This window comes from Dendropsophus ebraccatus, chromosome 13 (assembly GCF_027789765.1).
Source record: "Dendropsophus ebraccatus isolate aDenEbr1 chromosome 13, aDenEbr1.pat, whole genome shotgun sequence".
Lineage (NCBI taxonomy): Eukaryota > Metazoa > Chordata > Amphibia > Anura > Hylidae > Dendropsophus > Dendropsophus ebraccatus.
In genome coordinates this window covers 34,454,765-34,526,853 of record NC_091466.1, presented here as the reverse complement: position 1 = coordinate 34,526,853, position 72,089 = coordinate 34,454,765, and the positions used below count along the sequence as shown (strand labels likewise).

General features: G+C 46.0%; 1 protein-coding gene and 2 long non-coding RNA genes across 4 annotated transcripts; 1 reads left to right on the top strand and 2 right to left on the bottom strand.

The window, feature by feature from the left end:
* Positions 1–12,552: 12,552 nt before the first annotated feature.
* LOC138771194 (uncharacterized) lies at positions 12,553–14,169 on the top strand. Its single transcript, XR_011359560.1, has 3 exons — positions 12,553–12,641; positions 12,772–12,910; positions 14,032–14,169. It is a non-coding gene; the product is annotated as an uncharacterized lncRNA (long non-coding RNA).
* A 7,778-nt stretch (positions 14,170–21,947) lies between these two features.
* LOC138771075 (uncharacterized) lies at positions 21,948–23,587 on the bottom strand. Its single transcript, XM_069950520.1, has 3 exons — positions 23,514–23,587; positions 23,137–23,283; positions 21,948–22,995 (listed from the first exon to the last, which is right to left on the bottom strand). Exons 2-3 carry the CDS (start codon positions 23,244–23,246, stop codon positions 22,107–22,109), a joined length of 999 nt encoding a protein of 332 aa, XP_069806621.1. The 5' UTR covers positions 23,247–23,283; positions 23,514–23,587; the 3' UTR covers positions 21,948–22,106.
* A 12,836-nt stretch (positions 23,588–36,423) lies between these two features.
* On the bottom strand, positions 36,424–39,517 carry LOC138770717 (uncharacterized). 2 transcript variants are annotated; one of them, XR_011359491.1, is made up of 4 exons: positions 39,453–39,517; positions 37,973–38,011; positions 36,960–37,010; positions 36,424–36,464 (listed from the first exon to the last, which is right to left on the bottom strand). It is a non-coding gene; the product is annotated as an uncharacterized lncRNA (long non-coding RNA). The 2 variants fall into 2 exon arrangements; XR_011359492.1 differs by lacking the exon at positions 36,424–36,464 and adding an exon at positions 36,760–36,791.
* Positions 39,518–72,089: the final 32,572 nt, after the last annotated feature.

Below are 72,089 nucleotides of genomic sequence, written 5' to 3'. Positions count from 1 at the left end.
GCTCCAAACGTCTCTCTCTCGTCGCTAAAAACAACGTTGGCCTCCCACCAACCCAGGAGCAAATTTGCGTATGTGGGGGCACAAGGGCTCCCCATCTCGGTGCCCCTGAGTTGGTGGTAATAGCAGCCATCAAATAAAAAGAAGTTTCTAGTTAAGATGAATTTAACTAGACAAAGAACAAACTCATTATGCCGTTGCATATGTGTGCCCCTTGTAGAAAGGAAGTGACCCACCGCTTTCAGTGTCCAATCATGTGGAATAGAAGAGTAAAGGGCCTCCACATCAATGCTACCAAGTAAAGTGTTCGGTTCAACTATGAGGTGTTCAATATTTTTTAGTAAATCCATTGTGTCCCGTGTGTATGATGGGAGGGCTACAACAAATTCTCTAAGGACTTTATCCACATATATTCCTAGATTATGCGTGATACTCCCAATACTGGAGACTATTGGTCTACCCTTTAGTGGTGTTGTCCCCTTATGGATCTTTGGCAGTGCGTAAAATGTAGGAGTAATGGGTGCCCTGGGGAGGAGAAAGAGAAATTCATTCTCATCAATTAGATCTAGCTCTCTGGCTTGTCGTAGGATCCCTTTTAACTCATCAGTATAGGTTTTTGTGGGGTTAGCAGTCAAGATTTCATAGGTGTTCTGGTCCTTCAAAAGTCTGAGACACATATCTACATAGTCCTTCCTGTTCAGCAACACGATATTACCCCCTTTATCCGCAGACTTGATTACAAGTTGGGGATTCTTTTGCAGGTATCTAAGTGCCGAACGTTGGCTGTAGCTGAGGTTGTGGAAGTGCTGTGTTGGTGTCAGCTGTTGAAGGTCCCTAGTTACCAAGTCCTGGAATACCTCAATACAAGAGACGTCTCCCACCGGTGGGAACTTGGTGCTTTTAGGCTTACAGTCTGTGAAGGGGCCGCTTCCCCTAGATCTCGTGTTAGTCTCAAGTAGTCCCGTAAGCTCCCTAACTGCAGGTAGGTCTTCTATACAGATGCCAAGCTCCTGGCAGTCCCTTCTGTCCTTCTGTCTGTATGTTTTGTGCCATTTCAGTTTTCTTGTAAACAGATTGATGTCCTTCGTCCAGGTGAATGGGTCATAGTCAGTGGTGGGTACAAAAGAAAGGCCATATGAGAGTACTTTTATGTGTTCATCGGTTACGGGGACGGTGGACAAGTTTAAGACCTGGGTCTGTTCTACCGTCCCATGTGTTTTGTGCCTCGTGGTGGTTGTTGACGGGATGGAGGTCCATACTTTCCCCTCCCCCGTTTCTTCCCTAAAAAAGGTTGGGCTGAGGAAGGTGCATACGATGTAGAAGAGCTGTCGCCACATGTGTTGTTGTTATATTGTCCAGATGCGGGCGGTCTACTACGTGACCTATTAGGGTCGTCTCTAGTCCTCCCTGTTCTCCTGTTTCCCTCCCTTGGTTGGGTGTCAGTGTCAGAGGCCTCTGTATCTGATGATGACAGGTCCGTTTCCTGCTCCCTACTCTTCTTTTGTTTTTCCAAAACTGTATAGGCTCTGTTCTCTCTGAAATCCTGGAGATCCCTGGAGAATTGAGCGTGCTTCCTTTCCTTCAGATGGTATTGGTAGTGTTCAACTGATGATTTCAGTTGGTCCTCCTTGTTAGCAAATTCCGGGTCACTACTAAATTTTAGCACAATCTCCTTTTGTTCCGCTAATTTTTTACTAGCTACCTCTAAGTTAGTTTTTTCTTCTTCTAGGAGAAAAGCCAGTGTTCATGTTCATTGCCTATACAAGAAAAACTGGCCCCTACATCGCCATACCTGCCTTTGGTAATTCTCTTAATGCCAACCCCTTACACTTGAGGTTCACATTGGAGTGGAATACCTAAAGCATTTCCTTTATAGACTTAACTTTAGTTGGCAATATACACGAACAGACAGTGAGTACCAACACGTATCACAAGCCCATAGCTGGCAATACTATTGTTCGCCCAATCATGCCATCCACCGCACACAATTAAAGCTGAACCACTAGGGGAACTCACAAGAGCAAATCGTAATTGCTCTGGTGAGGGGATGTGGCTACAAGAAAAACGCCAAGTGTTGGACGGATTGTCCGAACGTGGCTATAAAAATGGATGATAGATCGTGCTGAGAAGAGGGTAGCTGGATGCACACGTGACACTAAATAGGGGAACTTCTTGGTCATTCTTCTGCTAAATTCCCCTCTTTGTTGACTGGTTGTCAGGCCAGGCTGTGAAGGCCTCATCCCCTGGAGCAGCAGGAGAAGGATACAGGTAGAATATGAAGGAGACTGACAAAAAGCTCAACAACTGGAGAACGTCCGGCAGATGAGGAGCGGGCGTGACGCCCCTGAGGATCAGGTGGGGACAGAGATGGCTGAGCCGCAGGTATCACCTCATACATAGACCCACATTAGATTTCCACTGTGGTTATTGGTGTGGAAATGGCACAGATTTTCCCTTTGACAAATAATCCCACAAGAGTTCTGCTGCACTTAATCCCTCCTTGACTGTAGTGCTGCAAAAAAATTTTTGAAAAAAAAAAGATGCGAAGATGGTAAATAAAGATATTGGGGGAGATTTATTAAACCTTATGAGGAACTATATGTTCCTATAGTGCACGGAGCGCTGAGGATGAGAAGGATTATTGCTTTCATCCTCAGCACCGTTTCCGGGATATGAGGAGATTAATCCGTATGCTAATAAGTTGTTTTGGTGCACTCTCCAGCCCACTCTGCTGATATTCATTAGGGGGGGGGGAGCGGCCAGGGGGCAGATCAGTACATGTTGGAGCTGTAGCCCCACCCCCAGTGCACCAAAACAACTTATAACATAGGGATTTAACTCCTAATATGACAGAAATTGTGCTGAGGATGAATGGAAGAAACGTAACTTCATACTCAGCGCCCTGTGTGAGAGACAGTGGCGTAGCTATAGGGGTCGCAGCGGTCGCCATGGCGACAGGGCCCCTACGCTAGGGGGGGCCCGCGCGGCCCCCCTTGCCACTTGTCTCTGAGCATTCCGAGAAGCTGCGGCCGCGCAGCTTCTCGGGATGCACAGATCGCTTTGATGTTCCGCCCGCACAGTGAGCGGGCGGAACATTAAAACGATCAGAATACATGAGCAGGACCTGTCAGCGTCCTACTCCTGTATTCCCTCCCATAGGCTGCCGGCACTTCATACCAGCAGCCTATGGGACGCCGGGACGTGACCTCTCCGGCAGGCGTGATGATGTGACGTCATCACGCCTGCCGGAAGTCCCGTCCCTGTGGCTCGCAAGATGGAGCCAGAAGAGGAGGAAGAGCTGCTGCCTGCAGCCACACAGGTGAGTATGATGTTTGTTTTTTTAGGGGCACCTCTGGGGGCATTATTAGTTCATGGGGGCACCTCTGGGGGCATTATTAGTTCATGGGGGGCACCTCTGGGGGCATTATTAGTTCATGGGGCCCCTCTGGGGGCATTATTAGTTCATAGGGGGCACCTCTGGGGGCATTATTAGTTCATGGTGGCATCTCTGGAGGCATTATTAGTATATGGGCACACCTCTGGGGGCATTATTAGTTCATAGGGGGCACCTCTGGGGGCATTATTAGTTCATGGGGGCACCTCTGGGGGCATTATTAGTTCATGGGGGGCACCTCTGGGGGCATTATTAGTATATGGGGGCACCTCTGGGGGCAATATTAACTCATGGGGGCACCTCTGGGGGCATTATTAGTATATAGGGGCACCTCTGGGGGCATTATTAGTTCATGGGGGCTTCTCTGGGGGCATTATTAGTATATGGGGGCACCTCTGGGGGCATTATTAGTTCATAGGGGGCACCTCTGGGGGCATTATTTGTTCATGGGGGCACCTCTGGGGGCATTATTAGTATATGGGGGCACCTCTGGGGGCATTATTAGTTCATGAGGGCACCTCTGGGGGCATTATTAGTATATGGGGCATCTCTGGGGGCATAAGCTCATGGGGGCACCTTTGGGGGCATTATTAGTTCATGGAGGCACCTCTGGAGGCATTATTAGTATATGGGGGCACCTCTGGGGGCATTATTAGTTCATAGGGGCACCTCTGGGGGCATTATTAGTTCATGGGGGCACCTCTGGGGCATTATTAGTTCATGGGGGCATCTTTGGGGGCATTATTAGTATTTGGGGGCACCTCTGGGGGCATTATTAGTTCATAGGGGGCACCTCTGGGGGCATTATTAGTTCATAGGGGGCACCTCTGGGGGCATTATTAGTTCATAGGGGGCACCTCTGGGGGCATTATTAGTATATGGGGGCACCTCTGGGGGCATTATTAGTATATGGGGGCACCTCTGGGGGCATTATTAGTATATTTGGGCACCTCTGGGGGCATTATTAGTATATGGGGGCACCTCTGGTGGCATTAGTTCATGGGGGCACCTCTGGGGGCATTATTAGTTCATGGAGGCACCTCTGGGGGCATTATTAGTATATGGGGGCACCTCTGGGGGCATTATTAGTATATGGGGGCACCTCTGGGGGCAATGTTAGTATATGAAGGGACCTCTGGGGGCATTATTAGCTCATAAGGGCACCTCTGGGGGAATTATTAGTTCATGGGGGCACCTCTGGGGGCATTATTAGTATATCGGGGCACCTATGGGGGCATTAATAGCTCATGGGGACACCTCTGGGGGCATTATTAGTATATAGGGGCACCTCTGGGGGCATTATTAGTATATAGGGGCACCTCTGGGGGCATTATTAGTTCATGGGGGGGACTTCTGGGGGCATTATTAGCTCATGGGGGCATCTCTGGGGGCATTATTAGCTCATGGGGGCACCTCTGGGGGCATTATTAGCTAATGCGGGCACAGCAGGGAATCCTACATACAGGGGGCATAGCAGGGGATCCTACATACAGGGGGCATCCCAAACAGCGCAGTTACTTTGGGAGCCTACAGGACGGAGAAAGGGAAGGAAGTTGCTATAAATGTGCGGAGCCTAAATTGCTTGTCTCGCAGGTTCTGAAAAGATGAAATGTATCTGGAAGGAATCATCATGGAGGTCTGGGCCGGATGGAGAGGAAAAGGGAAAGTGACGCCTCAGATCAAAGAAGACGTCACCTGTGAGTCCCTGTATGACACTTTTCTTATTTTGTAGAACATCATTTAGTAGGGGTGCACCGAGGTGACAGCTACTACTTTATCTGTACTCAGAGATATCACTGTTATCTGTGGTGTTACATAGGACTGCAGGTGATATCAGGTGACTTCTCCAGGTTGCAGAAGTTCAAACTTCATTGTGCCCTGCTGACAGTTTATTATAGGAGTTGTAGTTTTTCAGCTGGAGAGTCAAAGATCGGAATACAATGATTAGACAATGAAACAGTACAGTCCATTAATTATAGGGGGAAGTAGTGCAGTACATGAGGTGGAGGCAGTGACAGTGCATTAGAACATGGTGGCACATTAGAGTAATTGGATATAACGTTAGATATGACTTTGCCTGATCGGGTGAGATGGGGGGCCCCAAGCTAACATTTTGCACCAGGACCCATCAGCCTTTAGCTACGCCCCTGGTGAGAGATATCACCAGTAGTAATAGTTTCCCTTTAACATTGCAGTACAAAGTGTATAACACTGTCATTAGTTCTGTAGGTGTTCAATGGATGACAGATTCGCTTTAAAGGAATTATCTAGGATTAGAAAAACATTCTTCCACAAATAGCGACATACGTGTCCTTAGGTTGTGTGTGGTATTACAACTCAGTTCCATTGACTTCAGTGGATCTGAGCTGCAATTCCATAAACAAACTGAGGACAGGAGTGGTGCTGTTTTTATAGGAATACGGTCATGTTTTACTAATCCTGGATAACCTCTTTAAGGTTTTTAGTCTGGTTTTGCCAAACAAATAAAGGTTGTTCTGGAGACGCAAAAATACCCCCCTTAATTTACTAATACATTTCTTTAATAAAGTTACATTACTTTGTAAGATAACTTTATGAAAATAAATGTATGTATTTTGTAGCAAATAGTCGACCATTTATTCATACATTTCCAGCAGGAATAAAAGGAGTGACACAATGCAGAGCGCTCAGAAGAGACGCTCCACAATTGCTTTCGAGAATATGAGTTTTTCCTAAACCAGACATGTCAGGAGAGCTGACCGATCCTCCAGATCCTCTGATCAGTGCTTTACTCTCTCATATAGTCGGCAGTGTGATAACTTGTGTACAAATGATTCTGACCACTGTATGGCGGTATTATTGGCTGTATTGTTCTTTGTGTAGCGGTAATGGATACTTGTCACCTGTGCCTGATCACGTGACTTGGTGTTTCCATGGTCCACTGTTATTTTCCTTCTTATGACCATAGTGTAGTTCACATGTTTAAGCAGGTATCGAAGACTGTCATCAAGTAAAGCAAGAGTGCCGTGACATGCGTTGTGTACTGCAATAGGAGGTAACCCCCCCCCACACACACACACCTACACCTAATGGGGAAATTGCCTAACTACCGGGGGCATCTACTTATGAGGGGGGATTAACCTACTGCACTTCTGCCCCTTCATTCCAGCAATCAGTAAGGGTCTCAGCACCTTTTCCCCACCCACACAATCTTCTAGCGTGTCACTATGACATATCAGAAGTTTGTCCAAATAATAGGAAACCTTTAAAAAATGTTAAATAAAAAATATAAGAAAACTGCCCACTTGATGAAAATTTAACTCACCCCCTTTTTCCCATTTTTCAAATAAAAATGTAACTAAAAACAGCCAGACTTGGTATCACCATGTGCGGAATGATCCGGACACTACCTGGAAGTAAAGACACAGACACAAAGATGTAACGGGGCAAAAAAAGATATTTTATTTCAAGTTATAGGGAGAGTAATTTTACATGTATGACTGTGGGGGCTGTGAGGCTGAGATGATCCTGAGGAAGGCAAAAACCCCTAAGAGGGAAGAGTCAATTGTCCTCAAGGGGAAAAATTCCTTCCCGACCCCAAATGTGGCGATCAGAGCAAGTCCCAGGATCACAGCCGCTATCTATGTGTAGTGCATGTTTATGTGTATATATATATATATATATGTGTGTGTGTGTAGTCATCATGTGTCTGTGAGGTGCGATACTTACTAGGCCTGTAGCGGAGAGTTCAGGGATAATAGCGCTGTGGTAAGATCACTGGTGTCAATGGCCCCAGGGCTACAACAAGCAGCTATTATTCCTTAACTCTCCAGGTGCCAGATGGGAAATACTCACCGGCTGCTCCTGGGGTGTAGAGGGTCATCAGGAGGTGGTGGTTTCTGATGCCAGACGGATATTGGAGGATGCCCAGTCAAGTTCTGATGGATGTTAATTTGCCTACGGATGCTACAGACACCTCCTCCAGACTCCTACAGATGTTTAAAGGAGTCTTCTCCCCCTTTTGCTAATGTTATAGGGGGCCTCCTCCTTTTCCCCATTTGAGGCAAATGAACCCCAATGATGTTAATGGCGCCTCATTTGCCTCTAGGTGTTACAGTGGTTATCTGGGGAGCTGAACAGGCATTTCCTTTCCTCTCTCACCGGCATCTCACTTCCAGTTTGGTGACATCTCATCCCGACAACTTCTGACCTGGTATAGGTGGCGGCTGAGGTGGGAGATCAGGTACTATGGTGTGATAACCACATGTGGGTGAAACCAGTCCCACCGGTAGTGGCCAATATATGCATAATGATGGAATATCATGTGTACATTGGCTACCACTGGTTTCACCCACATGTGACAATCGCAACCCAGTACCTGCCCCACTATCTCAGCCCGCCGCCTTTAAGCCAAGTCAGATAGTGTAGAATGAGAAGACACCAAACTGGAGGAGAGACAAAAGGAAAGATAATGCCTTCTAGCTCCCTAGCTAACTTATCTAAGGGCGCCTCCTCCAGACCCCTCTAGGTGTTCTTAGAGTCTAGTCCTCCTATTTTTGATGGTAAAGGGGGGTCCTCCTTCCCCCATGTGAGGCAAATAAACCCACCTGATGTTACGGGCCCCTAATTTGCCTCTAGATGTTAAAAGGGGTTATCTGGGGAGCTGAAAAGATATTTCCACCATTACCAGCATCTCACTTCCAGTTCGGACTCACCTCATTCCAACATCTTCTGACCTGGCAAAGGTCTGAGACAGTAGATCAGGTACTATGGTGTGATCGCCAAATGTGGGTGAAACTGACCGCCAGCAGTGGTCAATGTACGCGCAATGTTGTGATGACATCGGCAACATTGTTTGTACATTGGCCGCCACTGGTTTCACCCACATGCAACAATCACTACAAAGTACCTGCCCCACTGTCTCAGGCCGCCTCCGTTTTGCTAGGTAAGAAGATGATGGTGTGAGAGGAGACCAAACCAGAAGTGAGAAGCCGGCGAGGAAGGAAATGCCTTTTTAGTTACTTAGATAACCCCTTTAAGGGCACCTCCTCCAGACCCCTCTAGGTGTTGTGAGTGTCTACTCCTCCTATCTCTGATGGTGAAAGGGGGCTCCTCCTCCCCCATGTGTGGTAAATGTATCCTCCGGATGTTATGGGCGCCCCATTTACCACTTGATGTTAAAAGGGGTTATCTGGGGAGCTGAAAAGATATTTCCACCATTACCAGCATCTCACTTCCAGTTGGGACTCATCTCATCCCAACATCTTCTGACCTGGCAAAGGTCTGAGACAGTAGATCAGGTACTATAGTGTGATCAACACATGTGGGTGAAACTCGCCGCCAGCAGTGGTCAATGTACGCGCAATGTTGTGATGACAGCGGCAACATTGTTTGTACATTGACCGCCACTGGTTTCACCTGCATGCACCAATCACAACAAAGTACCTGCCCCACTGTCTCAGGCCGCCTCCGTTTTGCCAGATAAGAAGATGATGGTGCGAGAGTAGACCAAACCAGAAGTGAGACACCGGCGAGGAAGGAAATGCCTTTTTAGTTGCCTAGATAACTCCTGTAAGGGCACCTCCTCCAGACCCTCTAGGTGTTCTTAGAGTCTAGTCCTCCTATTTTTGGTGGTAAAAGGGGCTCCTCCTTCCCCATTGTGAGGCAAATAAATCCTCCGGATGTAACTGGCCCCTAATTTGCCTCTAGATGTTAAAAGGGGTTATCTGGGGAGCTAAAAAGATATTTCTACCATTACCAGCATCTCCCTTCCAGTTCGGACTCACCTCATTCCAACATCTTCTGACCTGGCAAAGGTCTGAGACAGTAGATCAGGTATTATGGTGTGATCACCACATGTGGGTGAAACTTGCTGCCAGCAGTGGTCAATGTACGGGCAATGTTGTGATGACAGTGGCAACATTGTTTGTACATTGGCCGCCACTGGTTTCACCCTCATGCGACAATCACAACAAAGTACCTGCCCCACTGTCTCAGGCCGCCTCCGTTTTGCCAGGTGAGAAGATGATGGTGTGAGAGGAGACCAAACCAGAAGTGAGACATCGGCGAGGAAGGAAATGCCTTTTTAGTTACCTAGATAACCCCTTTAAGGGCACCTCCTCCAGACCCCTCTAGGTGTTGTGAGTGTCTACTCCTCCTATCTCTGATGGTAAAAGGGGGCTCCTCCTCCCCCATGTGTGGTAAATGTATCCTCCGGATGTTATGGGCGTCCCATTTACCACTTGATGTTGCGGACGCCTCCTCCTCCAGACAGCTCCAGATGGTCGGGTGTCTTCTCCTCACTCTGGCGGCGCTGTGTTACCTAGATAGGATATATAACAAGCAATGTGTTAATAATGACAGGTTACATATATAGGCTCCATATGAATATACAGTCAGAATAAAAGTGATCTGAGGTGTTAGGGGATTTTGGGTACTCACCTTTACTCCTCCTTGGTGGCGCAGCAGCAGCAGAACAGCGCCCGCAGTCTATAAGGGAAGGAGAAAAACCAGCATGACTTTCCTGAGATCAGACCCGTCAGCAGTGATGGGGAATAGACATTACACTGGAGAGAGGGGACTCAGTGCTATCCTAGTGGGTGAGACACAGGCGGCACCATGTCACTTGTATGTCTGTATTATGTACATGAGGCCTTTCATGGTTATTATATGTGACTGGTAATATAATATATAGTGATGACATGAGGATATACAGTGCAGCAATAGAGGTGTGTTATCATGTAAATGTATCATCCCATATATTTACCTGGATAAGATGGATCTCCTCCTGCTGCTGCTTCTGCCGAGGAGAAACGACCAAGAAATGGAGGGAAATCAATGGTTAGTGTAAGGAAACCAGAATTTTTGAGCACATTATATAGAAACAATGCTCTTTTACCAGCTCTATTCACACCTGCAGTAATATACTATTCACCATTACCCACAATAGAAATTAGATCCCACCTCCAAATAGAGCGCCCCCCGTCCTCTCTCTATATACAGCATGGTAAATAACAATTCCTTGCTTCACAATGTTATAGGTTTTGTTTCATTACCTGGGGATCTCCACGGCCGTCCCTTTGTCCTCCTCGTCCTCCTCTTCTTCTCTGTGTATAGAACGTAAACCATCTCATATATAAATATATTGTTATATTACACATTAAGGCTCGATTCACACGTAGTAATAGTGCGTCCGTATGTACGGATGTAATAGTGCGGCCGTATATTTGATGTTTGGTGTGTATGCTGGGAAGTATAGGATATGCGGCTGCACAGTGCACACTCCGTATGAGTTTCTGGCCTGATTGTATCCGGGTCCGTAAAAAATGAGCAAGACCATTATTTCCGGGCCGAAATGGTCCAAGTCGACCGTAGGAAGTAACATTCGGGCCTGGCGGAACCTCTGATTACTGCCGGATCAATCTGGATTCTCATTAGAATAATTCATCAATGCGTAACGCCCCTTCAGTTTAAAAGGCCCAAGTGAATGGGCTTCAATAGGTGACCATCCTTTTAGGTGTCCCGATCTGGAGCGATGGCACGGCGAGCGGAGCATGGTGGTGCTGGTCGTGGGCGACGTGGTTCCTGGCAGCGGGACATTGATGTTCCACGCCTGATCGCAGAGGTAAGTTTGATCGAAGAATTACACTCATCTTTCTAGAATGGTTTTACTTGGAAAATAGGATGTGTAGTCTCTTTCTGTGTATCTATTTATCCCTCTCTCTATCTATATATCTATGTAAATATATGTCTAATAATATGTAATGTATGCGAACCCAAATACATATCTCTGTTAATATATTTATGTGATGTGTTAAAATGTTTTACTTGGACTTAGAAATGCACATGGTCGTCTCGGCCAACAAACACGCACCTAAGCCACATGTAACACACATATGAATGTCAACACTGTTAGTGGTCTTAAATATAATCGTTTTAGTCATGCGACACGGGCGTGGGAATGTGGCCTGCAAAAAACCACAAAGTATCGTCATGTGTTTCCTTATCTGCTATAGTATTAATTTCGAGTGCAGTTCCCATATAAAACCACTACTTACATATGTCGAATTTAGTATCCCTATTGAGTGTAGGGTTGTTTGATTTCTTACATGTATCAATTGTATTTAATAACAGTGACATGTGTACAAATGTAGACAATTTTTCTGCACAAATCAGTATAGTGCGTTTTGGATGCGTTTTTTGTGTGATATAGTGCATGTGAATCTGAGTAAGCGTGCGCACTACACCGTACACAGTATAGTCAAGTAATGTTTGTGGAATCTTTTGGAAATCGAGTCGAGCAAGGTTGCGTTTTTGATGCGTTTTTTGTGTGATATAGTGCATGTGAATCTGAGTAAGCGTGCGCACTACACCGTACACAGTATAGTCAAGTAATGTTTGTGGAATCTTTTGGAAATCGAGTCGAGCAAGGTTGCGTTTTTGATGCGTTTTTCATGTAGCTCGTTTTTGCACGTAGTTTCATGTTATTGTGTGCTCCTCCTCGAATGTTCGACCTAATGCTATACCTAACCTTACATGTATTTAATTATTAAAATATATTTGTCACTCTATATCAGCGACTGTTTAATACATAAATGTTGACCATAGTTATTACAAAATGTCGAGATCTCTAACCATAGTCGTTGTGACATGTTTTATCCACACACTAAGATAACAAAACACCACACACACACCAGAACAAACACCGCAGCAGTGAAATAGTTAGCTTCACTCGTTTGCACATGTGTTCATGTATTTTCGAAACAATGTTGATTTTCTCTTTCATCAGGTGTGAATGCAAAGCTGGCATTGATCTGGTCTTGTGGCCTACTAATTAGTGCTAGTTAAGATACAAAGCCTTTCCTAAATTCAATCATTAGACACCAATCTTGGTATGTTTTCAGAAGTGTGTTCAAAGAGTTCTGGCATTCCTTGGTTTAGTGAGTCTTGGCTCAGTGGTTATTAGGCTGTGTTCCTTAGATTACACAGGTGGTCTGTTGGAATCCCAACACCACTCTATGTAATGTCATAATGGAAAACATGTTCTTATTCTAATCGATGTAGACACACAGAGAGGTGAAGTCAGATGGAGATGTCTAGTGATTTCTGTCTTTCTATATAATTTTTCAGGTGCGGTCCCGTCCCCATTTGTGGGACTTGACTGTGCGTGGCTACCACGACCGCGTCCTGCGTCGCGAGACGTGGGAGACGATAGCGGCTGTGGTAGTCCCACAGTGGGGCGATGTGACGGACAGCGAGCAGCTGCGGATGGGTATGTCGTGTTGTCAAATAATGTATGACATAAAATTGTGAGAACAATGTCCGATATTTCTACCAAGACCTCGAAATATCTATCAATGATTAAAATCTATCTATTTCTAATAAATCTTTGCTTTTGTCAGTCCGAGCAGTGGAGACACGCTGGTCTAGTGTCAGGGACCAGTACCAACGGGCGATACGCACGGAGGAGAGGGGTGGGGAGCCGATCTCCATGCGCTATGCGCCTTTGTTGGATTTTATCCCGAGCCGCAGTCAACGGCAGTAAGTATATTTTTCTTATTCCATAATGTATATAGTATCATATAGTGTACAATATGTAATACATGAGATAAAATGTTATATGGGAGTAAGGAATTTTAATTCTGCCTTTGGTTGTTCAGCAGAACCTGGTCCATACTCACTAGCAGATAATCTCATCCGATTTCACCAATCTGCCTCTTTATGTATATGTTTTATAGGAATGTGCAGACAATTATCTTTAATGTATCCCGATAATTTGACTACATACACTATTGCCATTCTTTATAAGGCCCTAGTTGTGTCATGTTTGTTAGCCTTCATGCTGGTGTATGTGACTGTCCAGAGAGGGTTAATGTATCCTGACCAATCACAATAGTCCCCTTTGCTCACACTCAAACAAATGCTTACACACCACTCTGACTCGTGCTTCAACATCCTGTCATTTCTCTAAAATATGTTAGTTTCTGTCATGGCGCTAGAACAACATCTCGTGATTTTTGCAGATCACGGTCACTCCCTCAGTTGTTTAGCGTGTGCTGTAGGTGGCAGAGCCAGTAAGCATGGTGAATGAAATGGCTGTTTCTATGCAGCGGATAATGTTTTATATTTAGTGTCCTACAGTACTAAGCAGTCCGAGAGCTGTTCTCCGGCCCACACTATTCACTTCCTTTATACTCAATGCTGGGCGGCCTGCTGCTCTGTCACTGTCTCAGTGTGGCCTGCGGGGATCTATGACAGGTACACAGGCCTCTTACTGGCCGCTTGTGTATCTGGTCACATGACTAACTCAGGCTCCTCTCCCTGCTGGGCCACATTAAAAAACACTTGTTGTTGTGTTGTCACCAGAATGGTTCCATGCCCACAACATGCCCTGAAGATGAGAGCATTGTTTCCACACTCAGAACGGGGAACATTTTTGGCTAATGTTTTTTTGTTTAAGTTTATTAGAAAACACTAATGTGAATGAGTTAATATAAATAGTTGTATGTCCTAACATAGGATGCGCATAGTACTACATAATGTCTTCGTGTTACCAAAACACACATTTCGACATACTGTATGTTATCAAAACTTAAACATTCGATATATGAAGTACCTTTATGAATGTGTCCATATTAGCTAACCTTTCTGTCTCTCCACAGAACCAGTGGCAATTTCGCAGACCCACCGGGAGGACAGGATGCTGCTGGTTCTGATGTTGCAGCATCACAGCAGGAGGGGGATAGTGCCACGCCACCGCCATCACAGGAGCCTGGCAGTCCTACTCTTTCTGAGGGCACGGAGCCGATGCCAGGACCTTCTGGCTCGACTTCCATGCACGAAGAGGAGGAGGCTGCAGCACCATCAACATCTGGTGCAGGTCCTAGTGGTGTGCCCCTGGCAGCTCGGCCACGTCAGCCACTCACGAGGCCCACTACTACCACCACCAGGAGGCGTCGGGAGCAAGAAGAAGCTCATTCAGCACTGAGTGAGTTGGATCAATCTGTCGTCAACTTTGTCAGGCGGTTTGATGGAGGAGATGATCAGAATGATTTCTTCTGCTACTATCTGGGAGTCCGTTTACGGAATCTCCCTACTAATCTGGCACGTAGTGCGCGGATGGTTACAGAAGTGCTGCTGTCGTGTCACGAGCAGATTGACCCCGATACTTTCCCCGACCCTTGCTATGTGGGCGTCCTCCTACAATCTGTGTATGGGTTACACTCACGGAGGCCACATATCCCGCCGGAGGGCTTTCTTTTCCCCGAGACCACTGCGCCCCCACCTGTGCCCCCACCTCTCTCCCCCCTTGTCCCCCCAGCATTGTCCCCAGAGCCACCTGGTGCCATGCCCCCTCCATCTGAGGGTACTAGGGCCGTTCCTAGGCGCCAGCCACGGCGTGGACGGCGCTCTCGGACATCTCGTTACCCACGACGTTTATGATTTCTACTATGTGATGTATGAGGCAATACATCATAATATTATTATATTTTTTTGGTTTAATTTTTCTTTTTTTATTTTTTTTTTTTTTTTTTTTTTTTTTTTTTTTTTTGGTTTATGGCAAGTGGTCTCCTTTTTCAGGCCCAGAGAGGTCATTTTGTGTTAGGGTAGAGTAGGGTCCATGTCCCTGAGGACACCTTACCGGGGTGACATGGTACACTCTGTTTGAAAAAACAGTTTGCTAAGATCCTCATTTAAAAGAATCTATAGAAAAAAGTAAAATCATAATGTCTTTCCTTTAGCTATCTCCAGGGCGAATGGTTCTTGTGTGTAGGGGCCCTTGTTAGCAGAACCAATATGTCACTACATTTAAACGTCAATAAGGAAAAAAAAGGACTGTCATACAAATAGATGAGTTCCTAAATGCAAGTGTCTGATGTGTCCGGTTTTTACATCCATTACTGACTTTTGTTGCCTATGTTTGACTCAGCATCTTGCACAGAAGGTTGATTTGTGAAATGTATCCTTTTTGTTAACCTTTATACACAATAATGGGTTTAATGTGATATTTCATACAGAACATGCAGAGTTTGGTGTAAAATTATTTTAGATATAATATTTAATTCAACATTATAAGTATTTTAATGATCAACAATAAAATCCAAACTACATTTGGCCTGGAGAAAACAATGCTACATTGTGTGTGTGTGTAAGTCGAATAGTTGACATTCTTCCACACACATCTGCGTTGTTCTCTCTCGATTGGGAGGTGTAATGTACTGATTTGGCTCAAGGTTACTAAAGTACCGCGCGCTTACACAATGTACTGTATCCTAGAATAAAATCCACATTTTCACACATGGAGAGGCCTAAAGCCTTGCCAAGGATACATCAAGGATCTATTCACATGTTTTCAGTTGAAAAAGCTAAAAATTAACCATTATTATGTTTGTATTGGTTTGGCCTTTGCACATAGTGCAGTTAATGGATGTGTTGACGATATATATGTAACATTTCCCACAAGTCTCAGGCTTTTATTAACATGTTGTGTCACTACGCTAATCATTGACTCAGTGTGTGCTGGATGAATATCTGATAGTCTGCTCCTAGACTGGCCCACGAGATCGGCCTTTGGGAGCCTGCAGCAGAATGCAATGATCTGTCTGCAGTAAGCTGCAGCTTCATGCGCCCTTCCCCCTCTGTCCTAATCTAACTTTGACTTTACTATTGTGACATCATATTGCTTGGCAAGTCTGAGAATGTTTTTGAATAAAATTCCTTGTGTATTTATATAATCTCTCATTTTTTCACCTCTCCCAGAAAAAGCTTAGCTGGTTGTGCACTTTGTTTCGCGTAATGATTTGCATTAATGCGACATGCCTATTTTAGCCATGTATACAGATGGCAACACTTTATCAGTCTGAATACAAAGCCTCTATTTCATATGGTAATTCAAAATTTCGTAACCCTGTCAGTAACCAAAGTGAAAACTAACGTTGATTTCTAGTCAACAGTGGCCTTTTCCGCCAAGGGCTGGTTATTTGCATATGTAAATGAGTGTGTTCGCTCACATATGGAGATAGTGGCTGGGCTGATCCACCGGTTCGGTAGCTCCAATATAGAATGGATCACAGAAATCGTGGGGCCCAAGCGGCAAGCAGGTACGACATGGTGCAAACAAAGGGGTGTAAGGAATGAATCTAGGAATAACAAACGTGTTGTTCTGTGGTCATTTCATGGCTGAGCACCAGTTTTCTCCTTCTGGAGATTACACCTTAGTTTGCAGTTAACTGACGACCAGTGAGTGCCTGGCCTGAGGGCTGGGTATGAGGTATCGTTGGTACAGGTGTGCTCTCGGCCTTGTCAGAGAGTGGACATGTGTCCTGGACCTTTGCAGGTGCCTTTTGGGCCGGAAGGGAAAGGAATGTTGTGTTTGTGGTCCATTTCTTGGAGAAGTGGCCAAATGTTATATAGCATTGTTAGTGCATGTATCTGAGTGCCACCCTGCACTGTGGCTAGTTGCACCTGTGTGATGAGAGCAGGATTGCCATTTGGCCTTGACATAGGATGATAGAAGAAAGGAATTATTTATTTGAAGCTTAGCCATGAGAGAAATATTGTTTGCCACACATTTCTCACGGTCTTATTTTGTAATTGTCCTTGTATATTTTTAAATATAACTCAAAATACAGGGATGAATGTAACAACTGTTTGTGTCCAGGCTTCACCTAGGCCGTGTCCGTGACTGGATGGAGATAACAAATGTATCATTTTGAGTTCCTATGGGTAGAAGCCAAGGTTATTTAGGATGTGTCTGCATTGTAAGAATCTGCACTTTGAAAAACCGTCGCTGGAAGAAGAAGTGATTTGGACAACAAAGCCGGAGTGATTCATGGAGCCCGAGATGTATCCTGATCGGTCTGTTATAGCCGTCGGCCAGCTGATCAGTGAAGTAAGTATTTTCTGGAGCTGTTGGGAGTGCTTTATACATAGATAAGATCATCGATAGAAAGATTTCGATCGTCCTTTGGACTCGGAGAAGATAGTTGTGTGGCCGTGACTTAATGTATGACTGTCATTTGTTGTGTGAGTCACATTTACATACATGTAATTTACAAGTCTTGTCTTTTATATCGCTTTTTGTGATGTCCAAAAGTCACATCTGTAATTGCATCCTGTTTAAGTGGTAAATAATTTAGTGAAAACAAATCGATTATGTAATGATCAATAGATGCTAGATAATATTTATTTTATGTGTACGATTGTCTATAGTCATTTAGTGGCACGATACATCGCTCCGAGTAGTTTATGTAAGTACGATTGTGTGTAATTCCTATGTGTTTGCCATCAGGGGGCGCTTGAAATCCAGCAATGACTGCATGAGTCTTTTCAGATGTGTGTGTCTCCTCCAAATCTGTGAATGTGTTAGCTCTTTCGGACCATGTAACGCACATCGTATTTTAGGCGAGATTTGTAAGTAATGGCTGGTCGAGGAATTGTCCTTGTAATAGCACATGTTGTTGGGCAAACAGGGCGTGACTTAGGATTGCTCTTAGCGAGATGGCCGTGCAGCGAACTCTCTCCCTCCTCCCTCCTCCCTCCTCCCTCCTCCCTCCTCCCTCCTCCCTCCTCCCTCCTCCCTCCATGATGGTTGTTGGCGGCACATACATAGTAGAAATCCTACCATATAATGTGCTGATAGTGTCATCATAAGGAGGTCGCTTAAATAGTACGCAAATCACGCACAAGATCCGGCGCAGGCTGATGATGCTATAGGCTAGCGACACAGCGTGGACACGCCCCCTCTCTGTAGTACATGCACGTCATCAGTGTGCGTAGCGGGGTTGTTGTTTAGCCGGAGTGTTTGGTGTGCTGTGCTAATTCTGTTCACTGCTCGGCTAATGAGTATTTTGGCTTTTAGCGCTGCTCTGCTTTGTACTTTGTCAGGCGTTGTAACGTCGGAAGCACACACAATCCGCAGCAGCCACGTTCAAAGAGGCGTGGCCGACCATTATGGCACTTGTAGTGCAGCGGCTTACGACGTGACAATGCCGGACAGAAATGGGTAAGCTGAGCATCGTTACATGGTGTCACATAGCAATTCGCCGAGCACACGACACGCAATAGTTAACCCCCCCCCCACCCCCGCTACGCCCAGTGCTGAGGTGGCGAGACTACAGAGAGGAGGCGTGTCCCCCCGTGTCGCTATCCGATCCCAGACCCCCGCGCCGGATTGTGGCCTTCCATTCCCTAGTAGTAAGCACATATATTTAGGGCAAATACTATGAGGACATGATGTGAGTAGTAGTGTACTGTGTATATGATATGTGGCGCCAGCAAACATCATGGAGGGAGGGAGTTGGCTGCAGGTGAAGCTGGAGACCCCACCCACATAAGTGACGTACTATTTACAATCAAACATGGCGTGTAGCATGTGACATGGGTGTAGTAGCTATGACCTTATTGACTAATAATTTCTAAGACGTTACTGTAATTATTTTGGATTTTCAGGTCCATGCTCGGCCAGTGCTATGGGACGGCCCTGCGCCTGGGTACAGAAGCCGGCTAACACGGAGTGCCGCATGGAGGGAGGTTGCCCGGATTGTATACCCAGATTGGGACCAGCATACTAGATTACAGCAATGGATAATTGGTAAGTTGTTTAGCCACTGTGGCAAACCATTAACTCGAGTGTTATGGTCACCTGACGCTGATATATTCCTAATGTGTGGATGCTTTTGCTTGAAGCTAACTATGTGGAGACCAGGTGGTCCAGTGTGAGGGACCGATTCATCAGGCAGCGACGGCAGCTGATCAGGCGTGGGGCCGCCCAAGAAGAACTGGCCGCTTTGCGTTTTGCCCCAATGCTGGGTTTCATTTTGAATTCCCCCAGACGCCGCAGGTAAGTGTGTGTGTTAATTGCATGTGTCCATGGTAGTAGCAGATGATGATGGAAGTAGCTCAGTGTCTTATGTGTGCAGACATAGACATGTGTTAGATTTATATAGATTGTATACATCGAGGCTCAAGCAGGGGGAGCAGTATATTTAGTGAACACTTTAGAGTAATCTCGATTTCGGGAAGATGAGGCGCCCCCTGCTGGACACCAGATAACTAACAAATGCAGCCTGGCCTAACCGCTTTGGGAACAGCTTTTGATCCCTCCAGGATCTAATCCAGAACATGAAATGGCAGTTATGCCAATAGCGTGGACTGTCTTCATAATGTTTAAACAATGTACGCAATGTGTCCATAGAGTAAACTAATGTTCCACTCGGGTGGCCTTGTGAAGACCCACATTTTGGGTCAACAGTGTGTGAATATATTGTAAAAAGTTCTAGTGTGGCACCTCGTACATAGAAAATAGTGTGAAAGCAGGCAGAGTGTAATCCTGCATTGGATGCCTCCATTTTAGTTATCTGGCTAAATATGTCCTTAAACAAAAGTGCCATCTTAGATAGTGACCAGTGTTGTTTTCTCCTCAGACCACAAGTAGTTCAGCAACCAGCAGAGGCCTCATCGGATGAAGAGAATGAAGAACCTAATCTGGCAGAGGGGTTGGCCAGGACTCCACCACCAAGATGTCAAGAGGGTCCTGTGGAGCCTGGCGAGAGAGAGTGACATGTGCCTTGACCGTCCAACAACATTTGTGTTTGTTCCGCACTCCCTCTCCTCAGCTACACCAACACCACCCCTTGTCTGCTACACTGTAGGGCCTTAGTGCCAACCGCGCCTTACTAGCATTAATAATTTCCTAACATTTGTGTGCACCAGGACCACATCAATAACACACTGTTTAGAAGGTCTGGCATCACATTAGCTAGGGATGACAATAACAGCTTGGGGGGATTGGGATGTCCCTTTTATTTTTGTGGTGCCAGAATACAGTCAGGCTGGCTGTGTCCTTCACATATTGCCCACACTATTGCCTCTGCACACTATTCTAACTTCTGTCAACATGGTCCAAAGTAGTCTCCACACACCCTCGCCCACATCCACCCACACACACTATCATGTGAATGTTTTATTTTTTGACATGTAATAAATCCATTGCGACATATCTTGTTGTTTCCCGAAATCTTATTTTTTACTTGTTTATGTTTTAGTGTTTAAGGGTTAAAAAAACAAATGATTATTGACTGCCACTAAGGAACTACGAAATACGCTTCAAAATACTTAGTGGACTTTGTTTGCATAGAAAGCTGTATTGAATGTTGCTATTGTGTCTTATAAAATTTTGTTGTATGCTTTACGTTAGTAGAAAATGAACACATGCTGGATGTCCTTCAGGAGAATATTTCTAATCATATGTGAGACATTGCTGTATGTGTTAAAATGAATGTGTCATGATAGGAAATATTATAATGTAGTTAAGTATTTCATTTATCAGGCCAACACTCTCCTGCTGTGGCCACTTCCTGCCTTGGCCACAGATGGCAGCAGAGAGCACTGTCATACATGACAAACAAGGAATCGCAACATTCACTACATGTTCGTAGTAGGTTCACAATACGTGTATTTGAGTCAGTATATTTTGGTCAGTATTGTTAACAAAACCAGTAGTGGCTTAAAAACACAAAGGCTGTGTTCACACAATGTAGAAATAGAGTGGCTGTGCGCCATTTAAAGTGAAATATTGCTAAGTTTTTTTCTAAGAATGGATGTTATTTGGAAATGTCCTTATTTAGTGTTTTAATGGCGCACATCCACAACATTACAACATTGTGTCGAGATCCTTTGGGTGTTTAGAATCCACTGCTGTTTTTGTTAGCTATACTGAGTGAAATACACGTATTGTGAAGCCACTAGCGAAGATGTAGTGAATGCTGCGATTCCTTCTTTTTGAGGTCTGAGCCTGCTCTATGCTGACATCTGTAGCCAAGGCAGGAAGTGGCCAGAGCAGGAGAGGCTTGTGATGAGCACTAACATATTTTGGGACATTAATGTTATTATCATGACACTATCATTTCCACATAGAGCTCTATGTCCGATGGTAGTAGAAATCTCCTCCTGCAGGACATCCAGCATGTGGTCATTATGTACAAAGTGGAGGATATATAAACGTACACACAATAAACTACATAATGTAGCGTTTACACTGGCAGATTGATGTGATGGATTTTGGATAAGAAATCCAGGAGATGACTGTAGACAAGGAACAGGTGATCAAGTAAAGAGCGAGATTTCTAATCTTTGAATACACTCTTCTGTGTTTTACAGAAAAAAATGGATGATAAAATAATATTTTTGAACCGCAACCTAAGTAGACCACATCCAGCTGGCGCACCTGGGTGATGTGTGGAGGGATATATGTGGTGTGTTAATAGTGATTGTTAAGAAGTGAGATGGACTGTGGCACTAGAAGATATCAGATCCTGTTACATATCCCACACTAGAAAGTTAGACATATAGTGCGCACCCTGCTGGTCACTCCATAGGAAATGCACATGTTTTGATCACATCAATCTTTCAGCACACTAGGTTCAAAGGACTATACAATTAACATTAGCATGATGTGACCATGCTCGATAATTACTGGCCAGTAGTATATCGAGTGAGGTAATGTGTATTTTCGAACACTACTATGTGGGAACACACAACATGTTTTACATACATTGAAAAGGCAGACACATTGTTTAGTCGAATAAGAAAATATATTTTTTGTTTTAGTAAAAAGAGAATGAAAATTAAATATCAACCAATACATCGGGTTCAAACAACAAAAGAAAATAAAAAAACACACATCCCAGAGACAGGTGACATACATGCGGGAAAACATCAGTCCTGTGGCCGTGGCTCATAAGGGAGGCTGTGAAAGGGGCACGGGCACGGCGCCTTCAGGAGTCATGAAGTAGTCAGCAAAGAGGTTCCTGACCACTATCCCGCGGTTGAGTTGTCTCCCTTGGCCATAGTTGATAGGGGCACTAAAAGCTGGCAGTGTCTCCACGTTCACCTCCGGGGTGGGAGCATAGTCCCGAAGGTAGTTGTGGAGAACACAGGCAGCTTTAATGACCATGTCAACTGTGGCCAATTTCAACTGCAGGGCAGTGGTAAACACTCTCCACTGACTAGTCATGATCCCGAAGGCGCACTCCACGAAGTTACGTGCCCGGCTCAGCCTCCGGTTAAATAGTCTCCCCCGTTCATCCAGCCCTCTCCGTGGGTAAGGGCGCAGCAGGTTGTTGAGTAAAGGGAAGGCTTGATCCCCTACCATGACGAATGGAGCGGGATGCGTGGTACCCGGAAGAGGAGTGGGAGGAGGTAGAGTCACGTGATCTAAGAGTATGCGCCGCCCAAACTCTGATCTCAGTAGCGCCCGGGAGTCCCCAGTACTGCCATAGGAGCCGACGTCGATGGCAAGGAAACGATACGTGGAATCAACAACCGCGATCAGGACCACAGAAAAAAATTTCTTATAATTGAAATACTGTGATCCTGATCGCGGTGGTTGCTTCACACGTATGTGCTTACCATCAACCGCCCCTATACAGTTGGGGAAATTGGCCACAGACTGAAAGCCTGCTGCTGACTGCAACCAAATCTCCCGGGTCGGACTGGGCATCACGATGGGCTGCAAATGCTCCCAGATCACGGCGCACGTGCAACTCACAATTCCAGAGATGGTGGACGTACCAACCCTGAATTGGAGGTGCAACGATACATAACTCTCCCCTGTCGCCAAGAATCTGTGAAAAAATGAAAAATAGTATTTTATGATTCTATTTCACATTCAGCTACATATTAAATTATTACATATTTTAACACTATATTAGATTTCACTACAATTACATGAACAAATAGTTCGCATTAAAATAAAGCATCTTCACCTTAACGTTATGAGCAGACGTCCCACAGGAGGGATGGATTTCCGCATGTAGGTGTCCTGTCTCTGGAGATGTGGGGTCAAAATGGAAAGTAAATTATCAAAGGCCTCCATAGGCAGGCGCACGAAGTCCTGGAACTTGTCAGGATGTCTGCAACAAATTAAGAAAAATATTGATCACTAATATTACACACAAACACACATCATAGGAAGATGTCATACGGTTTACAAATGTGGAAATTAACATCAAACGTTGTAAGGATAAACAAAAAACATAATAAAATTATGGACTTTGGGGTAAACATTTGTGGACAGTAACCTTTACATTTGCAATATTACATTCAAAGATTTGACGACTTTGATGTATTCAAATCGACATACCGTCGCAAATCATCATACAGGCAACCAATGTGGCCCCGGGTCTCCCTCCGAACATTGATGGGGTGGACCCAATATCGCCGTCCCACCTCCTGCAGACGGCGCTGCTCTGCGTCTTTTTGCCTCTGAGAAGAATTTGTAAAAAATTACATTTATTATTTTTAAGACATCTCAATTAGTCACAAAATTATTACACAGTTGCATTTAAGGACCTTTGGTCAACAGTACTTAAGGGAGCTTGCATAAACAATACATTTAAATCAATGTTTTACGGATTATAAGCCTAAACAGTTTGTAAGGCTAGTTTGAAATAAGTTACATAAAGCTTTAAAAAAAAAAAAAAAAAAAAAAAAAAAAAAAAAATATATAGAGACTTACACACAAACGCTGGTAATAATTACGCATCTTCCACAGGATCGAAAGCACCACGAGCTGGTGCTTGCGGCGCAGCCTCATACGCCGGGCTGGCCCATAGGGCGCATTATTAGCGCCATCAGACATCTTTTTTTTTATTTTTTTGCCATTCAAAACACTACAAGCATATGGGCGTACTTCGCGAGTGGGCGGAGATTTTATAGGGATGTGGGTGTGCTTATTTGGCCCGGGGGCAGATTCATGAATCAAATACATGCTTTTGAGCGGGGCCAAACAAGCCAAGACACATCATGACACTACGGCCGGACTCTTACGATAAGACCGTAAGTGGTTTTCAAATACAGCCGCCAGACCACCCGGAGATGTACGGGACAGAAATTTTAACGCCCGCACTGTTACTACGTGTGAAACCGGCCTAAATATTTTATTGTAAAGAAGGTGATTGCAATAGTAATGTAGTGAGCTGTACACTGCTCTATACAATGACCATATAGTACTGTATATTGCAGGTACAGCCAGCTAAAGTATAAAGTGTACGGGGGACCTTAACAACTAAGTCCCAGTGTCAGCAGTTTGTAATGTGAATAAATGCTGTTAAAATAAATAGAAAAATATGATTCTATGTCTAACTAGAGCGCCCCCTATCTGGCCCTCCCACTGCTCTTCTCTCTATACAGGATGGGAAAAAAATAAACGTGTATTCACAATACTATAAGCTTTGAGCCCTCACCTGGGGATGTCGTCAGCCACGTCCTCTTCCTCGTCGACGTCGATTTCACTGTATAGAGAACATACACCAGCTTGTATATATATATATATATATATATATATATATATATATATCAGGGGCTGGCTGGCAAATTTTAGCCCGGGGGGCAAGCACACAGCACTGGCCCATAAGTAGCAGGCTGGCGGCCCATCCTTTAAGGACCACTCTGGCCCTTACCTATAACATCTTCGTCATTTGTGAGCAAATATCCTACTGTGCCCTGTGAAGGGATCAGAAGTCACTTTCCTGTATAAGTCTATGGGGCGGCTCAGCGATGACACGGAACGTACCCATAGACAGATGCTAGGAATGCTGGGTGACCTCTATCATACTGAGTATAAGATGCTGGAAAGCTGGGTGACCTCCATCATACTGAGTATAAGATGGTGGAAAAGCTGGGTGACCTCCATTATACTGACTACAAATACAAGATGCTGGGAAAGCTGGGGTTTCTGTATTTTTTTTTACAATAGTTTATATCACTTCTGTGGTCCTGTGGGTATAGGCATTCCTCTTTTTAGAACACCCCCCTCGTGTGTGCACCCCCCATTAGTAAAAATAATAATAAACAAAACAACAAACACACATACTTATATGTATCCTCTATGTACTCCTGTATATATGTATCCTCTATGTACTCCTGTATATGTCTCCTCCTGTATATATGTCCCCTCTATGCACTGCTGTGTATGTCTACTCCTGTATATATGTATCCTCTATGTACTGCTGTGTATGTCTACTCCTGTATATATGTATCCTCTATGTACTGCTGTGTATGTCTCCTCCTGTATATATGTATCCTCTATGTACTGCTGTATATATGTATCCTCTATGTACTGCTGTGTAGGTCTCCTCCTATGTGTGCGTGTATATATATATATATATATATATATATATTCACGAGGGAATATGCAATGCAGGAAAATTTGGATCAGTGTAAATATATATATATATATATATATATATATATATATATATATATATACACACAGGAGGAGACCTACACAGCAGTACATAGAGGATGCATATATACAAGAGTACATAGAGGAGACATATATACAGCAGTACATAGAGGAGACATATATACAGCAGTACAGAGGAGACATATATACAGCAGTACATAGAGGATGCATATATACAGGAGTACATAGAGGATGCATATATACAGGAGTACATAGAGGAGACATATATACAGCAGTACATAGAGGATGCATATATATAGGAGTACATAGAGGATATATGATGTATCCTCTATGTACTCCTGTATATATGTATCATCTATATACTTCAGTATATATGTCTCCTCTATGTACTACTGTATATACTGTATGTATCATCTATATACTTCTGTATATATATCTTCTCTATGTACTCCTGTATATATGCATACCCCCCAACTTTTGCTGGGGGGAAAGAGGGACATAGCCACGCCCATAACTGCGCTCTATGACCCCATAGCCACATCATCTATTACCATTATATAAGTAACAAATATTATCACCACTCCTTCACCACATACGGTAGTTACTTATACCACCATACCACTGGTGCCTTCATCTAGGTAGGGTGTAGTAGTGAAGGTATAGTGAATAAGGGGTGTAGTAGTACAGGTAAAGATGAGGGGTGAGGTAGTACAGGTATAGATATGGGGGGTATTAGTAATACAGATGAGGGGATTAGTAGTAGTAGTACAGGTAAAGATGAGGGGTGTAGTAGTAGTACAGGTAAAGATGAGGGGTGTGGTAGTACAGGTATAAATGAGGGGTGTATTAGTAGTACAGATGAGGGGGATTAGTAGTAGTAGTACAGGTATAGATGAGGGGTGTAGTAGTACAGGTATAGATATGGGGTGTATTAGTAATACAGATGAGGGGATTAGTAGTAGTAGTACAGGTATAGATGAGGGGTGTAGTAGTACAGGTATAGATGGGGGTGTAGTAGTAGTACAGGTATAGATGAGGGGTGTAGTAGTAGTAGTACAGGTATAGATGGGGGTGTAGTAGTAGTACAGGTACAGATGAGGAGTGTAGTAGTAGTACAGGTATAGATGGGGGTGTAGTAGTAGTACAGGTATAGATGAGGGGTGTAGTAGTACAGGTATAGATGGGGGTGTAGTAGTAGTACAGGTATAGATATGGGGTGTATTAGTAATACAGATGAGGGGATTAGTAGTAGTAGTACAGGTATAGATGAGGGGTGTAGTAGTACAGGTATAGATGGGGGTGTAGTAGTAGTACAGGTATAGATGAGGGGTGTAGTAGTAGTAGTACAGGTATAGATGGGGGTGTAGTAGTAGTACAGGTACAGATGAGGAGTGTAGTAGTAGTACAGGTATAGATGGGGGTGTAGTAGTAGTACAGGTATAGATGAGGGGTGTAGTAGTAGTACAGGTATAGATAAGTGGTTTAGTATTAGTACAGGTATAGATGAGGGGTGTAGTAGTAGTACAGGTATAGATAAGTGGTGTAGTAGTAGTACAGGTATAGATGGGGGTGTAGTAGTAGTAGTAGTACAGGTATAGATAAGTGGTGTAGTAGTAGTACAGGTATAGATGGGGGTGTAGTAGTAGTAGTAGTAGTACAGGTATAGACGAGGAGTGTAGTAGTAGTACAGGTATAGATAAGTGGTGTAGTAGTAGTACAGGTATAGATGGGGGTGTAGTAGTAGTAGTAGTAGTACAGGTATAGACGAGGAGTGTAGTAGTAGTACAGGTATAGATAAGTGGTGTAGTAGTAGTACAGGTATAGATGGGGGTGTAGTAGTAGTACAGGTATAGATGGGGGTGTAGTAGTAGTACAGGTATAGATGAGGGGTGTAGTAGTAGTAGTACAGGTATAGATGAGGGGTGTAGTAGTAGTAGTACAGGTATAGATGAGGGGTGTAGTAGTACAGGTATAAATGAGGGGTGTATTAGTAGTACAGATGTGGGCTGTAGTAGTACAGGTAAAGATGAGGGGTGTAGTAGTAATACGGGTATAGCTGAGGGGTCACTGGGGGAAACTGGGGGAGCTGGGGGTGACTGGGAGAGCTGGGGGTGTATGGGGCAAACTGGGGGAGCTGGGGGTGACTGGGAGAGCGGGGGGTGTATGGGGCAAACTGGGGGAGCTGGGGGTGACTGGGAGAGCTGGGGGTGTATGGGGCAAACTGGGGGAGCTGGGGGAGACTGGGAGAGCTGGGGGTGTATGGGGCAAACTGGGGGAGCTGGGGGTGACTGGGAGAGCTGGGGTTGTATGGGGCAAACTGGGGGTGACTGAAGGGGGACTGGGGACAGTTGGAGTTGACTGAAGGGGGACTGGGGCAGACTGGGGATGACGGAGGGGAAATGGGAAAGACTGGGGGTGACTGAGGGGGACTGGGGCAGACTGGGGGTGATTGAGGGGCACTGAGGCAGACTGGGGGTGACTCTAGGGGGACTGGGGCAGCTGGGGGTGATTGGGGCAGGAGTGCACATAGCCCTCCTCCTCTTCCTCTCACCCTGGCACACAAGTTCCTCTCCCCGCCACACGTGCAGGTCCCCGGTCTTTGAAGGAGGCCGCAGGGACTGTAGTGGTGATATCACCACTACAGTCCCTGCGGCCTGCTCCAGAGACCGGGGACCTGCACGTGTGGCCAGGAGGGGAGCAGGACGTGATATTTATAGCTCAGGCAGGTCAGTCGCAGCTCTGTTAGGCGGACTGCCCGACCGCCCTGCACCTCACCTCCGGCCCGACACTCCACGCACCGCCATAAGCCCGCCATGCACCTCACCTCCACGCCGCCCGCTTGACCTGCACCTCTTGCCCGGCCGCCAACCCGACAATCCATGCTGCTCCGCCTGCAATGATTTTTTGTGAAAATTTAATTTAAGATTTTCACAAAAAATCTAATCGATTCTAACCTTCTGGGCGAATTAATTTGATTACTCACCCAGCCCTAATTCCTCTGTATGTCTCCTCTTGTATATATGTATCCTCCATGTACCCCTGTATATATGTCTCCTCCTGTATATATGTATCCTCTATATACTCCTCTGTATGTATCCTCCTGTATATATGTATCCTCTATATACTCCTCTGTATGTCTCCTCCTGTATATATGTATCCTCTATATACTCCTCTGTATGTCTCCTCCTGTATATATATATCCTCCTGTGTATATGTATCCTCCATGTACCCCTGTATATATGTCTCCTCCTGTATATATGTATCCTCCTGTATATATGTATCCTCTATATACACCTCTGTATGTCTCCTCCTGTATATATGTATCCTCCTGTATATATGTATCCTCCATGTACCCCCGTATATATGTCTCCTCCTGTATATATGTATCCTCCTGTATATATGTATCCTCTATATACTCCTCTGTATGTCTCCTCCTGTATATATGTATCCTCCTGTGTAGGTCTCCTGTATATATGTATCCTCTATATACTCCTGTATATATGTCTCCTCCTGTATATATGTATCCTCCTGTATATATGTATCCTCTATATACTCCTCTGTATGTCTCCTCCTGTATATATGTATCCTCCTGGGTAGGTCTCCTGTATATATGTATCCTCCTGTGTAGGTCTCCTGTGTATATGTATCCTATATGTCAGGGATAGGGAACCTTGGCTCTTCAGCTGTTGCAAAACTACAACTCCCATCATGCATGGACAGCCTATGGCTGCCCAGGTATGATGGGAGTTGTAGTTTTGCAACATCTGGAGGGCCTTGGTCCCCTCCCCCTGCCCTATGTCCTGCTGTGTAGGTACCTGGCTTTCTGCAGACACCATCTTCTCTGTCTTCAGGCTCTTCTAGCCCAGACACAGGAGAACGAGCTGGGAGGAGAGAGCGCACTCTGGGGGCCGGAGGAAGATACTGCGTACAGCAGTTTGCTTTTTACCATAAGCCTCATAGGCTTATAGAAAGCATAATGGCCATAAAGGGGGCGGGGCTTAACGTAATGGGGGGCGGGGCTTCAGCGGCCGCTTCCATCACAGTCCGGATCCACAGCAAGCCACAGGTAAATAAAACTGAAGAGGGCGGGGCTGTAAGCAGGGGAGGCGCTGAGGACTCCAGCCAGCTGTCAGCAGCCATGCGGCCCTGACAGCTGGGGGAAGCCCGGCCCGGGGGGCATATGCCCCCCTGCCCCCCGGCCCAGCCCGCCCCTGATATATATATATATACACACACACATTCTGTCTTCCTGTCGCTCCTCTCTCTATACAATATAGTAAAAAAAACTAAAAACTTGTATTCACAATACTATAAGCTTTGAGCCCTTACCTGGGGATGTCCGCAGCCGCGCCATCTTCCTCGTCGTCGTCGATTTCACTGTGAACATACACCAGCTTGTATGTATATATATATATATATATATATATATATATACACACACACATATACACATCCTGTCTTCCTGACGCTCCTCTCTCTATACAGGATGGTAAAAAAAATAAACATGTATTCACAATGCAATAAGCTTTGAGCCCTCACCTGGAAAAGTCCGCAGCCTCGTCCGCCTCCTCCTCTTCGTCAGTCTCACTGTATATAGAACATAAACCAGCTTGTGTGTATAAATATATATAGACATTTATTAAGACCAGAGTAAATCCAGCAGGACCTGTACCTACCACAAGGCAGCTGCAGAAATCTACAAGTGCTCCGCAGCAGGTGTAGAAATCTACAAGTGCTCCGCAGCAGGTGCAGAAATCTACAAGTGCTCCGCAGCAGGTATAGAAATCTACAAGTGCTCCGCAGCAGGTGTAGGTTTCTGCCCTGATTTTTCCCTGTTTTTCGGCATAAACCAGGATAAATTAGTAGCAGATGGAGGCCACAGCTTTTTGTGCCCCTTTCTCAATGTGCTCAGGGCTGCACATATATAAATCTGCCCCATAGTGTTTGGGGATATCGGAATATAAATATGAGTTTTTGGCGCGGAACATAGATATAAATGGACTCATATTGTCATATCAGGGAGATGGATGATTATATCTCCGCTGCTTCTTCATACTTACACGATGGTCTCCAGGCTCGGGATCCAACTGTAGAGCGGGTACTTGTCGTCTCTGTAACAGAGAACATAGGGTTGGTTAGGAGGATTGCTACTTTGTCCCATTTGAAACTTTCAGAAAATGTTATTTATTGTGATATCTCAATAAGAACATGAAATCCATCAGGATATTTATTAACCCCTTATCATCACTGCCAGTTTTCCCCTTAAGGGGATGTGCACATTGAGGAATAGGCCAGGAATTTAAAGCGGGATCCGCTCTTAGGGTGTGTTCACTCTTCAGAATCTGCACGGATAATCTCCAGTGGATTCCGCCGCTCGCCCCTGCTCGCACACGTGTGCCTCTCCACCTGTCCCATTCTATGGTCGGGCGGATTCCGACATCTGCCCAAAGAATTGACATGCTAATTCTTTGGGCGGATGGCGGAATCCCCCCGACCATAGAATGGAGTCAATGGAAATGGAGGAGGAGATGCGGGCAGTGGAATCCGTGGCAGGTTATCCGTGCGGATTCCATAATGTGAGCACACCCTAAATTTCCGCTTGAAATTCTTCCCATAAAATTTAAATAGAGCAATTCCATTGTGTTCAATGGTATTTCTGCTCTGTTGTTCACACAGCAGAATTTTCTGCCGCGCATCCGCCTTCCGACAAAGAATTGACTTGTCAATTTTTTGGGCCGATTCCAGCAGGGGAATCCTATAGAAGTCATGGGGTTTGAATTCTGCTTGAATTCCGCTTGAATTCTGCTCCTATTCTGCCAGAGCTGAATAGATGAATTTCAAGCAGAAAACTTTCCTCTTCAATTCCTCGCTGGTAACCCGCCTCGGATTAGGCCACTTGCGCTGGAACGCGTCTCCACCCATGCCATAGACTCTGTTCTATGGTCGGTTATATTCCGCCATCCACCCGAAGAATTGACAAGTCAATTCTTTGGGTGGACGGCGGAATCCGTCCGACCATAAAATGGAGTCTATGGCAAGGGCAGAAATGTGTGCGAGCGGGGGCGAAAACTATTGTAAAAATAATTTATTAGATTTTTTTGCTATTTTCGTGTAGTGTAATTACCTGAATATCCACGGGGCGTCCATCACGGCCATCTTCCACCTATTACATAATAATAAAAATAATAATTGCATATTATAAAGGGGATATTAGTCTGTCCTCCAAGTGCTGCATGTTGGGGGAAGTTTTATAGAAACATGTACATTGGAAATCCACTGGCCCAGATTTATTAGACCAGATGATCTGACTATAAATGCGCTGTTAGCACTGGGTATTTAGGTTGGAATATTTTTGTGACAATTTTGCACAAAATCTATGCAAAAAAAACTCTGTATAAAGTACAATATGTGAGTTCACCTTAATAAAAAGTTTTCTTACTTTTTTATATTAAATCAAAGGACATTTTTTTTAAATACCCAAGGGGATGTTGCTAGGCATTAGATCCCTCCTGTGTACCTGTAAGTGTCTTTAAGGTGTGGCTTAACCTGTAAGGTGCCACTGCTTCCCTAGCTCCAAGCCCCCCCTTAGCCTTTCCCCTTGATGCGTGACTGATTGTTTTGGCTTGGCCGTCAGTCAGGATGATAGAGGAGACTTATGCTACGTTTACACGGAACAGTAATTCGCCTGATCATACGATTAACAATGTCGGAGTAGCAGGTTTTTTTTCATAACGATCAGCATTTAGACGGTACGATATATCGTACGAAAATTCGTTTTGCGATCGTTTTAAGATCGCTTAAGCCGGCTCAAAGCCCGCCCGCCCGGGGGCGAACGGGGCGGCGGGGGTGGCGATCGAGCAGGCGCAGCGGGCTGTAGGATGCGTGGCCGGGCTTCGGAGAAGCGGGGGCCGGCTGCGGGTGGGTGGACTTTCGCGATGACCGTTTACACGAAGCGATCAGCGAAATTTTTGCGAACGACCGTCGATGATTTGAGAACTTGTTCAAAGATCAAAATTAACGATTTCTCGCTCGTTGTTTGATCGTTCACTGCGTTTACACGTACGATTATGAAATTTGCACGATAATCGTTACGTGTAAACGCAGCATTATGGTGCGTTTACACAGACAGATTTATCTGACAGATCTTTGAATCCAAAACCAGGAACAGACTATAAACAGGGATCAGGTCATAAAGGAAAGACTGGGATCTATCCCCTTTTCAAATCCATTCCTGGCCTTGGCTTCCAAAATCTGTCAGATAAATCTTTCTGTGTAAACGCACCCTTAGTTCAGACAAATCGCCATGTTACACGGCCTGATTGACAATGTAAATGAGCACCAATCTGCTAGATCGACGCTCATTTACTGAGCCTATTACACAGCTCAATAATCGTGCAGCATGGACTGTATATATATTTGTTGTTAGTGATGTCTGTGTAGCCCTTGTCTTTAGTGTAAAATAATAAAGTATATACATACCTGCTACGCTCCACAATGCTTCTACCCAGTCCCGGTATCTTCCTGGCTGCTGCTGCCGGGATGATACCGAGGAGCAGGCAGAAGCACCGGAGAGTGTGGCAGGTATGTATATACTTTATTATTTTCTTTACACAGTCATCAGCCATCAGCCGCACATCACTATTACATGTAGAGATATGAAGTCGGTGACTGATGATTTAATGTCAGGACCAAAAGACACGATCACTCTTTATTACACGGAGCAATGATCCACTGAATGGTCCTGATCCGGCAGATTCCGCTCAGTGTAATAAGGAAGAGCAGCTACCTAAACTCTTGTATGTATTTAGTGCTATGCCCACACTGATAGAGAGAAAATATTTTAAAAGAATAAAGGTGATGTTAAATGCATTAATATGGGGACGGAAAAGAGTAAGAACAAAACTGGAGAACTTATGTATCCCAATGACAAGAGGTGGATTGGGGGTCCCAGACGTGGAAAAATACTATTATGCTTCTGAAATATATTGGTTGGCCAGATGGAAGCAGGATGGGGCAATAGCATTAGTAATGGAACTTGGGATATTTTTCAAATCCTGGAGACAGGAGTTCTGGGGAAGAAAGCTTGGAGTAATGTGGTCATGGTAAAGACCTTAGTTAGAACATAGGAGTGGGTAAAAAAAAATCTCTAAATAATCAGGGATTAATGGAATTTGCCCCATTATGGTTATATGATGAGTTAGGAGAAGTTAGGAAATTGGGAGTAGTAAAAGTATTGGATGGGGTGGGGGTGAGAACAGAGATATAATGGACGGAAACATCATAAAGAGTTGGGACAGTCTAAAAGCAGAATACAAGATAGAGGAAAGACACTGGTTCTCTTATGTTAGATGCAGAAAAGCGTTAGTTGCAAGTCAGAATAATAGTAAGTTGCAAGGATGTAGCCCCAGCCCATTAGTTACAAAATTAAGGAGTGGATCAATTAAAAAGAAAGAGATCACAACAATATACTCGCACCTTATAATGGAACAACATATAGGGACTAAAAGTAAGGATAAATGGGAGGGAGTAATCGGGAGGATAGATGAAGATAGGTGGGAGAAAGTGTTGAGAAGTATTAAGGAAGTGTCAAGAGTGGGTAACTATAGAATAATTCACTTCAACTGTCTCTGCTTTATATTTATTGGAATTCTTATCAAAAACCTCCCTTTCCTTATTAGCAGAAAAATGCTGGAGCCGGATGAGATGTGAAAGTCACCGCCATCAATGCTTTTGTCTACTTGGTGTTTTCCGTCACTTTGGGACCTTGGTGTGTGCTCTAGGTATGGCGTCTTTTCTTTACATATGTGTTGTGTGTTTTGTTACGTTTTTTGTTTTTCACTTTACAGTTCATGTGATTGAGGTTGGTTTCACACAAGACAGTTTTTTTGGAAATCTGCCGCTGTAATTATTGAGCCAAAGCCAGGAGTGGATCCGGCAGGTAGGAGACATATAAGCGCTTCCTTTATTGTACCCATTACTTTGAATCCACTTCTGGTTTTGGCTCAAAAATTGCAATGGCAGCTTTCCAAAAAAACTGGCATGTGTAAATCCAGCCTCAAAGGGAAACCAATGAATCACATGATCTGCTATGGGGAAAACACCACAAAAATCAGACAGAAGAAAAACACTTTATTTAAATAAAATGCTGCAAGGTTTGCTAGAAAACAATACAAGTAATGTAACATTAAAAAAAGAGAAAAAAATTTCAAATCAACCTGGTGACTGAAAATGCCAGAGATTTGTAATCTATGAAAAAATCTCAAGTCTGCCATTACTTATCAGCTGCTGTATGTCCTGCATGATGGTGGTGTTTGCTTACTAGTCTGGAGAGCAGGAGAGGTTTTCTATGGGGATTTGCTGCTGCTCTGGACAGTTCATGACATGGACAGAGGTGGCAGCAGAGAGCACTGTGTCAGACTGGAAAGAATACACCACTTCCTGCAGAACATAAAGCAGCTGATAAGTACCGGAAGAATTGAGATTTGTAAGTAAATTACAAATCTCTGGCACTCTGTAGCACCTGTTGATTTGAAAGATTTATTTATTTATTTTTTTGCTGAATTATTCCTTTAAAAAAAAAGAAAGCTCCAAATGCTGTTTTTCATAGGATTGTTTTTTAATACCAGATCCCCCTGCAAACTTGTCTGTGTGACTGATTATATTACTATACTATATGTTACTGTGAGATACTTACTCCAAATGCTCCAGACGTTCATCGATGTCGTCGCTGCTGTTGGTGATAGAATAGAGAAGATAGTGAGAACCAAACACACATTAGAGACATCAGTTTTCTGGCCAATAAGAAAAGGATAGTTCAGCAAACATTTTTTTTTCTTTCAAACCAGCTGGTGCCAGAAAAGTGCCAGAGATTTGTAATTTACTTCCATTAAAAAATCCCAAGTCCTCCATTACTTCTCAGCTGCTGCATGTCCTGCAGGAAGTGGTATTCTTTCCAGTCTGAACAGCAGGAAAGGTTTTCTATGGGGATCTGCTACTGCTCTGGGCAGTTCCTGTCCCAGACAGAGGTGGGAGCAGGGAGCAACTGTGTCAGACTGTAAAGAATACACCACTTCCGGCAGGACATACAGCAGCTGATAAGTATTGGAGATTTTTTTTTTAATAGAAGTAAATTACAAATCTCTGGCACTTTCTGGCAACAGTTGATTTGAAAGAATTTTTTGGCTGAATTACCCCTTTAAAAAATTTAAAATAAAAAATCTCCTTACACTAATTTTCATATGCTTGTTTAAGACGAGGCTATGAGATACTTACTCCCAATCGTCCGAATCCTCCGCGATGTCGTTGATGTCGCTCCTGTTAGTGATAGGATAGAGAAGATAGTGAAAACCTAACACACATTAGAGACATCAGTGATGATCGGGGTCTATAGGGGAGGAATTATAGGGTCACACAAGTTTTACATTTTTAGTTTTACATTTAACCAAATGCTACAAATTTTGCTAGAAAGAATACAACTAATGTAAAATTAAAGGGATAGTTCAGCAAAAAAAGTTTTTCTTTCAAAACAGCTGGTGCCAGAAAGTGCCAGAGATCTGTAATTTACTTCCATTAAAGAATCTCAAGTCCTCCATTACTTCTCAGCTGCTGTATGTCCTACAGGAAGGGGTATTCTTTCTATTGTGGAAAGCAGGAGAGGTTTTCTATGGTGATTCTATGCTGAGAAGTACTGGAATTTTTTTCTAATAAATGTGAATTACAAATCTTTGGCACTTTCTGGCTACAGCTAATTTGAAAGAATTTTTTTTGCTGAAATACCCCTTTAAAAAAACTCCTAACACTGTAATTTTCATAGGCTTGTTGTTTAAGACGAGACTATGAGATACTTACTCCCAATCCTCTGTGTCCTCCTCGGTGTCGTCCTCGCTCCTGTAAGTGATAGAATAGAGAAGATAGTGAAAACCAGACACACATTAGAGACATCAGTTTTCTGGCAGAACGTCATTAATAAGAGACAATAATGATATTTAGAGACATCCTCATGATGATCGGAGTCTATAGGGGAAGATGCAGTAAAAATAAATAGAAAATAGGATTCTATGTCTAACTAGAGCGCCCCCTATCCTGTCCTCCCCACACTCCTCTCTCTATACAGGATGGTTAAAGAATAAACATGTATTCCCAATACTATAAGGTTTGAGCCCTCACCAGGGGATGTCCGCAGCCTCGTCCTCTTCCTCCTCTTCGTCAGTCTCACTGTATATAGATCAGAAACCAGCTCGTGTGTTAAATCTGCCCCATAGTGTTTGGGGATATGTGAATATACATATGTGAGTATTTGGTGGGGAACACAGATATAAATGGACTCATATTGTCATATCATGTAGATGGATGATTATATCTCCGCTGCTTCTTCATACTTACACGATGGTCTCCAGGCTCGGGATCCAACTGTAGAGCGGGTACTTGTCGTCTCTGTAACAGAGAACATAGGGTTGGTTAGGAGGATTGGTACTTGGTCCCATTTGAAACTTTCAGAAAATGATATTTATTGTGACATCTCAATAAGAACATGAAATCCATCAGGATATTTACTAACCCCTTGTCATCACTGCCAGTTTTCCCCTTGAGGAATTGGCCAGGAATTTGAAGCAGGATCTGCTCTTAGGGTGTGTTCACACTTCAGAATCTGCACGGATAATCCCCAGTGTATTCCGCCGCTCGCCCCTGCTCGCACCCGTGTGCCTCTCCACCTGTCCCATAGACTCCATTCTATAATCGGGCGGATTCCGACATCTGCCCAAAGAATTGACATGTCAATTCTTTGTGCGGATGGCAGAATCCCCCGACCATAGAATGGAGTCAATGGAACAGGAGGAGATGCGAGCAGTGGAATCCATGGCAGGTTATCCGTGCAGATTCCATAATGTGAACACACCCTAAATTTCCGCGTGAAATTCTTCCCATAAATTATGAATAGAGCAACTCCATTGTGTTCAATGGGATTTCCGCTCTGTTATTCACACAGCAGAATTTTCCATCAGAATTTTCTGCCACGGATCCGCCATCCGACAAAGAATTGACATGTCAATTTTTTGGGCCGATTCCTCCAGAAGAATCCTATAGAAGTCAATGGGGTTTGAATTCTGCTCCTATTCTGCCAGAGCTGAATAGAGGAATTTCAAGCAGAAAACTTTCCTCTTCAATTACTTACTAGTAACCCGCCTCGGATTAGGCCACACGCGCTGGACCACATCTCCACCCGTGCCATAGACTCCGTTCTAGTGACAAGTCAATTCTTTGGGTAGGTGGCGGAATCTGACCGGCCATAGAACGGAGTCTATGGAACGGGCAGAGATTTGTGCGAGCAGGAGCAAAAGCTATTGTAAAAATGATTTATTTGATTTTTTTCTGCTGTTTTAATGTAGTGTAATTACCTGAAAATCCACGGGGCGTCCATCACGGCCATCTTCCACCTATTACATAATAATAAAAAATAATTGCATATTATAAAGGGGATATTAGTCTGTCCTCCAAGTGCTGCATGTTGGGGGAGGTTTTATAGAAACATGTACATTGGAAATCCACTGGCCCAGATTTATTAGACCAGATGATGGGACTATAAATGCGCTGTTAGCACTGGGGATTTGGGATGAGATGTGAAAGTCACCACAATCAGTGATTTTGTCTTCTTGGTGTTTCCGTCACATTGGGACCTTGGTGTGTGCTCTAGGTATGGCGTCTATTCTTTACATGTGTGCTGTGTGTTTTGTTAAAGGGGTACTCCAGTGTGGGGGGGGCACTTTTTTACTGGGACCGGGGAGGAGGTGGCCGAGGAAAAAGCCGTCCACTCACCTCCCCGGTTCCAGCGGCGGGTCCCGCATCGCGGCGCTCCGGTGCCCGATTCCCAGCCGCTTCCGTGTGTCTGATGCGGGCCTGAGACGTGACTTCTCAGGAACCACTCAGTGAAGGAGGCGGGATCTGAGCGGACTTGATACGGATCCCGCCTCCTTCACTTCAAATGGATGGATGACATTTATATTTTTGTATATTTATTTTTGATTGTTGATATGCAATGACATTCGTTGTAAAGAAAAAAAAAGTTTTTGTTTTTCCACTTTACAGTTCATGTGATTGAGGTTGGTTTCACACAAGACAGTTTTTTTGGAATTCTGCCGCTGTAATTATTGAGCCAAAGCCAGGAGTGGATCCGGTAGGTAGAAGACATATAAGCGCTTCCTTTATTGTACCCATTACTTTGAATCCACTTCTGGTTTTGGCTTAAAAACTGCAATGGCAGCTTTCCAAAGAACTGGCATGTGTAAATGCAGCCTCAAAGGGAAACCAATGAATCACATGCTCTGCTATGGGGAAAACACCACAAAAATCAGACACCAGAAAAACACTTTATTCAAATAAAATTCTGCAAGGTTTGCTAGAAAACAATGCAAGTAATGTAACATTAAAAGAATTTTTCTTTTTCTTTTTTTTTTAAATTACCTGGTGCCAGAAAATGTCAGAGATTTGTAATCTATGAAAAAATCTTAAGTCTTCCATTACTTATCAGCTGCTGCATGTCCTGCATGATGTGGTGTATTCTTTCCAGTCTGGAGAGTAGAAGGGGGTTTTCTATGGAGATTTGCTGCTGCTCTGGACAGTTCATGACATGGACAGAGGTGGCAGCAGAGAGCACTGTGTCAGACTGGAAAGAATACACCACTTCTTGCAGGATGTGCAGCAGCTGATAAGTACTGGAAGAGTTGAGATTTTTAAGTAAATGACAAATCTCTGGCACTCCAAAATGCAGAAAGCTCCAAATGCTGTTTTTCAAAGTTTTGTTTTTTAATACGTGATCCCCTGCAATCATGTCTGTGACTGATTATATTACTATACTATATGTTACTGGGAGATACTTACTCCAAATCCTCCAGACGCTCATCGATGTCGTCGCTGCTGTTGGTGATAGAATAGGGAAGATAATGAGAACCAAACACACGTTGGAGACATCAGTTTTCTGGCAGAACTTCACCAATAAAAAGGTAGTAGAAAGGATTGTTAAGCAAAAAGTTTTTTCTTTCAAACCAGCTGGTGCCAGAAAAGTGCCAGAGATTTAGAGATTTGTAATTTACTTCCATTAAAAAATCCCAAGTCATCCATTACTTATCAGCTGCTGAATGTCCGGCAGGAAGTGGTATTATTTCCAGTCTGGAAAGCAGGAAAGGTTTTCTATGGGGATTTGCTACAGTGCAGTTCCTGTCCCAGACTTAGATGGCAGCATAGAGCAACTGTGTCAGACTGGAAAGAATACACCACTTCATGCAGGACATACAGCAGCTGATAAGTATTGGATATTTTTTTATATTGAAGTAAATTACAAATCTCTGGCACTTTCTGGCACCTGTTGATTCAAAAATCAAGAATTTTTTTTTGCTGAATTACCCCTTAAAAAACAACAAAAAAAGCTCCTAACACCTGTCATTTTTATAGGCTTGTTGTTGAAGACGAGACTATGAGATACTTACTCCCAATCATCCGAATCCTCCTCGATGTCGTCGATGTCGCTCCTGTTAGTGATAGAATAGAGAAGATAGTGAAAACCTAACACACATTAGAGACATCAGTGATGATCGGGGTCTATAGGGGAGGAATTATAGGGTCACACAAGTTTTATATCTTCAGTTTAGATTTACTCACCCGAAATCCGATTCTTCATCTAAAGAAAAAAATAGAAAAGCGTTAGTTTAGAGAACTGCTTTATACATTGTAGAGATACATAGATACATAGAGATATTATAGACAAAACTCACCCTCGCCGTCATCCAGTCCAGCCTGAAATAGGAAATAGAGAGAGTAAGCAGAGGACATTGGTATATTGCTGAGCATGAGACCTCCTTCTGTGCCCATCTGACCTATGTGCTTGGATGGGATAGGGTGTAGGTGGGGGCACTATTACACTGCTCATCCAGGATTAGACACACACTCATTTCTTCCAAAAACAGACGGGGGGCTGATTTAGTGGGCTATGAAGTAAAATGGTCAGATTTGTAATCCCGCTGTCAGTCCGCTCTGTGGAGAAGGTGGGGGGCAGCCCGAGGACCATATGGATAACATCTAGGTTTTTCCATGTGGTCCTGGGGCTGTCTCTACCTTTTCCACGGAGAGGGCAGACAGCGGGATTACTAAGCCGATCACATTGCTCTTGTATACTGCTCCCCAGTATCTTCATTGCTTCTGCCCGCTGTCCTTAGCCGCTGGTGGAACTCCAGAGACGGTCTGTGAAGTTCCACTGGCAGCTGCGGACAACGGGCAGAAGCCAGGAAAATATGGGGGAGCGGGCAGAAGCATCGGGGAGCGGGCAGAGGTATGTATATACTTTATTATTTTCTTTATACAGTCATCAGCCATCGGCCGTGCATCGTTATTACACGTAGTGATGCGCAGTCGGCGGCCAATGTTTGTAGGTCAGGACCAAAAATAACCAATCAGTCGATGATCATTGTCTTTATTACAAGGAGCAATAATCTGCAGAATCGGAGCTCTGGCTAGGAGGACCCCACTCTTTTCTAGCTGGGTGTCTGTTTGTGAACCAGCACACTTATGTTTGTGAACAGGTGTGAAGTATCTTTTCAACGCAAGGTATTTCTAGTTTTTTACACTCATACTTCTACTTATACCTTTGCCATCTTTGTCTTGGCCAATTGTTTTTTTTTCTTTATTGAAAAATACAATTACAAACGGTAAAACGAGATATCTGAACAAGAGAGATATTGCAAACCTGATTGTGGCAATCCATTTCTGAGAAAATTCTGTTTTGGTTTTTTTTTATGTGCTACATGACCACCTTCCCATTGGAAAATTTGCCCTTGATCCAATATGGCGGCCATCAAAATGGTGACGGAATATCAATAAAAAGTACAAATTCCCCAAACCAGCGCCGCAGATGAATATAATGAAGGTAGATGAGTAATCAGTGTCTGCGGATAATTTTATTAGAATCCCATCCAGTACACATTGGGGTAATATACCGTCATATTGTGTCACACATACATATACATATACCGTCATATTGTGTCACACATACATATACATATACCGTCATATTGTGTTGCATAGAAAACTCTCCTATATACTGCACACCCTATTTGTGGTAAAATGCGGACAATAAACTAACAAATCAGTGTAAGCTTTTATCTTAGATCTAGGGGGTTATGTGAGTTATCCAGAATTATAAATGTATTGATTTATTTATTTCTGATTTATTTCAAGAACAGCGCCATGCTGATCCTCAGGTGTTATGTGGTATTACAACTCAGTTTTATTCACTTCACTAGAAAATGTGCTGCAATACCACAGAAAAACCGGGGACAATAGTGGCGCTGTTTATGGATGGGAGCAGCTATGGCCCAGATTTATCAAACTGTGTAAGGCAACGTTCACCCATAGTCAAAACATCGGTCGTTGTTGGCAGTGTCAAACAACGGCCACTGTTTTATTTCTATTTGGATTGTGGGCAGATTTGGGTGTGCCTGGAATCCAATTAACCATAGACATCTGTTCAATATACAGCCATCAGAATGGCCATACAGTTTAATATGTGCATAATTTGAACAACGGCCGTTGTTCCTGCATTAGCGGCCGTAAATAATGGACAAGTCAATTGTTTGTGTGGCTGTAGCTAACAACCGCCATTGTTTAACACAGCGTGTGAATAAAAGATGCTGTTTGCATAGAGTTCAATGCAGTGAATTATTTTATCACAAGAACGGCCGTTCTTGTCATAAAAAATACATTGTGTGCGCATAGCTTAACACTGAAACTGGTGTCGCTGGCCCACAGCAACCAATCACAGCTCAGCTTTCAGGTGAATCTGTCAGGTCCATACCAGGTACAGAGCTGCAGACACTGTAGCCCACCAGCTCCTCCTCTCCATGCTCTGCTCTATCTGTATGTGACACTGTAGCCCACCAGCTCCTCCTCTCCATGCTCTGCTCTATCTGTATGTGACACTGTAGACCACCAGCTCCTCCTCTCCACGCTCTGCTCTATCTGTATGTGACACTGTAGCCCACCAGCTCCTCCTCTCCATGCTCTGCTCTATCTGTATGTGACACTGTAGCCCACCAGCTCCTCCTCTCCATGCTCTGCTCTATCTGTATGTGACACTGTAGCCCACCAGCTCCTCCTCTCCATGCTCTGCTCTATCTGTATGTGACACTGTAGACCACCAGCTCCTCCTCTCCATGCTCTGCTCTATCTGTATGTGACACTGTAGACCACCAGCTCCTCCTCTCCATGCTCTGCTCTATCTGTATGTGACACTGTAGCCCACCAGCTCCTCCTCTCCATGCTCTGCTCTATCTGTATGTGACACTGTAGCCCACCAGCTCCTCCTCTCCATGCTCTGCTCTATCTGTATGTGACACTGTAGCCCACCAGCTCCTCCTCTCCATGCTCTGCTCTATCTGTATGTGACACTGTAGACCACCAGCTCCTCCTCTCCACGCTCTGCTCTATCTGTATGTGACACTGTAGCCCACCAGCTCCTCCTCTCCATGCTCTGCTCTATCTGTATGTGACACTGTAGCCCACCAGCTCCTCCTCTCCATGCTCTGCTCTATCTGTATGTGACACTGTAGCCCACCAGCTCCTCCTCTCCATGCTCTGCTCTATCTGTATGTGACACTGTAGACCACCAGCTCCTCCTCTCCATGCTCTGCTCTATCTGTATGTGACACTGTAACCCACCAGCTCCTCCTCTCCATGCTCTGCTCTATCTGTATGTGACACTGTAGCCCACCAGCTCCTCCTCTCCATGCTCTGCTCTATCTGTATGTGACACTGTAGCCCACCAGCTCCTCCTCTCCACGCTCTGCTCTATCTGTATGTGACACTGTAGCCCACCAGCTCCTCCTCTCCACGCTCTGCTCTATCTGTATGTGACACTGTAGCCCACCAGCTCCTCCTCTCCATGCTCTGCTCTATCTGTATGTGACACTGTAGCCCACCAGCTCCTCCTCTCCATGCTCTGCTCTATCTGTATGTGACACTGTAGACCACCAGCTCCTCCTCTCCATGCTCTGCTCTATCTGTATGTGACACTGTAGACCACCAGCTCCTCCTCTCCACGCTCTGCTCTATCTGTATGTGACACTGTAGACCACCAGCTCCTCCTCTCCACGCTCTGCTCTATCTGTATGTGACACTGTAGCCCACCAGCTCCTCCTCTCCACGCTCTGCTCTATCTGTATGTGACACTGTAGCCCACCAGCTCCTCCTCTCCATGCTCTGCTCTATCTGTATGTGACACTGTAGCCCACCAGCTCCTCCTCTCCATGCTCTGCTCTATCTGTATGTGACACTGTAGCCCACCAGCTCCTCCTCTCCATGCTCTGCTCTATCTGTATGTGACACTGTAGACCACCAGCTCCTCCTCTCCATGCTCTGCTCTATCTGTATGTGACACTGTAACCCACCAGCTCCTCCTCTCCATGCTCTGCTCTATCTGTATGTGACACTGTAGCCCACCAGCTCCTCCTCTCCATGCTCTGCTCTATCTGTATGTGACACTGTAGCCCACCAGCTCCTCCTCTCCATGCTCTGCTCTATCTGTATGTGACACTGTAGCCCACCAGCTCCTCCTCTCCATGCTCTGCTCTATCTGTATGTGACACTGTAGCCCACCAGCTCCTCCTCTCCATGCTCTGCTCTATCTGTATGTGACACTGTAGCCCACCAGCTCCTCCTCTCCATGCTCTGCTCTATCTGTATGTGACACTGTAGCCCACCAGCTCCTCCTCTCCACGCTCCGCTCTATCTGTATGTGACACTGTAGCCCACCAGCTCCTCCTCTCCATGCTCTGCTCTATCTGTATGTGACACTGTAACCCACCAGCTCCTCCTCTCCATGCTCTGCTCTATCTGTATGTGACACTGTAGCCCACCAGCTCCTCCTCTCCACGCTCCGCTCTATCTGTATGTGACACTGTAGCCCACCAGCTCCTCCTCTCCACGCTCCGCTCTATCTGTATGTGACACTGTAGCCCACCAGCTCCTCCTCTCCATGCTCTGCTCTATCTGTATGTGACACTGTAGACCACCAGCTCCTCCTCTCCATGCTCTGCTCTATCTGTATGTGACACTGTAGCCCACCAGCTCCTCCTCTCCATGCTCTGCTCTATCTGTATGTGACACTGTAGCCCACCAGCTCCTCCTCTCCATGCTCTGCTCTATCTGTATGTGACACTGTAGACCACCAGCTCCTCCTCTCCATGCTCTGCTCTATCTGTATGTGACACTGTAGACCACCAGCTCCTCCTCTCCATGCTCTGCTCTATCTGTATGTGACACTGTAACCCACCAGCTCCTCCTCTCCATGCTCTGCTCTATCTGTATGTGACACTGTAGCCCACCAGCTCCTCCTCTCCATGCTCTGCTCTATCTGTATGTGACACTGTAGACCACCAGCTCCTCCTCTCCATGCTCTGCTCTATCTGTATGTGACACTGTAGACCACCAGCTCCTCCTCTCCACGCTCTGCTCTATCTGTATGTGACACTGTAGCCCACCAGCTCCTCCTCTCCATGCTCTGCTCTATCTGTATGTGACACTGTAGCCCACCAGCTCCTCCTCTCCACGCTCCGCTCTATCGGCCTCAAGGACTCTGCTCTTTCCTGGTTTTCCTCCTATCTCTCTGACCGCTCCTTTAGCGTATCACTTTCTGGCTCCACCTCATCTTCTCTCCCCCTTACAGTCGGGGTTCCTCAGGGATCAGTCCTGGGTCCTCACCTTTTCTCACTTTACACTTTACCCATCGGACAAATCATCAGCAAGTTTGGTTTTCAGTACCATCTCTATGCTGATGATACCCAGCTACATACCTCCTCCCGTGATATCACCCCCGCTCTTCTACAGAACACCAGTAACTGTCTGTCTGCCGTCTCTAATGCTATGTCCTCCCTATTCCTAAAACTCAACCTTGCTAAGACTGAGCTGCTTGTCTTCCCTCCCTCTGCTAACCGCCCCCACCTGACATCTCTGTCTGTGGTGCAACCATAACCCCTACACAACAAGCCCGCTGCCTTGGGGTTATATTTGACTCGGATCTGTCCTTCACTCCTCATATTAAATCTCTTTCACGTTCCTGTAATCTGCATCTAAAAAACATTTCTAAAATCCGTCCCTTCCTTCCTGTCGAATCTGCTAAAACTCTCATTGTCACTCTTATTCATTCCCTTCTAGACTACTGCAATTCCTTACTAATCGGCCTTCCATCCTCTAAACTCTCCTCTCTCCAGTCCATTCTCAATACAGCGGCCAGGCTCATCTCCATGTCCAGCTGCTATACTGATGCCTCTCCCCTGCGCCAGTCACTACATTGGCTCCCTATTAAACACAGGATTCAATACAAACTCCTCCTGCTCACCCATAAAGCCCTCCACAGTACTGCACCTCCCTATATCTCCTCCCTCATCTCTGTCTACTGCCCGTGCCTTACGCTCCTCTAACGCCTTACGACTAACATCCACCTTAATCCGCACCTCTCACTCCCGTCTCCAGGACTTCACCCGAGCTGCACCAGTTCTATGGAATGCATTACCCAAGACTGTCAGACTCACCTCCAATACACAAAGCTTCAAACGTGCCCTCAAAACTCATCTGTTCAAGCAGGCTTACCAGGTTCCCTAATTTTGACTGCTACCCTAACCCCCCCCCCCCACACACACACACCAAGAATTTAAGCACTTAGACCTGTGCATGCAGGCATTGGCTGGTGACAGGTTCACCCACCCTTACTTGCACTGCCTTATTTATAAAGATGGCCGGACCACAAGAACAATGATGCACTTTGCCATTTTGTCTTGCACCCCCTCCTGATAGTGTGTAAGCTCATGCATGCGAGCAGGGACCTCACTCCTCTTGTATGGATAACTATATGTATATCTCTGTAATGTCTGATTTCTGTCTATGTATGTACCCCCAGAATTGTAAAGTGCTGCGGAATCTGTTGGCGCTATATAGATAAAAATTATTATTATTATAAATTATTCCCTAATCTACAAAGCAGAAATCTGCAACATAAAATTCACAGTATAAAATCTGCAGCAAACACAGTACATGTGAATGTTCCCTTAAAGACAAAGCAGCATGTGCTACATTTAGGCTGGATGTCCCCAAAGTATCCAAAAAACAAAAACTCCAGTATTGCTGCATGGTATAGACCAGTCCCCATATGTATACTGCTTGTAGATGAATGGTGGTCTGCTCATCCTGAATGTGCAGGGTAGGAGGATGGAGATAGTAGGGAGCAGCTTTGTACCTAATGGGCCCCATGTCAGGTGCACCAAACTACCCCTGCTCGCTCAGAGACCTGTCAGGGCAAAAATGCCCTAATGTGGGTGGAGCCATATGCTACACCCAGGGCATGTGACTGTGCCAACATGTGATGTTCTTTTTGGGCCATTTTTTATGTGTATTTTTTTTTTTCCAACTTGGCGCCGGCTACAAGCTGCCGTAACAATCTCCCCGACTATTCCTTTTGGATGGAACCAGTTTGGAGTACAGTAAATGATAGGGTGACCATAGGGCATTGGAGAGGAATTGGACCGGGCAGTGGTCGCTTTTATTAGGGTGCTTACACCCCGACAGGTCCCTTAGCAAGCAGGGGTAGTTTGGTGCACCTGACATAGGGCCTATTAGGGACATAGGTGCTCCCTACTATCTCTATCCTCCTACCCTGCACATTCGGGATGAGCAGACTACCATTGATCTACAAGCAGTATACATATGGTGAGATCGTCATATACTTTAGTACAGGGGCGTTGCTAGGGTCCTAAAACATCCGGGGCATGGGCCCTCTGAGTGCCGTCATAAGCGGATAGTAATAATGCCCCCTGCTGAGTCCCCATATAGTAATAAGGCCTCCTGCTGTACCCTCCATATAGTAATAATGCCCCCTGCTGTGTCCCCATATAGTAATAAGGCCTTCTGCTGTACCCTCCATATAGTAATAATGCCCCCTGCTGTGTCCCCATATAGTAATAAGGCCTTCTGCTGTACCCTCCATATAGTAATAATGCCCCCTCTGCTATAAACCCACAATTAACCCGATCACCATCCCCACGCACACTACCCCACCTGACCCCCTTCACTAACACACTACCCCACCTGACCTCCTCCACACACTACCCCTCACATACACACTATGCCATTGAACCCCCCCCACACACACATAGTGCCCCTTATGGTAGCTAATGCCCTAACAGTACCTCATATAGTAGCCAATCCCCCCACAGTGCCCCATATAGTAGCCAATCCCCCCACAGTGCCCCATATAGTAGCCAATCCCCCCACAGTGCCCCATATAGTAGCCAATCCCCCCATAGTGCCTGGTATAGTATCTAATCCCCCCAATAGTGGCCCATATAGTATCCAATACCCCCATAGTGCCCATATAGTATCCAATACCGCCATTAGTGCCCCATATAGTAGCCAATCCCCCCACAGTGCCTCATATAGTAGCATATCCCCCACAGTGCCCCATATAGTAGCCAATACCCCATAGTGCCTGGTATAGTATCTAATCCACCCATAGCGCCCGGTATAGTATCTAGTGCCCCATATAGTATCCAATACCCTGAATAGTTTCCCATATAGTATCCAATACCCCCTAATAGTGCCCCATATAGTAGCCAATACCCCCATAGTTCCCCATTTAGTATCCAATCTCCCCAATAGTGCCCCATATAGTAGCCAATACCCCCATATAGTAGCCAATACCCCCATAATGCCCGTATAGTATCCAGTACCCACCAATAGTGCCCCATTTAGTAGCCAATACCCCGCAATGGTGCCCCATATAGTATCTAATACCCCCCATATAGTAGCCAATACGCCCCAATAGTGCCTCATATAGTCACCCAATCCAGACCCTCCCCTCTGTGCAGTGCCCTACTATTGACACCAGCCCGGCCAGCGCACTTCCCCACCAGAAAAAAAACAAAAACAAAACCTCACCTGTCACCCGTTCCCAGCAGCTCCTCTCCCGGCAGCACGCGGTCTCCTGTGATCTTCCGGCGCAGGCAGCATAGTACAGAGACACTGTTTTGGTCGATTGCCCCTGCAGCCTCTATAATTTATAATAGAGGCTGCCTGACACATCCGGTAGTGTCTCTTTACCATGCTGCCGGCACTGGAAGATCACAGGAGACCGCGGGCCGCTGGGAGAGGAGCTGCAGCTGCAGCACTGCCCATTCTAAAAGTGTCTAGCAGCGGGCGGCCTCCTTATGACAACGTGCCTGGACGTGCTCCTCCAATCCAATCAGCTCAGAGCGGGAGCTTGGGGCCGCTGCGGTGGGCCGGGGTGCACGCATCCAATCAACACATGCGCCACGGCCTGTCGCACCAGCCCCACGCTCCCGCTCTGTGCTGATTGGATTGGAGAAGCACGTCCGGGCAGGCAGTAGGTGAGGCGGAGGGGCAGTCGCGGCCATCAAAAGAGCCACATCTGGCCTGCAAGACCGGGGCAGCAAAGATCCGTGGCAGAAGCCTTAGTGTTAAACAGAGACTCTATGAGAGGGCTCACACACTTCCTCTCTCCTCCGCTCTCCGCTCCAAGAATTGACATGTCAACGCCGCTTGACATTGAGGCAGGCGGCGCCCTTACAGTTTGGGGTCTACAGTATAGCAGCTTTTTGCCAGTAAATGTATGTTACACCTAATAATAAATAAGAGTGCATTCTAATATATATATATATATATATATATATATATATATATATATATGTATATATACAGTGTCGGACTCAGGGCCGGCCTTTGGGGTGTGCGACCTGTGCGCTTGCACAGGGCGCATCACTCCCGTCTAGCTGGGGGGGCGCTGAGGCAGAGAGACAGCTGTCTTTCTGCCCGAGCGCTCCTCTAGCTGGCCGCCCGGCGCCCCCCTCCTGTGGTGGCTTCCCCCAGCCTCCCCTCCCCACGGGCGCCGCCTACTGTGTCCTATCAATCTTGTGACTGCTTGCGGTCACAAGATTGATAGGACAGTACGCCCCCGGCTGATGCGTGCTCCCTGGGAATTCCCCAGCAGAGCACGCATCAGTGACCTCTGCGTAAGCCGTCGGCCTTGTAGTTCCTGCACAGGGAGGAAGTACCGGCCCCAGCGTGCGCTGAAGTCACTGGTGTGTGCGGTGCCAGAGAGCGCGCATCGGCCGGGACGAGACGAGAGCCGCGGCGGGGGAACGAGGAATAGGTGAGTTGTGTGTGTGTGTGTGTGTGGGGTGGGGGTCAATCTATAAGGGGGTACACAAGGTGGAAATCTATAGGGGGAGACAGCAAGGGGTCAATCTATAAGGGAGTACACAAGGGGGCAATCTATAGGGCAAACAGCAAGGGGTCAATCTATAAGGGGGTACACAAGGGGGCAATCTATAGGGGAGACAACAAGGGGGCAGTCTATAAGGGGGTACACAAGGGGGCAGTCTATAAGGGGGTACACAAGGGGGCAGTCTATAAGGGGGTACACAAGGGGGCAATCTATAGGGGGAGACAACAAGGGGGCAATCTATAAGGGGGTACACAAGGGGGCAATCTATAAGGGGGTACACAACAAGGGGGCAATCTATAGGGAGGCATCTATAAGGGGGAGACAACAAGGGGGCAATCTATAGGGGAGGCATCTATAAGGGGGGGAGACAACAAGGGGGCAATATATAGGGGGGAATTTATAAGGGGGTAGACAACAAGGGGGCAATCTATAGGGGGTAGACAACAAGGGGGCAATCTATATGGGGGATCTATAAGGGGGTAGACCACAAGGGGGAAATCTATTGGGGAGGCATCTGTAAGGGGGTAGACAACATAAGGGGGCAATCAATAGGGGAGGCATCTATAAGGGGGAGACAACATAAGGGGGCAATCAATAGGGGAGGTATCTATAAGGGGGGAGACAACATTAGGGGGCAATCTGTAAGGGGACAATCTATAAGAGGGGACAACATAAGGGGGCAAGCTATAAGGGGGGACAACATAAGGGGGCTATCTATAAAGGGGACAACAAGGGGGGCGATCTATAAGGGGGCAATCTATAAGAAGATACAACATAAGGGGGCCATCTGTAAGGGGGATGGACAACACAGGGGGGCCATCTATAAGGGTGACAATACGGGGGCCATCTATAAGGGGATGGACAACACTGGGCCATTTATAAGGGGTACAACATAGAGGGGCCATCTGTAAGAGAGGCAGAGGGGACAACATGGGGGGAATCTGTAAGAGGGGCAGAGGGGACAACATGGGGGCCATCTGTAAGAGGGGCAGAGGGGACAACATGGGGGGAATCTGTAAGAGGGGCAGAGGGGACAACATGGGGGCCATCTGTAAGAGGGGCAGAGGGGACAACATGGGGGGGGCATCTGTAAGGGAGACTACAAAGAGGGGGCCATTTATAAGGGAGGGCTACAGAGAGGGGGGCCATATACCATAAGGGGACTACACAGAGGGTGGTTCTTATGGAGATCCACTTAGGGCCATATATAGGGAAGTCTAAACAAGGGGCCATCTATAAGGAGGCTACACAGGGGGGGGGGATATACTATAAGGGGGTCACATAGAGTCAGCCTACCCACTAACTGAGGGTGTAAAGGGGCCAATACAGATGTGCAGTTAGTAGAGAGATGAGGATGATGCCAGAGTGAGGAGTCTAATATGTCTGTCTGGCAGATTCTGTGGATTTGTGGCTCGGAGAAGTTCTCATGATGGCCCAGGGCAGATGGAGAAGAAGATGAAAAGGGAAGAACTCCGATCAGAGAAGGCGTCTCCTGTGAGTCACTGGATATAACTTCACTGTAATGTATATGGTGTACAGAGCTGTGTAGGGCTGGCTCTACCTCTATAGTGATCTGTGTACAGAGGATTTTATTCAGTAGTGGCGGTGGTTTTAGTCAGTATGTGGTGGTGTTGTTCAGTATCAGTGGTGGTGTTAGTCAGTATGTGGTAGTGTTATTCAGTAGCAGCAGTGGTATTAGTCAGTATGTGGTGGTGTTATTCAGTATCAGTGGTGGTGTTAGTCAGTAGCAGCTGCGGTGTTAGTCAGTATGTGGTGGTGTTAGTTAGTATGTGGTGGTAGTCAGTATGCAGTGGTATTAGTCAGTATGCGGTGGTATTAGTCAGTATGCGGTGGTAATATTTGTTATTTGTAGTCTGGTACTTTGTTTTATTGGATTTAGTATACTGATTTGGTCAGTAACAATATGATAGTGATGGTAGTGGTTGTGGTGTGGCGGTAATATTTGGGAGGGTCGGGTGATGGGTGCTGGATATTGTCTGGAGGAGTAGGAGCTTTATAACACCTTGAGGGGGTCTCAGCAGACCCGTGTGTGTGTGTGTGGGGGGGGGGGGGGGGGGGGGGGGGCGCCGAAAAAAAGTTTCGCACAGGGCGCCAATTACCTTAAGGCCGGACCTGGTCGGACTGGGCCCCTCCGCCTGCACACTGGCTGTCTGACAGCTGGGCCCCAGACAGTAATACAGTGCTGCTGTCATCACCTGACTAGGCCCCAGCCTCAGACGCAGCAGCACTGTATTACTCCGCCGGATCTACTTGCGGCCGCTCTGCCCCTTTAAATTACCCTCCTATAGGAGCAGACGTGCCGCGCGCAGGCACGTCTGCTAGAGCGTCCTCCTCCCGGTGACGTCACTTCCTGGACCAACTCCGGCCAACTCCGACCAACTCTGGACCAACTCTGAGGAACAAGGAGCGGAGGCCAGGAGGCCTGAAGAGGGAAGAAGCCCAGAAGCTGCATGGGACCGGAGCTCCAGGAGGGAGAGACACTGCTGGGGATCGCTGTGAGAGGGGAGTAGGCTTTTATTATTTTGTTTTTAATTCTACATGGGGAATGCTGCACAGAGGGGCTATGTATTGGGGGATGCTGCACAGAGGGGCTATGTATTGGGGGATGCTGCACAGAGGGGGCTATGTATTGGGGGGATGCTGCACAGAGGGGCTATGTATTGGGGGATGCTGCACAGAGGGGCTATGTATTGGGGGATGCTGCACAGAGGGGCTATATTTTGGGGGATGCTGCACAGAGGGGGGCTATGTATTGGGGATGCTGCACAGAGGGGGCTATGTATTGTGGGGGGGATGCTGCACAGAGGGGGTTATGTATTGTGGGGGGGATGCTGCACAGAGGGGCTATGTATTGGGGGATGCTGCACAGAGGGGCTATGTATTGGGGGATGCTGCACAGAGGGGCTATATTTTGGGGGATGCTGCACAGAAGGGCTATATTTTGGGGGATGCTGCACAGAGGGGGCTATGTATTGGGGGGATGCTGCACAGAGGAGCTATGTATTGGGGGGGATGCTGCACAGAGGGGCTATGTATTGGGGGGGATGCTGCACAGAGGGGCTATGTATTGTGGGGGATGCTGCACAGAGGGGCTATGTATTGGGGGATGCTGCACAAAGGGGGCTATGTATTGTGGGGGGGGGGGTGTTGCACAGAGGGGACTATGTATTGTGGGGGGATGCTGCACAGAGGGGGCTATGTATTGGGGGATGCGGCACAGAGGGGCTATATTTTGGGGGATGCTGCAAAGAGGGGCTATGTATTGGGGGATGCTGCACAGAGGGGCTATATATTGGGGGATGCTGCACAGAGGGGGCTATGTATTGGGGGATGCTGCACAGAGGGGGCTATGTATTGGGGGGATGCTGCACAGAGGGGCTATGTATTGGAGGATGCTGCACAGAGGGGGCTTTGTATTGTGGGGGATGCTGCACAGAGGGGGGCTATGTATTGTGGGGGATGCTGCACAGAGGGGCTATGTATTGGGGGATGCTGCACAGAGGGGGGCTATGTATTGGGGGATGCTGCACAGAGGGGCTATGTATTGGGGGATGCTGCACAGAGGGGGGCTATGTATTGGGGGGATGCTGCACAGAGGGGCTATATTTTGGGGGATGCTGCACAGAGGGGCTATGTATTGGGGGATGCTGCACAGAGGGGGCTATGTTTCAGGGGATGCTGCACAGAGGGGGCTATGTATTGGGGGATGCTGCACAGAGGGGCTATGTATTGGGGGATGCTGCACAGAGGGGCTATATATTGGGGGATGCCGCACAGAGGGGGCTATGTATTGGGGGAATGCTGCACAGAGAGGCTATGTATTGTGGGAGATGCTGCACAGAGGGGGGCTATGTATTGGGGGATGCTGCACAAAGGGGGCTATGTATTGTGGGGGGATGCTGCACAGAGGGGGCTATGTATTGTGGGGGGATGCTGCACAGAGGGGGCTATGTATTGGAGGATGCTGCACAGAGGGGCTATGTATTGGGGGGATGCTGCACAGAGGGGCTATGTATTGGGTGGATGCTGCACAGAGGGGCTATGTATTGGGGGGATGCTGCACAGAGGGGCTATGTATTGGGGGGATGCTGCACAGAGGGTCTATGTATTGGGGGATGCTGCACAGAGGGGGCTATGTATTGTGGGGGGGGGTGCTGCACAGAGGGGGTTCTGTATTGTGGGGGGGATGCTGCACAGAGGGGGGCTATGTATTAGGGGATGCTGCACAGAGGGGGCTATGTATTGGGGGATGCTGCACAGAGGGGCTATATTTTGTTGGATGCTGCACAGAAGGTCTATGTATTGGGGGGATGCTGCACAGAGGGGCTATATATTGGGGGATGCTGCACAGAGGGGGCTATGTATTGGGGGGATGCTGCACAGAGGAGGCTATGTATTGTGGGGGATGCTGCACAGAGAGGCTATGTATTGGGGGGGATGCTGCACAGAGGGGCTATGTATTGGGGGGGATGCTGCACAGAGGGGGCTATGTATTGGGGGATGCTGCACAGAGGGGGCTATGTATTGGGGGAATGCTGCACAGAGGTGCTATGTATTGTGGGGGATGCTGCTCAGAGGGGGCTATGTATTGGGGGATGCTGCACAGAGGGGGCTTTGTATTGTGGGGGATGCTGCACAGAGAGGCTATGTATTGTGGGGATGCTGCACAGAGGGTGCTATGTATTGGGGGATGCTGCACAGAGGGGGCTATGTATTGGGGGGGGTGCTGCACAGAGGGGGGCTATGTATTGTGGGGGATGCTGCACAGAAGGGCTATGTATTGGGGGGGATGCTGCACAGAGGGGCTATGTATTGGGGGGATGCTGCACAGAAGGGGCTATGTATTGGGGAATGCTGCACAGAGGGGTTATGTATTGGGGGATGCTGCACAGAGGGGGCTATGTATTGTGGGGGGGGTGCTGCACAGAGGGGGTTATGTATTGTGGGGGGGATGCTGCACAGAGGGGCTATGTATTGGGGGGATGCTGCACAGAGGAGGCTATGTATTGGGGGATGCTGCACAGAGGGGCTATGTATTGGAGGATGCTGCACAGAGGGGCTGTATTTTGGGGAATGCTGCACAGAGGGGCTATGTATTGGGGGGATGCTGCACAGAGGGGCTATGTATTGGGGGGAAGCTGCACAGAGGGGGCTTTGTATTGTGGGGGATGCTGCACAGAAAGACTATGTATTGTGGGGGATGCTGCACAGAGGGGCTATGTATTGGGGGGTATGCTGCACAGAGGGGCTATATTTTGGGGGATGCTGCACAGAAGGGCTATGTATTGTGGGATGCTGCACAGAGGGGGGCTATGTATTGGGGGGATGCTGCACAGAGGGGCTATATTTTGGGGGATGCTGCACTAAGGGGGCTATGTTTCAGAGGATGCTGCACAGAGGGGGCTATGTATTGGGGGATGCTGCACAGAGGGGCTATGTATTGGGGGATGCTGCACAGAGGGGCTATATATTGGGGGATGCCGCACAGAGGGGCTATGTATTGTGGGAGATGCTGCACAGAGGGGGGCTATGTATTGGGGGATGCTGCACAGAGGGGGCTATGTATTGTGGGGGGGGGGGTGCTGCACAGAGGGGGCTATGTTTTGGGGGTTGCTGCACAGAGGAGCTATTATTTGGGGGATGCTGCAAAGAGGGGCTATGTATTGGGGGATGCTGCACACAGGGGCTATGTATTGGGGGGATGCTGCACAGAGGGGCTATGTATTTGGTGGATGCTGCACAGAGGGGCTATGTATTGGGGGGATGCTGCACAGAGGGGCTATGTATTGGGTGATGCTGCACAGAGGGGCTATGTATTGTGGGGGGGGGGTGCTGCACAGAGGGACTATGTATTGGGGGATGCTGCACAGAGGGGCTATGTATTGGGGGATGCTGCACAGAGGGGGCTATGTAATGTGGGGGGGTGCTGCACAGAGTGGGTTATGTATTGTGGGGGGGATGCTGCACAGAGGGGCTATGTATTGGGGGATGCTGCACAGAGGGGGCTATGTATTGTGGGGGATGCTGCACAGAGGGGCTATATATTGGGGGATGCTGCACAGAGGGGGCTATGTATTGGGGGGATGCTGCACAGAGGAGGCTATGTATTGTGGGGGATGCTGCACATAGAGGCTATGTATTGGGGGGGATGCTGCACAGAGGGACTGTATTGGGGGGATGCTGCACAGAGGGGCTATGTATTGGGGGGATGCTGCACAGAGGGGGGCTATGTATTGGGGGATGCTGCACAGAGGGGGGCTATGTATTGGGGGAATGCTGCACAGAGGGGCTATGTATTGTGGGGGATGCTGCTCAGAGGGGGCTATGTATTGGGGGATGCTGCACAGTTGGGCTATGTATTGGGGGATGCTGCACAGAGGGGCTATGTATTGGGGGGGATGCTGCACAGACGGAGCTTTGTATTGTGGGGGATGCTGCACAGAAAGGCTATGTATTGTGGGGGATGCTGCACAGAGGGGCTATATTTTGGGGGATGCTGCACAGAAGGGCTATGTATTGTGGGATGCTGCACAGAGGGGGGCTATGTATTGGGGGGATGCTGCACAGAGGGGGCTTTGTATTGTGGGGGATGCTGCACAGAGAGGCTATGTATTGGGGGGATGCTGCACAGAGGGGCTATATTTTGGGGGATGCTGCACAAAGGGGGTATGTATTGGGGGATGCTGCACAGAGGGGGCTATGTTTCAGGGGATGCTGCACAGAGGGGGCTATGTATTGGGGGATGCTGCACAGAGGGGCCATGTATTGGGGGATGCTGCACAGAGGGGCTATATATTGGGGGATGCCGCACAGAGGGGGCTATGTATTGGGGGGATGCTGCACAGAGAGGCTATGTATTGTGGGAGATGCTGCACAGAGGGGGGCTATGTATTGGGGGATGCTGCACAGAGGGGCTATGTATTGTGGGGGGATGCTGCACAGAGGGGGCTATGTATTGGGGGATGCTGCACAGAGGAGCTATTATTTGGGGGATGCTGCAAAGAGGGGCTATGTATTGGGGGATGCTGCACAGAGGGGCTATGTATTGGGGGGATGCTGCACAGAGGGGCTATGTATTGGGGGGGATGCTGCACAGAGGGACTATGTATTGGGGGATGCTGCACAGAGGGGCTATGTATTGGGGAATGCTGCACAGAGGGGCTATGTATTGGGGGGATGCTGCACAGAGGGGCTATGTATTGGGTGATGCTGCACAGAGGGGCTATGTATTGTGGGGGGGGGGGGGTGCTGCACAGAGGGACTATGTATTGGGGGATGCTGCACAGAGGGGCTATGTATTGGGGGATGCTGCACAGAGGGGGCTATGTAATGTGGGGGGGTGCTGCACAGAGTGGGTTATGTATTGTGGGGGGGATGCTGCACAGAGGGGGGCTATTTATTGGGGGATGCTGCACAGAGGGGGCTATGTATTGTGGGGGATGCTGCACAGAGGGGCTATATATTGGGGGATGCTGCACAGAGGGGGCTATGTATTGGGGGGATGCTGCACAGAGGAGGCTATGTATTGTGGGGGATGCTGCACAGAGAGGCTATGTATTGGGGGGGATGCTGCACAGAGGGACTATGTATTGGGGGGATGCTGCACAGAGGGGCTATGTATTGGGGGGATGCTGCACAGAGGGGGCTATGTATTGGGGGATGCTGCACAGAGGGGGGCTATGTATTGGGGGGAATGCTGCACAGAGGGGCTATGTATTGTGGGGAATGCTGCACAGAGGGGGCTATGTATTGGGTGATGCTGCACAAAGGGGCTATGTATTGTGGGGGATGCTGCACAGAGGGGCTATGTATTGGGGGATGCTGCACAGAGGGACTATGTATTGGGGGATGCTGCACAGAGGGGCTATGTATTGGGGGATGCTGCACAGAGGGGCTATGTATTGGGGGATGCTGCACAGAGGGGGCTATGTATTGGGGGATGCTGCACAGAGGGGCTATATTTTGGGGGATGCTGCAAAGAGGGGCTATGTATTGGGGGATGCTGCACAGAGGGGCTATATATTGGGGGATGCTGCACAGAGGGGGCTATGTATTGGGGGATGCTGCACAGAGGGGGCTATGTATTGGGGGGATGCTGCACAGAGGAGGCTATGTATTGGGGGGATGCTGCACAGAGGGGCTATGTATTGGAGGATGCTGCACAGAGGGGCTATATTTTGGGGAATGCCGCACAGAGGGGGCTATGTATTGGGGGGATGCTGCACAGAGGGGCTATGTATTGTGGGGGGTGCTGCACAGAGGGGCTATATTTTGGGGGATGCTGCACAGAGGGGCTATATTTTGGGGGATGCTGCACAGAGGGGCTATGTATTGGGGGATGCTGCACAGAGGGGCTATATTTTGGGGGATGCTGCACAGAGGGGGTATGTATTGGGGGATGCTGCACAGAGGGGGCTATGTATTGTGGGGGATGCTGCACAGAGGGGGCTATTTTTCAGGGGATGCTGCACAGAGGGGCTATGTATTGGGGGATGCTGCACAGAGGGGCTATATTTTGGGGGCTGCTGCACAGAGGGGCTATGTATTGGGGATGCTGCACAGAGGGGGCTATGTATTGGGGGGATGCTGCACAGAGGGGGGCTATGTATTGGGGGATGCTGCACAGAGGGGTTATATTTTGGGGGATGCTGCACAGAGGGACTATGTATTGGGGGCTGCTGCACAGAAGGGCTATGTATTGGGGGATGCTGCACAGAGGGGGCTATGTATTGGGGGATGCTGCACAGAGGGGGCTATGTATTGGGGGGATGCTGCACAGAGGGGCTATGTATTGGAGGATGCTGCACAGAGGGGCTATGTATTGGGGATGCTGCACAGAGGGGGCTATGTATTGGGGGGATGCTGCTCAGAGGGGGCTATGCAATGGAGGATGCTGCACAGAGGGGGGCTATGTATTGGGGGATGCTGCACAGAGGGGTTATGTATTGGAGGATGCTGTACAGAGGGGGGGGTATGTATTGGGGGATGCTGCACAGAGGGGCTATGTATTGGGGGATGCTGCACAGAGGGGCTATGTATTGGGGGATGCTGCACAGAGGGGCTATGTATTGGGGGATGCTGCACAGAGGGGCTATGTATTGGGGGATGCTGCACAGAGGGGTTATGTATTGGGGGATGTTGCACAGAGGGGCTATGTATTGGGGGATGCTGCACAGAGGGGCTATATTTTGGGGGATGCTGCACAGAGGGGCTATGTATTGGGGGGATGCTGCACAGAGGGGGCTATGCATTCTGATCTCCCATACAGCATCCAGTGTACAATACACCTAAGATCCTCCAACTATAACAGCTGGAGACACTACAACTCCCAACATTTACTGACAGTCTACAGCTCTTAGAATATGTTGGGATTTGTAGTACAGTGAATAGACAATCCTCTGATAACAACTGGCGCTGTAGAGATTTATCGCTGGACTTTCAGGATCCTCTACATAGCAATTATTTTTAAAGGGTCATCTGCTCAGAAACTACAACTCTCATTATACCCTGAGAGATTTAGTGTAGGGTATTCTGAGAGTTCTAGTTCGACTGAAAACATGTTATTCATTAGGAATTTGTCACAGATACTGATGAATCAAGGAAAGGGTCGGGTCAGCATGTCCTGTCTCACTGGTTCTTTATTGGTGTGCCCCAAGGATCATTTCCTCTGGTGGGCTCCAGGTACCCCAGTCCGAAACTCTATATATATGTGTGTATATATATATATATATATATATATATATATATATATATATATATATTTATTTACTTTTATTTAAAGGAGTACTCCAGTCATCATGCAAAAAATAAAATTTATTCTTAGAACGTATCTAGCAGACAATACACAGAACCCTGCTGACATGGTCATTTTTGTAATTACATATCAATAAATAATTGTACCATGCCGGGTTTGTTACAGCGCGCTCTCCTCCAGTGCTCTCCTCCATTTGCGGCAAATCCGGAGCTCCATGCTGCCTCACACATGGAGAGTGATCGGCACAGTTCCTCACCGCTCACAGCTCGGCCGCTATGGAGGATGGCCGGGCTGCTGTGCACTGCGGGGGTCCATAGCTGTGCTGCTTGACAACGTCCCGGCTCTACAAGCAGACGGGGAAGCCTGTCGTGGAATCCCCCCCCCCCCATTACAATGCAGAGGAGATGCTGCCGTGCGAGTGGTGGGGGGAGGATTCCACTACAGGCTTCCCCATCTGCCCGTATAGCCAGGACAATGTACAGCAGTCGTTGTGCCTTCCCCTCCATAGGCCATCCCCAGAACATTGTGCAAGAGCAGCGGTGGCCCCGTTCATCCATAGGGCACCTCCCCCTTGACAAACCCGAGCGGCATGTCAGCGGTGCTGTATGATGGGGGATTACACTCCAGGCATCCCTGTCTGCCTGTGGTGCCCGTAGAGGGACAATGTCCAGCGGCACCCCTCTTGTATGTCAGCATCTTAGTGGCTGTGTAATGGGGGGGGGGGGGGGATATCACTGCAGGCTTCCCCGCCACCCCCTCTGTGACTCTCCAGCTGTTAAATTCTTTATTTAGAGAAACAGCAGGGAAACACAACAACACTCCAGTGCGCCAGTACACATAGCAAGTTGTGCACCAAAATAACACAGGAGCAGCTATGTACAACTCCCATTATGCCCTGGTGACATTACATGATGGGAGTTGTAGTGATGCAACTTGGAGAGCTCCAGATTGCAGAACTACAACTCTCATCTTGTACTGTCACCACAACATGAGGATGGGGCTTGTAGTTATGCAACCAGGAGAGCTTCAGGTTGCAGAACTACAAATCCCATACTGTACCATATATATTATAATTATTTTTTATTATTTGACCTTAGAGATCACACTGTAGGCCCTGATCCAGTGATAGCATTGTCACATATTACTGCACATCTGGATAAAGTCTTAGGCCAGGCCCATGGCTTATGTGTGCTATGTGATTTCTCCCTCTACCTTATAGGAGTATATTCCTTCCTATGTCCGCAGAGGTGCTGGAGATCACATAACACACACAGTGCATGAGCCCGGCCATAGACCACAGCCACCACCCAGCAGTTATCATGGCCCAACTAAGCCCCGCCCCCTGCATGGAACATGGCAAAATGGCAGTTGGAAATGGCTGAACATGGGGAATAAGTAACAGGGTGTAAGGTATTTATAGCTCCCCATTCTACACATCTCCTCCCATCACCACTGTCTCCTATGGGGGGGGGGCACCTATGTGATCATGTGACCAGGGAGGAGTATCTACAGGTACAGATACTCCTGGACAGGACACCCCACTATGTACTCAACCCCATCTCTATACAAACATCCCACAGTGTATCCTATCTGCTATACCCTGCTATACTGGATGGGGAATTCTCACTCACATGTTCCTCGTAGACAACGGGAAAGTCCGTATCCTCCACGAACTGGTCCTCCTCGCTGTAGATGATGTTCAGCTCTTCCTCCATGACTATAAGTCTTCTCCTGTCGTCAATCTCTCACAAATCGCCTATGTGTGTGAGAAAATAAAAGATTACATGGAGAAAACTGATTAAAAATAGAAAATAACAAAAAATACCAGGAGCCAATGGATATGCATACTTACAGTCCAACTACTAATAAAGCTCTGAAGGGTCCAGTTTGTAAACAAATGACATCATGATTTTCAATAATCTTTATTTAAACATCTTGATACAAACACGTGTACTAACCATACAATGAACAGTCGGCCATTGGCAGGAATTAGGGTGAATAAAATCTTGGTCTATGCGCTCGGCTGTAGTATTTTCTTATGATTTATACTGATATTTGATAATGTTGCTCAATAAATAAAAAAAAATACATTTGATAAAAGGTTCCAGTCCCTTCCTATAAGAATAGTTTTCCCCATATAATTACTATTTTATTCATAGTTTTATATAAGGGTAATAAGTGATTATTATTACATATCTGCCGCTTCTTTCCCGCCTGCTGTGCCTGTGTAGGGTTCAGGTCTCTTTTGGGGTTTAGTGTTTATGTTTATCTTGACTATTGTGCACAGTTTGCAATAGGCGGCCATTATAACAAATATGTGTATGGAGAAGTCCAGTCTCCTACACTCAATACACTTCAGCCTGTGACAATATGGGGCATTGCATCTGGTTACAGGGCGCATAGCTAACTACTATTGGTATTGTATATGGCGACAGAGAGCCTCTCTAGCTACATAGGGCATTGTTTCTGGTTATAGAGGTATTGCATCTGGTTATAGGGGCATTGTATCTGGTTATAGGGGTATTGTATCTGGTTATAGGGGTATTGTATCTGGTTATAGGGACATTATATCTGGTTATAGGGGCATTGTATCTGGTTATAGGGACACTATATCTGGTTATAGGGGCATTGTATCTGGTTATAGGGGCATTGTATCTGGTTATATGGGTATTGTATCTGGTTATAGGGGCATTGTATCTGGTTATAGGAGCATTGTATCTGGTTATAGGAGCATTGTATCTGGTTATAGGAGCATTGTATCTGGTTATAGGGGTATTGTATCTAGTTATAGGGGTATTGTATCTGGTTATAGGGGTATTGTATCTGGTTATAGAGGTATTGTATCTGGTTATAGGGGCATTGTATCTGGTTATATGGGTATTGTATCTGGTTATAGGGGCATTGTATCTGGTTATAGGGGTATTGTATCTGGTTATAGGGGCATTGTATCTGGTTATAGGGGTATTGTATCTGATTATAGGGGCATTGTATCTGGTTATATGGGTATTGTATCTGGTTATAGGGGCATTGTATCTGGGTATAGGGGCATTGTATCTGGTTATAGGGGCATTGTATCTGGTTATAGGGGCATTGTATCTGGTTATAGGAGCATTGTATCTGGTTATAGGAGCATTGTATCTGGTTATAGGGGTATTGTATCTAGTTATAGGGGTATTGTATCTGGTTATAGGGGTATTGTATCTGGTTATAGAGGTATTGTATCTGGTTATAGGGGCATTGTATCTGATTATATGGGTATTGTATCTGGTTATAGGGGTATTGTATCTGGTTATAGGGGCATTGTATCTGGTTATAGGAGCATTGTATCTGGTTATAGGAGCATTGTATCTGGTTATAGGGGTATTGTATCTGGTTATAGGGGTATTGTATCTAGTTATAGGGGTATTGTATCTGGTTATAGGAGCATTGTATCTGGTTATAGGAGCATTGTATCTGGTTATAGGGGTATTGTATCTAGTTATAGGGGTATTGTATCTAGTTATAGGGGTATTGTATCTGGTTATAGGGGTATTGTATCTGGTTATAGGGGTATTGTATCTGGTTATAGGGGTATTGTATCTGGTTATATGGGTATTGTATCTCGTTATAGGGGCATTGTATCTGGTTATAGGAGCATTGTATCTGGTTATAGGAGCATTGTATCTGGTTATAGGGGTATTGTATCTAGTTATAGGGGTATTGTATCTGGTTATAGGGGTATTGTATCTGGTTATAGAGGTATTGTATCTGGTTATAGGGGCATTGTATCTGATTATATGGGTATTGTATCTGGTTATAGGGGCATTGTATCTGGTTATAGGAGCATTGTATCTGGTTATAGGAGCATTGTATCTGGTTATAGGGGTATTGTATCTGGTTATAGGGGTATTGTATCTAGTTATAGGGGTATTGTATCTGGTTATAGGAGCATTGTATCTGGTTATAGGAGCATTGTATCTGGTTATAGGGGCATTGTATCTGGTTGTAGGGGTATTGTATCTTCTTATTGGGGCATTGTATCTGGTTATAGAGGTATTGTATCTGGTTATAGGGGCATTGTATCTGGTTATAGGGGCATTGTATCTGGTTATAGGAGCATTGTATCTGTTTATAGGAGCATTGTATCTGGTTATAGGGGTATTCTATCTGGTTATATGGGTATTCTATCTGGTTATATGGGTATTGTATCTAGTTATAGGGGTATTGTATATGGTCATAGGGGTATTGTATATGGTCATAGGGGTATTGTATCTGGTTATAGGGGCATTGTATCTGGTTATAGGGGTATTGTATCTGTTATAGGGGTATTGTATCTGGTTATAAGGGCATTGTATCTGGTTATAGGGGCATTGTATCTGGTTATAGGGGTATTGTATCTGGTTATAGGGGTATTGTATCTTGTTATAGGGGCATTGTATCTGGTTATAGGGGTATTGTATCTGGTTATAGGGGTATTGTATCTTGTTATAGGGGCATTGTATCTGGTTATAGAGGTATTGTATCTGGTTATAAGGGCATTGTATCTGGTTATAGGGGCATTGTATCTGGTTATAGGGGCATTGTATCTGGTTATAAGGGCATTGTATCTGGTTATAGGGGCATTGTATCTGGTTATAGGGGTATTGTATCTGGTTATACGGGCATTGTATCTTGTTATAGGGGTGTTGTATCTGGGTATAGAGGTATTGTATCTGGTTATAGAGGTATTGTATCTGGCTGCAGGAGGCACAGTGTTAAATTGGTTGGAAGTAAGTGTAACTTTCTTTCTGTTTGCAAGGCATTGTTTTGGATTATATGGGGCATTGCTGGCTACAGGGGGCATTGTATGTGTTTTTAAAGGGCATACTGTATCTGACTAAAGGGGACATTGCATCTGGTCATAGGGGGCATATCTGGTTATATGGGGTGTTGTATCTGGCTGTAGGGAGCATTGTTTCTAGCTACTGAGGCATTACCACTGGCTATAGGGGTCCTATCTGTCTACAGGGACCACTGTATCTGGCTGCAGGTGGCATATCTAGCTACAGGGGCCTTATTATTTTATTATTGGCAAAGGGGATGTTATTATAGGGGAATGTGGTCATCATAATGGATTATGGAGCATTGTTACTGGCTGCAAGAGAGTTTTATTACTTGTTACAGGGTCATTATTGCTGACTACTGGTGACACTATTACTGGGAATGGGGGCATTATACCTGGCTACAGGGCTCCATATTACTGGGGAAGGGGCATTACTAATGGCTACAGGGGTCCATATTACTGGGTAAGGGGCATTACTAATGGCTACAGGGGTCCATATTACTGGGGAAGGGGCATTATATCTGGCTACAGGGTTCCATATTACTGGGGAAGGGGCATTACTAATGGCTACAGGGCTCCATATTACTGGGGAAGGGGCATTACTAATGGCTACAGGGCTCCATATTACTGGGGAAGGGGCATTACTAATGGCTACAGGGCTCCATATTACTGGGGAAGGGGCATTACTAATGGCTACAGGGGTCCATATTCCTGGGGGAGGGGCATTACTAATGGCTACAGGGGTCCATATTACTGGGGAAGGGGCATTACAAATGGCTACAGGGGGCACTATTACTGGGGGAGGGCCATTACTAATGGCTACAGGGGACACTAATATTTGAAAAGGAAGCATAATAACCAGGGCCGGACTGGGACTTAAAATCAGCCCTGGCAATCAAACCCCAACAGCCCACATACCATATCATGGTATATCAATTCTGCTTCATTTAGCCATGTCCCCCACTACTCCCTTAAAGGGAAACAATCAACCGATCAGTTCCCTGGAGCATTGTATAAAGCACCTGGAGCGGCCGCGACAAGTACCGACCACGGCCGCAGCAGGTGCTTTATAACGGAGAAAATGACTTTTATTCCCCGGCTTGTGACTAGATACAAGCGGGGAAGTAGTCATGGTGGTCGGCTCCCCGCTTGTATCTAGTCACTGCGCTCTGCCTGTCAGCGCGCTCGGCGGGATGATTGACAGGCAGAGAGGCCAGTAACGGACCTCTCTGCCTGTCAATCATCCCCTCTGAGCGTGCTGACAGGCAGAGCGCAGTTACTAGATACGAGCGGGGAGCCGACCACCATGACTACTTCCCCGCTTGTATCTAGTCACGAGCCGGGGAATAAAAGTCATATCAGCTCAAACGGGCTTATTAGTTCCCTTTAAACATGTGAAACCCACCATCAGCACCTAAAAATAATGCTATAACATAATCTGCTGTGGATTTGATGCGGCATATTTATGCATTCATTTCAACTGATTAAATCAGAAGCATCAAATCTGCATTGGATTAGGTATGAACGTGCCCTTAAAGGGAACCTGTGGGGTCTATACCAGGTACACAGCTGTAGATCCCAGCGTACAAGTCAGGGACCTGACCTTTAGTCCAGTGTAAACCTTTATAATCATTCTTTCGATTACCAGCTGAAGTGTCACAGATGTGGAGCAACAGCAGCACCTTCTGCCTCCGCCCCTTCCTGCCCTGACTGATGGACGTATAGGGTGCTGCTGCTGCGGCTGCTGTTGTGAAACTTTAGTTGGTAATGAAAAGGACAATTATAAAAGTTTACACTGGATTAAAGGTCCTGTCAGTGATATCTCCCTCACACCTGTCTGCTGAGATCTACAGCCCTAGACCTGGTATGGACCTCACAGATTCCCTTTAAAGGAGAAAAACAAGGCCACTTTCTTCCAGAAACAGTGCCATACCTCAGTTTGAGTGAGGTATTGCAGCTCAGTTCCATTGAAGTGAATGGAGCCAAGTTGTAATACCTCACATAACCTGAAGACGGGGTGGTGCTGTTTTTGGACAAAAGTTACTATATTTTTTTTAATCCTTTTATCCTGACTATGTCTCCATATAATGGCGGTATAAGTAGTAAGGTTTTAATTATTAAAATGTGTCTGCTGTTTGTGATCTCTTGTGTAATCAAAGCTACATAATAAGCTGGTAGATAGATATTTCCTACTGGATATCTATCTATCTATCTATCTATCTATCTATCTATCTATCTATCTATCTCCTATCTATCTATCTATCTATCTATCTATCTATCTCCTATTTCCTATCTATCTATCTATCTATCTATCTATCTATCTATCTATCTATCTATCTATCTCCTATCTATCTATCTATCTATCTATCTATCTATCTATCTATCTATCTAGATGAACCAGCAGCACTCTGTTCTTTGTAGTTCAAAAAAGTGTCTTTATTCCATATAAGTGCGACGTTTCAACCGCCTCTCGCGGCCTTTTTCAAGCATATAACATGTGACTAGTAATGCAAATTTATACTCTCTTACACAGGTGTTCACAAAATTAGGGGGTGTGTTCACCCTACACACGTGACAAACATACATCTAGTGCAAATAAATGTAGCAAATCTTGTATACATAATATCCATAGTGAGATTATTATCTTTATCTTAGTGTCAAATATAGTGTCAAAGTGCATAGTGCATAATAATGCAAAAAAAATTTTTTTGCAAAAAAATTTTTTAACATAAAAAAATCCGCTTTGAAAAACTCGTAAGCGGGTAAGGACAGTTGTAAATATTCAAAGTTCATAATAGTTCATGTTATTGAGCGTCAGGATCCATATATACGTAATCAGTAATACACCCCACGAGGATTTCTAGGTACTAAGGGTGGTGCGATCGTGGTTATGGACAGGGTCAACTATTTACAGGAAGCATATAACCAACTAAGTGACAATAATGTGTATGTACAGTTACAAAATGATCCAAAGTTTGATATTGCTAAGAAACTTACAAATCTGGTCAAAGAGGCACATGAAAGCAACATCATAGATGATGACTTAAAAGAGTTCTTAATAGTAGAACATCCGATTACACCCATACTGTATTTTACTCCCAAGATTCATAAGAACCTAAAAAAACCTCCGGGGAGACCGATAGTATCGGGAAGGGGTTCTGTGCTAAATCATGTTTCTATCTTTTTAGACAAAGTCTTTCAACCATTAGTCACAGGGGCTAGATCCTTTCTAAGGGATTCAACACACTTCCTGAACATTATTAAAACATTGTCAATTCCAACAGGCACCCTGCTAGTTACTCTGGACATTTGTAGTCTTTACACATCTATTGAGAACAACAGAGGGATGACAGCCATGACAAATGTTTTACCTCTATTACAGATGCTCCCGGCGGAGAATGAATTTCTGTTACAATTACTGTATCTGGTACTCAGCAATAACTATTTTGTATTTGATGGCCAATTGTACATGCAGCGGAGGGGCGTGGCGATGGGGGCCAATGTGGCACCCACGTACGCAAACATCGTGGTAGCAGAATTGGAGGAACGCGTTGTCTATGGAACCCACCACTTCCAACATGTTTTGGGGTGGTGGCGTTTCATTGATGATGTCTTCCTCCTATGGACAGGTGACATGACACAATTTGAAGAATTTCTGCAACATCTAAATAGTGTGGATGAAACAATAAAATTTACAGCCACCCACTCATATGAACATATACATTATCTGGACGTTGAGGTTACCTTGATAGGGAATAGACTAGTCAGTAAAATTTACAATAAAGAGACGGATTGCAATAACACACTTAGATTTGACAGCTGTCATCCCCGACAAATGATCAGATCTCTGCCGTACAGTCAGATGATTAGAGCCAAAAGAATTACTGACCCAGAAATGAATGTCGACACAGCACTTGACAAAATGACCAGGGAATTCACAGATCGGGGATATCCACTCAAATTAGTGGAAGAAAGTAAAGAAAGGGTTAACAAACTGGACAGACAAACATTACTCACGCAAAGAAAATCTAAAAATGAGTTAAATCGTATACCCTTCATTACAACCTACACACACGTATCCCCTAAAATAGGACAAATCATTCAAAAACACTGGCACATTGTTAAGGATAGCTATAGAAATATACAAGAATTTCAGAACCCACCATTATTGTCTTACCGAAGAAACAGTAACTTGAAAGATAGAATTGTCAAAACAGACATCACATTGCCCAAAGAGGACACACAGAGATACCTAATGCCACGTAAAAAAGGATCATACCCATGTTTATCATGTGTCAACTGTAAATACATGTGTAAAGGTGAGAAATTCATTCATCCGACAACGCTGAAGGAGTACCCCATAAAACAGTACCTTACCTGTAATTCAAGTTGGGTTGTATATGTACTGTGGTGTACTTGTAAAAAAATTTATGTTGGGGAAACGACTAACGATCTTAAAACTCGGTTAACGCAACACAGGTACTCGATCCGTAAAGGTAGAGTGGATTTACCTGTGCCAAAGCATTTCATTGATGCAAAACATACGGAAAGGGACCTGAGTTTAATGATTATTGACCAGGTTGCACAGCCAAAGAGGGGAGGTGACAGACATACACTCCTAAAAAGGAGAGAGCTGGAGTGGATCTACAAACTTGAAGCCTTGGGACCGCAAGGTCTCAATATTGAGTACAAAGTTACTAGCGGAATGTATAGGAGATGACTTGCTGCTGAGACACCAAATGTATCATGTACTTGCAACAGTATGTACTACGTGAGACTAGCACTAATATTTAATTTTGTTTACTTACAGATCTTGTGCAAGAGGACGCCAGGATCCATGATGTAATCGGTTGATCACCCGAGGAATAACTAAGAGGTCGAGCTGGGATAGTCTATTGCCTTTTAATTCATACATTTATCTGCCAGTGCGAGGAGGATACCACAAGGGGAGTCTCTTGGCAAGTCTTACCAGAGGGCACGAGAGTACCGCTATGGACTCAAGCGCTAGGACGTGAGGAGCGATGTGCCGGCGGTCATTTGTTTGATCGGGACGGTTAAGCTCCCCGCTCGGAGTGAGATTCAGGTATGGAACCTGTTCACACTGAGAAGTCTAAGCGCAACTCGAAGGTGGGAAGACGAGCCGACAGAGACACAATAACTCCAGTAAGTGGCCCTCCTTGAGAATACCTACAGCATCCCTTTAAGCCATGACCGGAATGTAAAAAAAGCAGATCGTATCTACTATGTGAACAAGTACCTAGAAATCCTCGTGGGGTGTATTACTGATTACGTATATATGGATCCTGACACTCAATAACATGAGCTATTATGAACTTTGAATATTTACAACTGTCCTTACCCGCTTACGAGTTTTTCAAAGCGGATTTTTTTATGTTAAAAAATTTTTTTGCAAAAAATTTTTTTTTGCATTATTATGCACTATGCACTTTGACACTATATTTGACACTAAGATAAAGATAATAATCTCACTATGGATATTATGTATACAAGATTTGCTACATTTATTTGCACTAGATGTATGTTTGTCACGTGTGTAGGGTGAACACACCCCCTAATTTTGTGAACACCTGTGTAAGAGAGTATAAATTTGCATTACTAGTCACATGTTATATGCTTGAAAAAGGCCGCGAGAGGCGGTTGAAACGTCGCACTTATATGGAATAAAGACACTTTTTTGAACTACAAAGAACAGAGTGCTGCTGGTTCATCTATATATATATTACAGTGGACCCAGGTCTACGGTCCGACCCGCTGGCACCAGACATTGCAAGTTGTGCTGCTCTCATCCTTTGAATATCTATCTATCTATCTATCTATCTATCTATCTATCTATCTATCTATCTATCTATCTATTGCCTATCTATCTATCTATCTATCTATCTATCTATCTATCTATCTATCTCCTATCTATCTATCTCCTATCTATCTATCTATCTATCTATCTATCTATCTATCTATCTATCTCCTATCTATCTATCTATCTATCTATCTATCTAGAACTTTCTGTGCATGATACTCTCATAGTTAATAACACCAGTGAGCAAATATTATCACCATACTGTTACACGTTACTGCCATACTGTCACTAAGCAAACCCACCAATATTTCCTATACTACCAGTATATAAGTAACAAATAATATCACCACACCATGAGCACGGCCATTATCACCACATAGTGACTAATACCACTACACTGTGACTGAATACAATCCACTATATAAAACACTAATATTACCAATAATACCAGAATACACAGGACGAGTAATACCATCACACCATGCCCACTACTCTCAGCATACGGTGACTGGATAATACCACTATACCATCACACCATGTCCACTACTCTCAGCATACGGTGACTGGATAATACCACTATACCATCACACCATGCCCACTACCTCCTCAGCATACGGGGACTGGATACCACTATCCACCAAATAACAGCCGCTATATAAAGACCAATATTCTCCCAAAGCAGTGACCAGAGAACACAGGTGTCACACTCCGGCCCTCCAGCTGTTACAAAACTACAGATCCCATCATGACTGGACAGCTAAAGCATGATGGGAATTGTAGTTTTGCAACACCTGGAGGGCCTGAATTTGACACCCTGATACAGATGTAGATCCCAGCTGTGTAAAGGTTCTGCAGACCTTATAGGTGATTATAGTGCAGTTACATCCTGTCACTCACAGTAGGCGTCTTCTCTGCATGAAGAGACGTCCACTTTTCCTTTTCTTCTCCATCTGGCTCCGGCCATCATGAAGGCTTCTCTGGCCATGACTCCTCTCCACGGGATCTGCCAGACAGAAATTTTAGGCTTCATGCTCCAGCAACATCTTCCTCTATACATCCCCATCTATACATCCCTCCATATATAATAGCCTCCCCTCCCCCGCTGCACATCTCTCCATATAGAATAGCCCCCCTGCTGTACATCCCCCCATATAGAATAGCCCCCCCGTGTATCCCCCAATATAGAATAGCCCCCCTGCATCCCCCAATATAGATTAGCCCCCCTGAACATCCCCCCATATAGAATAGCCCCCTGAGCATCCCCCCATATAGAATAGCCCCCCTGTGCATCCTCCCATATAGAATAGCCCCCCCTGCATCCCCCCATATAGAATAGCCCCCCGTGCATCCCCCATATAGAATAGCCCCCCGTGCATCCCCCATATAGAATAGCCCCCCCCGTGCATCCCCCAATATAGAGTAGCCACCCTGTGCATCCCCCAATATAGAGTAGCCCCCCTGTGCATCCCCCAATATAGAATAGCCTCCCCTGTGCATCCCCCCAATATAGAATATCCTCCCTCGCATCCCCCCAATATAGAATAGCCTCCCCTGTGCATCCCCAATATAGAATAGCCCCCCCGTGCATCCCCCCAATATAGAATAGCCCCCCCTGCATCCCCCCAATATAGAATAGCCTCCCCTGTGCATCCTCCCATATAGAATAGCCCCCCCCCGTGCATCCCCCCAATATAGAATAGCCTCCCCTGTGCATCCTCCCATATAGAATAGCCCCCCCCCGTGCATCCCCCCAATATAGAATAGCCTCCCCTGTGCATCCTCCCATATAGAATAGCCTCCCCCTGTGCCTCCCCCCAATGTAGAATAGTCCCCCCTGTGCC

Coding starts and splice junctions, on each gene's coding strand:
- LOC138771075 (XM_069950520.1), bottom strand. CDS start 23,246: ATGGAGGCCTTTGATAATTTACTTTCCATTTTGACCCCACATCTCCAG. Junction 22,996..23,136: donor CGTCTGCTCATAACGTTAAG/GTGAAGATGCTT, acceptor ATTTTTTCACAG/ATTCTTGGCGACAGGGGAGA.